Source organism: Chiloscyllium punctatum, chromosome 4 (genome assembly GCF_047496795.1).
Source record: "Chiloscyllium punctatum isolate Juve2018m chromosome 4, sChiPun1.3, whole genome shotgun sequence".
Classification (NCBI taxonomy): domain Eukaryota; kingdom Metazoa; phylum Chordata; class Chondrichthyes; order Orectolobiformes; family Hemiscylliidae; genus Chiloscyllium; species Chiloscyllium punctatum.
Genome location: NC_092742.1, coordinates 46,691,146 through 46,763,234, shown reverse-complemented (window position 1 = coordinate 46,763,234; position 72,089 = coordinate 46,691,146). Strand labels below are relative to the sequence as shown.

At 38.4% G+C, this 72,089-nt stretch overlaps 2 protein-coding genes across 2 annotated transcripts; one reads left to right on the top strand and one right to left on the bottom strand.

Annotated features, from left to right (window-relative positions):
- Positions 1-17,041: 17,041 nt before the first annotated feature.
- trmt61a (tRNA methyltransferase 61A) lies at positions 17,042-55,477 on the bottom strand. The gene is made up of 4 exons (XM_072568586.1): positions 55,297-55,477; positions 39,848-40,210; positions 21,730-21,996; positions 17,042-17,697 (listed from the first exon to the last, which is right to left on the bottom strand). Exons 1-4 carry the CDS (start codon positions 55,349-55,351, stop codon positions 17,375-17,377), a joined length of 1,008 nt encoding a protein of 335 aa, XP_072424687.1. The 5' UTR covers positions 55,352-55,477; the 3' UTR covers positions 17,042-17,374.
- LOC140476258 (creatine kinase B-type) lies at positions 55,467-70,927 on the top strand. Its single transcript, XM_072568585.1, has 8 exons — positions 55,467-55,589; positions 56,622-56,827; positions 57,753-57,907; positions 60,198-60,330; positions 64,547-64,718; positions 66,440-66,563; positions 66,647-66,836; positions 70,549-70,927. The coding sequence occupies exons 2-8, from the start codon at positions 56,635-56,637 to the stop codon at positions 70,725-70,727; spliced, it is 1,146 nt and encodes a 381-aa protein (XP_072424686.1). The 5' UTR covers positions 55,467-55,589; positions 56,622-56,634; the 3' UTR covers positions 70,728-70,927.
- The last annotated feature ends 1,162 nt before the right edge of the window (positions 70,928-72,089 follow it).

Sequence of the window (72,089 nt, the reverse complement as noted above, 5' to 3'; positions counted from 1 at the left end):
AGTAATGAAAAATAAAGACTAGCCTAACCAGTGATGCCCACATTCTGTCAATGAATTAAAACATACAGCCGTTGGAAACCCTAGTTGCACCACCTGGAGAGCTTCCCTGTATCTAAAAGATTACAAGGAGAACAAAACTTCCTTCATGTTTGGGAGACAAGATAGTCTGATTCATATGATTATGAGAAGTTAGTAAAAGGAGCTCCATCAACTGAACTCTGCTCCCTGGCTATTGAGAAATCAAGAGGTCAACCCTCAATCACATATGTCCTTTATAAATAGTTTGTTATTCAAAGTTAAGCTCTTCATGCATGTTTACAAATATTTTATTCCATGAGAATGAGGAATCCATGTTTCCTAACTTTCTTTTTATACATTTAGATTTTTCAGAATTTTCCTAAAATTTAATGCCCAGAACTGGACATAATTCTCCAGTTGAGATGGAACCAATGTTTTATAAAGACTCATCAAAATGTTAGTGCTTTCGTACTCACTATTCAGTGATAAAGCCCAGAATCCTGTCTTTTTAAACATATCCTCAGCCTGTTCTGCCACCTTTAGTGATTGTGCTCTGATAACCTCAGGTCCCTCTGTCCCTGTGCCCTCTCTATGATTATACCCTTTAGTTTATATTGTCTCTCCACATTCTGCCTTCCAATATGTATCACATCTCTGTATCACTCAAGTAATGCTTCTTTGTATTAAATTTCATCTGCTATGTGTCTATCCATTTCACCAGTCTACATAAGTATGCTTTAATTCTATCACCATCTTCCTCATCGTTTACAATAAATGTACGTTTTGTGACATCTGCAAATTTTGAAATAGTGGCCTATATACCCATGTCTAAGTTTTTAATATGGAACACAAAGACTGTCAACCAAATTCCGATTCAGAGGAAGCTGCTCATTTTGGTTCTTAAGCAATCTTGTTGGCTTACCCTCCATCAAAATCTTACCATAAAATCTACTGCTGATCACTTAGCACAGGTCACCAAGAAACAGTATTATGAAATCTTAGCCAGTTTACACAATAATGCAACTGATACTGAATACCACACATTTACGTGCACAAGGAGAACAAAATGTTGCATACTTTGTAGTTTTACAATGGCAGTAAAATCTAAAGTTCAACATTTATCAATGTTTATTTTAATTAGATGATAATCTTTAATCATGTGACTTTAGAATATGTGCAACTTATGACAAGGGTAGTTGCAAAATTGTATGTAGGTCTATTTTAAGAGATTAATAAACTATAAAACAGACATTACTCTTAAATCTCAGCATAAGATGACAAGTCCTCCATCAAGAATTGACATTACATAGCCTGCATTTCCAGAATAGCATGCATCTGTTCTTGCATGCTGAAGCATTGTGACTCAATATAATTCTAAGAGAACCTTGCTTTTCACCTAGTTGACCTTAACGATCAATGTAATTAATATCAATGACAATGGTGAGATAGGTATTGTCAGGTTTATGAGAACATATAGTTTGCATTGTTACCCTTACTCATTAAAACCTCAAAGCCTGTTCAGAAAAGGCTGAGCTATATATTAAAATGATATTTCAATTATTACAAAACCTATTATCTGAAAGTAGATATCAAGCACTTTACATGTCCCCTGCTGAATGTCATTTATAGCCACATTGCCTTAAAGACATTTCTTCTTTTTATTGACAAGCTTTAAGTCTTTGCAGTTAAAAATCATTAAAGATGGTTTAGTTAACTTAGTTATCAGTTTTCAATAAATACACCATTTGCTAGAACAAAACATAAGTGATCTTATGGATAAAGCAGGATAAAGAGATCTAGAAGAAATGGCTAAAACATTGTGAAGTAGCTAATTTTTTTAGACTTTAATCTGGCAGCTGTCCCTAAAACATAGAGCTACCTCCCAACATTCACCTATCTCTTCACTTACCCAGTATGTTGTGAACATTAACATTTTCAGTGATCACTTATGTTTTAGATAACCTTCAAACACTTACTCTTATGACTCATGATTTGGAGATGCCAATCTTGGTTTAGGGTGTACAAAGTTAAAATTCACATGACACCAGGTTATAGTCCAACAGGTTTATTTGACGAAGGAGCAGTACTCCGAAAGCTAGTGCTTCCAAATAAACCTGATGTTGTGTGAATTTTAATCCTTAGATTCAGTTTCCCTACTGTCTTTACAATGCCTGGTTGATTTCATAATTCCAAAGTTTTACCTTTCATTGTCGACCTTATTGCATATTTTCACATTTTCTTGGTGCCTAGTTTCTCTCTGCCTCTGTTACCTGGATCTTCCTGTACTCAGTATCTATCGACACCAGTTACCACCTTACAACATAATCTATTTCTCTTCCATCGCTTCTTCATAGATAGCTCAAAAGTTTCACACAAATCTCATCTGTTCAGGCCTTTTCTTCAGGTTATTGACCAATTTTGGTAGATTTGGGAAGCCTCTGTGGAAATTCTCACCAAATATTTTGGAATGTACTTGGATAAGTCAATCATCAGGAAATTCATTGGGACTACACACTTTACAGAAGTTACACATAATCTTAGCACAATGATATGTACAACATTACTTCAACATGCCACGTCACTATCATATCCTTTCATTTGATAAATTGCTCGAGGCTGAGACGAAATAACTAAATTGACTGTCACCTTGTGGTAAATTTTGCATTCCCTTATTCAAGATAAAAAGCATCACAAGCTTTTAGCCATATATATAAATACAAATAATTATTAACTACAAGGTGACTTATTCCCCTGTTATGCTAGCTTTTGAAGTACTGATTAAAAAAAACCTTAATACTATTTTGAAATCTATGCTTCAAACCAACACAGCACCTTAATAAAGGAAAGATGATTATAAATGCATTGCAAGCCACATCTTTTTCATCTATTCATGGGATGTGGGCCTTGCTGGTTAGGCTAGCATTTATCCCCATCTCCAATTACCCTTGAGAATGGGGGGAGCACAGTGGCTCAGTGGTTAGCATTGCTGCCTCACAGCACCAGGGTCCCAGGTTTGATTCCAGCCTCAGGCGGTTGCCTGTGTGGAGTTTGCACCTTCTCCCCATGTCTGCGTGGGTTTCCTTGGGCTGCTCTGGTTTCCTCCAACAGTTCAAAGATGTGCAGGCCAGGTGAATAGGCTATGCTAAAATTGTCCATAGTGTTAGGTACATTAGTCAGAGGGAAACGGGTCTGGGTGGGCTTGTTGGGCCGAAGGGCTTGTTTTCACACTATAGAAAATCTAATCTAATAAAAAAGAGTGAGTTGCAGTGCATGACTGGGAGTTGGGAGGGGACAATCAGGTACACCCACAGTGTTGTTAAGAAGAGAGTTCTATGACTTTGATCCATTTTAGTGAGGTGTCAAATATATAGTTCTAAGTTAAAAGGATGAGGTCATGAATTTGGAAGGTACTATTGAAGAAGCCTCAATGAGTTGCATTCATGAGTTAGGCTAAGCTATGGATGCATTTTTACTTCAAAGTACTGATCTAAAATGTTGGCTGTGCAATCACTGAACTGTCTATGTCTGTATAAAGCAACAGAAGTAGAATGCTAAAGCGTCATCCATAAGCTCAAATTCTAACTGTTTCTCTCCACTGGTACCAAGGGACTTATTGAGTATTTCCAGATTTTCTGTTCTTATTTTAGACTAACTAACCTGCTTTTGTAGTTAACACCTCTACCTACGAAGCCCCATATGCTTTGCTAACTACTCTCTCAATAGATCCTGCGACCAAAGATTAATGTGTATGAACCACCAAGGTCCATTGGTTCCTACACTTTTAAAACTATGTCTTTTAGTCTATATTGGTTCTGTGTATTCATTCTGCCAAATGCATTACATCACACATCTCTATTACATTCCATCTGCTACTTGTCTGCTGATTGTACTAGCGTATCTATGTATTGTTGCAATTGATCGGTATCACCCTCACTGTCAGCCACACCTCCAGAATTGGAATAGTCAGCAAATATAAAATTTTACTTTGCTTGCGAATATTTATATCATCAGTCATTTGAAAAAAAAAGCAATGGTCCCAGCACTGACCCTTGGGGAACACCAGAGTGTATTATCTTCCAGTCTTAAAATCAAACCATGATGCAATGCTTTCTGTGCTTAAGTCCAATCCTTAATGCAAATCGACACGGCCTCCGATTCTGGTTTTGTTTTAGCATTAACTTTGTTACCTGCCTTTTAATGTGGTACTTTCTTGAAGTCTTTCTTAAATTACAAATAGGCAACATTCATCTTTTCTGCTTCATCCACCTTGTTAGTCTTCCATGCTGAACTCCTGAAAGTAACACTGAGCAATACAAACAACCTTTGGTTGGGGAACTCCAATACCTATCAACACAAGTGGGTTGACAGCACTATTACTATCAGAGTCCTGAAGCATAGGAGGTAAACTGACCCTGAAGTTCGTGGTGAAAGAACCATTGCAAGGGAGACCTTATCCTCAACAAGTTACTTGCTGCAAGTGGATCTATCCATTACAGTATTGGGAAGAGTGACCACTGCATGGTTCCTGTGGAAACAAGTTAGATCTTCACAGTTTTTCAAAAGACAAGGCAATCATCTTCATCCAAAAGTGCCAAATGGTTGATTCTTCTTTAGTCAATTAAATTCATTCTGCCTAACGTAAAGAAATGACTGAGCACACTGAATAAATATTTACATTGCACCTTTAATCTATTAAAACATCCTAAGATGTTTCACATGGGTATTATAGAACAAAATGTAACATTGTGTCACAAAAGAAATGTTAGATGAATGACTAAAGATTGGTCAAAGAGATATTAATCAGCACTTTAAAGGAGGACTACGATACAACAAAGTAGATAGACATAGGAGGTGGTATTCCGCAGCTTAGTGTCAAGGCAATAAAGACATGGTCACCAATGGAGGATTGATTAAAACCAGGAAACCAGATTTAGAGAAGTGCAAACATATCAAAAACCTGCGAGGCTCCAAGTGGATTATAGAGGTAGGAAGTAGCAAACCAAACATCTCAGTCCCAGGACATCACTGAAGAAGCTCCTGAGGATATTGTCCTGTACCATAAATACCTTTAGCTGCTTCCTAAATGATCTTCCCTCCATCATAAGGCCAGAAGTGGAAATGTTTGCTGATAATTGCATGACTTTTAGTTCCATTTGCAACTCTTCAGATAATGAAGCTTTTTGCAATGAGACATAAACATCATACTTATATGGGGAAGTAACATATGCATTTTAACAATTGCAATGACAATCATCAGCAAGAATTCAGGGCAAAGGAGCCTGCTTGATCAGCACACCATTCACCACTTTGTATACTCAGTCCCTCCACCAATGGCATGCTGTACACTGCAGTGTGTACCACCCAGGATGCATTGCAACAACTCATTCGGGCTTCTTCAATTGTACTTCTCAAACCCACCAGCTTTATAGCCCAGAAAGGCAAGAGTAAGACGTGTATGGGAACTAAATTGCAGAGCAGCCTAGCTAGGAAATATATCATTCTTCTTTCTTTGTAGCTAGATCTAAATCCTGAAACTCACTGCATGACAGCACTATGAAGACTGCAGTGACTTAAGGCAGTTTTCCACCACATTCTCAAGGCCAATCAAAAACAAGCAATAATTGTAGGCCTTGATAGTCATACCCACATCCCATGAGTGAATAAACAAGAAGTTGATGATAGTCATAAAGTGTGGATAAGTAAACTTTTCAGATAAAGTATAGAAATTATAATTTTTAGCAGCAAGGTGTAATTTGGAAGGAAGTTTCAGATAAACATCTGATACATGGGTTTCTAAATTTTAGGCTATCTTGACAGCTAGCCAGGATACTACATTCTTAGAATCTTAATTACTGTTTGCTTAGAAAAGGATTGTAAGATAAAATGTTAACCTTGCCAAACAAGGGGAACTTCTGGCAATGACAGTTCTTTTGTAAACTAAGCATTTTGGGCTTGACAACATTTGAATAAGTCATTTACCATTTATAGGTAAGGTGTCATGCGATTACATAAAGTAAAGCTTAACAATTATAGAGTACACAAAAGATGTGATACCACAAGGTGGAAAGTACAAACTACAAGATGCTTTGATCATTTATAAATAATCCAACTTTAATCCTTTTTGCTTATGAACTAAGGCAAAAGCAAAGTAACCATATATGTATGTATTATAAGCAGTATTACGAGTTTATTTGAATGAGCAAGAGATTATAAATTTTGACAAATTAACAAGGAAACCACAATTTTTTTTACAATTATCAACCATTAATTTTAACAATTAATTGGTATAATTATCAACTTGTAACTTCTGAGCATTCAGCACAAGCAGGACCTTTAAAAATGTATTGCAATTTTAGAAGTTGCAGGCAAATTAAAGATTCACCAAGCACAGAATATAAATTGTGCCAAATACATTATTGTGTTATTTGTGTAGAATATAACTCTATCCTGTTTTGTAACAGGCTGAAAATCGAATTTTAACATTATTATTAATATAGAACTCTTTACAATGTTTTTGACTCTTGAGTAGCCAAATACCAGCAAACTGGACAAATACATTTTATTGTTGATACTCTGGTCATAAATTTAAAATAATAAACTTCAGTTTGTCTAATATATTCTGCTTCATCACTTGGACTTTAGAGAATCAACAGTTTTGGAATCGGCTATATTTGAGTTCCATGTGAATATTTCATGTATGTTGGCTATTTTCCATAGATGTAAACTTACATTTGTAAATAATCTACTTTGCCTTTAAACAAATTATAAATCAATTGAAGAATATTTAAGATTCACCAAAATAAATGTAAGAAAAAAAACTAAACAAAACTATTCAAGACTTTTGGAATAATGTGTTTGAAATTCTGGTCTCCCTGCTATATGAAGGATGTTATGAAATTTTAAAAGTTTCAGAAAAGATTTACAAGGATGTTGCCAGGGTTGGAGGGTTTGAGCTAAAGGGAGGGGCTGAATAAGCTAGGGCTGTTTTCCCTGGAATATCGGAGGCGGGGGGTTGGCGGGGGGGTGGGGACCTTACAGTAGTTTATAAAATCATGAGCAGCATGGATAAGATAAATAGACAAAGTCTTTTCCCTGGGGAAATCCAGAATTAGAGGGCATAGTTTATGGTGAGGGGGAAAAGATTTAAAAGGGACCTAAGGGACAATGTTTTCACGCAAAGGGTGGTACGTGTATGGAATGAGCTGCCAGAGGAAGTGGTGGAGGCTGGTGCAATCACAACATTTAAAAGGCATTTGGATGGGTATATGAATAGGAAGGGTTTAGAGGGATATGGGCCAAGTGCTGGCAAATGGTACTAGAATAGGTTAGGATATCTGGTCAGCATGGACGAGTTGGACCGAAAGGTCTGATTTGGTGCCGTACATCTCTATGACTCTATGACCACTCTGGATTGTTGAACAGATTCCATTTCTGGCAAATTCTTTTACAATTATGAATTAATACATTAAACGTTTTACTGAATATGTTTGAATATATGAATAAACTGGAAAATTCTAAAGAAGTTTAAAATAAAACAATGTTTTACTTTTTTTCCAACAACCAGAATCCACATTTTTGATGTGGTAACAATAAGGCTTCATGAGGGTAATGGTGTTGATGAGATATATGGATTTCCAGATGGTGTTATGTGCCATAATAGACTTGAGAGGAAAGTTATAGGTCATGGTGTAAAAGAAGCAGTAGCAATGTGGACACAAAATTAGCTTTGGCTGAGCAACAGAAAAAATGGGTAACAGTCAATAAATATTTGTGGGTTGGAGAACACTTTTAGTTGTGGTCCCCATGGTTCAGGATTGAGACACTTGCTTTTCCTGTGTATTTCAATTTGGATCTTTACATGCAGGAGCTAATTTCAAAGTTTGCACATGACACAAAACTTATAAGAATTGTAAACTGTGAGAAGGACAAGTGTGGAAATCCAAAAGGACATTGACAAATTGGAGGAGTGGGCAGATAGGTGGCAGAACAGATTCAATGCAGATAAATGAGGTAATGCATTTTGATAGGAAGAACATTGAAAGACAAAATAGGGATACAATTTTAAAGGGGGTTCAGAAGCAGAGGGACATGGTTGGAAATGTGCACAGATCATCGAAGGTGGCAGGAGAGAGAACTTAATGAAGCAGTTTCCTTGGCCTTATTAACAGTGAAAGACAGTGCAAGAACAAGGAAATTATGTTTAACTTGTATAAGACACTTACAAGACCTCACTTAGAGGATTTGTGCATAGATATAGGTACCCAGTTATGAGAAAAAATTGAATAAATTGTAGACACTGCAGAAGCAATTTACAAGAATAGTTTCAGGAATGAGACATGCATTTGGAAAGGCAAGGCCTGATTAGGAATAGTCAGCATGGCCCAATGCATGGGAAATCATGCCTTGCGAACTTGAATTTTTTGAAGAAGTACCAAAGAGGATTGGTGAGGGCAGAGTGATGGATGTGATCTCAATGGACTTCAGTAAGGCATTCAACAGGGTTCATGGAGACTGGCTAGCAAGGTTAGATCTCATGGTATATAGGGAGAACTAGACATTTGGATACAGAACTGGCTTGAAGGTAGAAGACAGAGGGTGGTGGTGAAGCATTGTTTTTCAGGCTGGAGGCCTGTGACCAGTGGTGTGCCACAAGGATCGGTGCTGGGTTCACTAGTTTTTGTCATTTATATAAATGATTTGCATGTGAACATAGGAGGTATAGTTAGTAAGTTTGCAGATGACAACAACATTGGAGGTGTAGTGGACAGAGAATAAGGTTACCTCAGATTACAATGGTATCTTGATCAGATGGGCCAATGGGCTGAGGAGTGGCAGGTGGAGTTTAATTTAGATAAATGTGAGGTTTTGGAAAAGCATATCTTAGCAGGACTTATACACTTAATGGCAAGGTCCTAGGGAGTGTTGCTGAACAAAGAGACCTTGGAGTACAGGTTCATAGTTCCTTGAAAGTAGAGTCGTGGGTAGATAGGATAGTGAAGAAGGCGTTTGGTATGCTTTCTTTTATTGGTCAGAGTATTGAGTACAGGAAGTCATGTTGCAGCTGTACAGGACATTGATTAGGCCACTTTTGGAATATTGCATGCAATTCTGGCTTACTTCCTATTGGAAGGGTGTTGTGAAACTTGAAAAGATTTACAAGGATGTTGCCAGGATTGGAGGATTTGAGTTATTGAGAGAAGCTGAATAGGCTGGGGCTGTTTTCCCTGGAGCATCAGTGGCTGAGGGGTGACCTTATAGAGGTTTTTAAAATCATGAGGGGCATGGATAGGATAGACAGACAAGTTATTTTCCCTGCAGTGAGGGAGTCCTGAACTAGAGGGCATATGTTCACATTGAGATGGAAAGATATAAAAGAGACCTAAGGCGCAACCTTTCTATGCAGAGGGTGGTGCATGTATGGAACGAGCTGCAAAAGGAATTGGTGGAGGCTGGTACAATTTAAAAGGTATCTGGATGGGTATATGAATAGGAAGGGTTTAGAGGGATATGGGCCAAGTGCTGGCAAATGCAAGTAGATTAGATTAGCAGTGCTGCCTCACAGTGCAAGGGACTCAGGTTCGATTCCCACCTCAGGTGACTATCTGTGTGGAGTTTGCACGTTCTTCCTGTATCTGTGTGGGTTTCCTTCCACAATCCAAAGATGTGCAGGTTAGGTGAATTGGCCGTGGTAAATTGCCCACAGTGTTAGGTGCATTAGTCAGAGGGAAATGGTTCTGGGTGGGTTACTCTTCGGAGGGTTGGTGTGGACTTGTTGGGCCAAATGGCCTGTTTCCACAATTTAGATAATCTAATCTAATTAGGTTAGGATATGGCATGGACGAGTTAGACCGAAGGGTCTGTTCTGTACAGTACACCTCTGTGACTCTATGACTCTAAGGCAACTGGGAGGAATAACAAGAACAGTCCAGAAACCTTAACTCTGCTTTCTCCCTACAAATGCTGCCAGACTTGCTGAGTTCCACCAGCAATTTCTATTCTCATTTCAGAACTCCATTATCGGTGGTTCTTTTCTTTATTTAAGGAGATGTTTGATTAAGAATTTCAAAATCATGAACAGATTGGGAGGAACTGTTCTGGGTTGTAAAACAAAAGAGGTCATAGATTTAAAGTGATGGGAGAAAAAGTGACAGTGAGTCGTTAGGATATGGAATGTACTGCCCAGAATTGTGGTGGAGGCAGATTCAATTGAGGCATTAAAAAAGGCATTAGTTGGATAGAAATAGTGTGCAAGGATATTAAGGGGAGAAACAGGAAATTGGTACTAGATAATGATTCTCACTTGAAGAGCTTTTCTGCACTGTAACGATTCGGGATTTTTTAGTACCTCAGTTGTCAGCATGGAAACTATGATAAAACAATGGACTGTGCTACATTTGTGAATCTTTTCAGCAAAGTGCACTGTCAGCATATTCTACTACAAACAGAGCCCGTTTAAAAGAAAGAAAATGACCAATATAGAATAAGCACATTGGCCAATGTAGGTAATTACAAAGAATAGCTACTATATACACGCTTTTTAAAAAAATCAGTAAAATAGCAATATTCTAAATAAACCAATTACGTTCAAAGATATTCCTGCATAAGAAGAAGAAGAAGAAGAACTAGTAACTGTTGCATACAGCCCATATCCTCTGAACACCAGACCATAACTTGACTGTATAATCCAGGCTGATTACTTCAGTGCAGTATTCAGGAAAAGCTCCATTGTCAGAGATAACAGATGAGGCTGAACTGAAGTACATTTAAGTACATGAACTGAAGATCTAATCACTGCTTGTTGTCACCTTATCTGGAATACATATTTTTCAAAGAGCTCTCTTCTACAAATGAAAAAGTGTACAAACTTGATTTGATTTATAAACCAAAAATTTTAGAGACAAATGAATAACTTTGAAAGTATAAACAAACACAAATTGCTAGTAAAACTCAGCAGGTTTGGCAGCATCTGTGGTGACAAAGCAGTTAACATTTTAAGTCCAATGTTCAGACCTGATGTGAACTAGAAAATTGAGGTGGGGGTGGGGAGATTGAACAATAGGAAGGGATGAAGCCCAGAGAAAGAGAGGAAAACAGTTGGACATACAAAGTTAATGAGTAAAGGACAGCCTGGGAGATTCAAGAGCTGCTAAAGTGGGGACCATTAGTGGCTGACTAATTAGTGGCTGTTTGTGGTAGCAGCCAGTGATGATCAGGTCTGGAATGTGGGAGTTGGGGTAAGGGCATGGGAAAAGGTACTCGGGCCCTAAAGTTAATGAAATCGATATGGAGTCCTGAAGGCTACAAGAGTCCCAATAAGAAAATGAGATGTAGCTCTTCCAGGTCTCAAGTTTACTGCAGTGCTCCAGCAAAGCTCAGCTTGTTAACCTTATGATCACGTGGGCTGCTATCAAACAACCAATTGTCAACCTCTAATGCTCCCCAGTAGCAGCTAATGATTCTCTCAGGCTGACCTTTACGCATCACTGTCTGCTCAACTGTTTTTCTCTTTGGGCTTCACCTCCACCCACTGTTTACTCCTTCCTCCACCCTACCTTCAGCAAAAAAATCAGCTATAACCCTAAAGCAGTTCTGAACAAAAGTCACTGGATCTGAAACATTACCTCTGCTTTGTCTTCATAGATACTGGCACATCCTGCTGAGATTTTCCTAGTAACATTGAACTGCTGGAAAACGACACTGGAGAGATGGTAGTGGGGAACAAGGAAACGGCTGAGAAACTGAATAATTACTTTGTGTCAGTCTTCACAGTGGAGGATATGAATAGTATTCCAAAAACTCAGAGAGTGAGGGAACAGAGCTGAGGAGAAGGTGCTAGAAAGCTAAGTGGTCTAAAAGTGGATAAATCACATGAACTACACCCCAGAGTTAAGGGAGATAGCTGGAGAAATAATGGAAGCGCTAGTGGTGATCTTTCCGAAATCGCTAGAGTCAAGGAGAGTCTGAGAGGGCTAGAAAATCACTAACGTGACATCCCTGTTTAAAAATAAAGGCAAAAGATGGAAAATTACAGACTGATTAGCCCAACCTCAGACAAATGTAAGATCCTGGAATCCATTATGAAGGATGAGATTTCTGAATACTTGGAATTGTATGGTAAAATAGGGCAAAGTCAGCCTGGTTTCATCAAGGGCGGGTCACGTCTGACAAATCTGCTAGAACTCTGAGGAAGTAACGAGCATGTTAGGTCAAGGAGAGCCAATGGATGTTATCTATCTCGACTTTGTCAAGAGGCTGCTGAGTAAGATTAGGGCCCATGGTTTTAAAGGCAAGGTGCTAACATGGATATAAGCCCCGTTGTCTGGCAGTGGTGATAAAAGGATAGCAGCTGATGACAACTGGTGCTCCACAAGGCTCAGTGTTGGGACCACAACTTTTCACTTTATACATTAACGATCCAGGTGAAGGTACTCAGGACGTTCTAGCCAGGTTTGCAGATGACACAAAGATAGGTAGAGGGATGGTAGCATTGAAGAGGCAGGGAGGCTGCAGAAGGATTTGGACAGGGGAGTGGACAAAGTGGCAGATGGAGTACAATGTGAGAAAGTGTGAGGTCATGTGCTTTGATGGGAAGAATAGGGGCATGGATTATTTTCTAAATGGGGAGAAAATTCAGAAGTCTGAAGTGCAAAAGAGACTTGGGAGTTCTAGTCCAGGATTCTCTCCAGACTGGTTGACTTAGTAGTTAGGAATGCAAATGCAATAATGGCATTTATTTTGAGGGGACTTGAATATAAAACTGGGATGTACTTCTGAGGCTGTGGTCAGACCACACTTGGAGTATTGTGTCCAATTTTGGGCCCCATGTGTCAGGATGTACTGGCCCTGGACTGTGTTCAGAGGATATTCACAAGAATGGTCCCAGGAATGAAAAGCTTAACATATGAGGAATGTTTGACGACTCCGGGTCTTTACTCGATGGAGTTTAGAAGGATGAGGAGGGATCTAATTACAGAATATTGAATTGCCTGGACAGAGTGGATGTTGGAAAGACGTTTCCATTGGTAGGAGAGACTAGGACTCGAGGGCACAGCCTGAGAGTAAAGGGAAGACCTTGTAGAATGGGGAAACCTCTTCAACCAGAGAGTGGTGAATCTATGGAATGTATTGCCATAGAAGGCTGTGGAGGCCAGGTCATAGAGTGCATTTAAGACTGAGATAGATAGGTTCTTGATCGTCAAGGGGATCAAAGGTTACGGAGAGAAAGTGAGAGAATGAGGTGGAGAAACCTATCAGGCATTGTTAAATGGTGGATTGTCTTGTTTTAGTTTTTATTTTTCTCTTTCTCTGGCTTCATCACCACCTATTATGTACTTGTCACCACTTGCCCCAACCCACCCCAATGCCCAACCCTATATTCACCATATATACTTTTCCTTGCTAAAGGCTAACCTGAGACTGGACCCAAAACATTAACTTTGCTTTCTCTCCGCAGAAGCTAACAGACCTGTTGAGTTTTTCCAGCAATTCCTGCTTTTGTTTCTGATTTCCAGCATCCACAGCTCTTGCCTTTTTCTTTTGTTTAACTTTCTAAGTATAATTACGTTTCTCTCATCTGCTGGGAGTGCTTTTGAAAATAGAAACATTATCCAGTGAATCTTGGGCTGTAGACATGCTCGATTCTTAAATTTTAGATGTGTCAGATTTTTTTTAGACCCAGGCATTAAATCATGTGACTGACAATCCTTAAATGGAACACTGAAGGTGACTCAAAACATAGCATCCAACCTTCAGTTTTGTCGGTCCAAGGCAAGGTTATGTGTTCCTACAGAACCAATAACACTGGCTCACCTTCTGGAAATCCCACCTCCCAAACTGATGGTCAGTTCAGTGTAAAAGCAGGCCAATTTTCTGCCCTGCCTGCAACTGTTGAGTTACAATGAGGTGCCATTTCGCAGCTTCGGATTAAAATAACATTGAAACAAATCAGTTTTGACCTTAGGCTGGAAAGGAACAGTCACTCCACTGACTTTTTGCCCATTTTGAATGGGAGACAAATTATACAACTTCATGGATTATTTGTCACCATCTGTCTAGTTAATAAAAATAAAATTGTCTGGAATTCCAATCGATATATATAGATTTTTTTAAAACTGGCTCCACAATCAAGTAGTTCAACTGATGTAAAAACAAAATACTTCAAATGCTGAAAATCCAAAATAAAAACAGTAGGTCAGGCAGCATTCATGGAAAAGTTAAATATAAAAACTAAAATAAGACAATCTGCCATTTAACAATGCCTGATAGATTTCTCCACCCATTCTCCCACTTTCTCTCCATAACCTTTGATCCCCTTGATGATCAAGAACCTATCTATCTCAGTCTTAAATTAAAGGTTAGTTTGGATATCCAATCAGAGTTGGATAGAGTTAGAAATGTAATAGGCTTTAAGCAGGAAGAAGTGTTTGAAGTGGAGCAGGGAGGTAAGTGGAAAGAAGAACAATGAGAGAAGTTGGTGTTAGAGTAAAAGCCAAGAGAAACTAAATGTCAGAAGAGTTCTGCAACAGCCTTTGCATCACCAATGCTTTTGTCATTTAACCTCTTCTGTCTATCACCCCTTCACAAAATTTTGTTTCTACAAACTTTCCAGTTGCTTACAGTGCATTGCATCTATTACGTTTTATGAAAACATTTCTGTTGCTACAAATGATCCCAGACCTACTGAGTATTTCCAGCATTTACTGTTTTTATTTTTGCCCACTCTGAGCTGGAGGTGCATGTGGTGAGATACAGTATAGCAGGTCTCCTGTCTGAATAGACATCTTAGACGTGCATTCTTACCAAGGCCAGCAACATAAAGACAGGTAGGAGTCTTTTCAGTTAGGGTACATGAGCCATTCCATGTAGATCTGATATTCAGCACAATTATCATTGGTTAATTCCTACAAGATACAGCCTGAGGATATGGCTTGTATATGCCGTATCTTCATTCTCAATTTTTTTTTAAGGCTTAGGCACCAAGATAGCATTAATCTCGAGTATTCTCTAATTAGCTGACCTGAGCTTGGTTTTCAACACTTCCGGAGCACCTTAAAATCAATCTTCAATTATTTTCTCAGCTGAGTCTCCAATCAGATTTGGAAATTAAATATGGTTTCTCTCAAAAACACTAATTTACAGTTTGATTGGTGAGATAATTATTAGATGAAAGCCTTTAGGTTCAGTAGTATCCAGAATATTATCGAATTAACATAATGTACTTAGGTTTATCTTGGGGCAACATAAGCACTTTAAAGTTATTGAAATTCCAATTTTTAAAGAGGTATTTCTCAGCAGTCTGTAGTTACATTGAAAAAAATTGATCTACAAAGGAACCTCAATTCGTTTGGTATTTCGTTCAATTAAATCGAATTCGGGACAACAGTTTAGCCGAGCATCGGAACCTTGAGATCTTGCCGGATAATCCGAAATTTGGATAATCGGAGGCTGGATAATCGAGGAACATCCGTATTTTTCTTGAAGGGTCAACATTTCCCAGTGTCTCAAGTTCATGAAACAATTTCTGTATTTGATTCATGGCAGCAATGTGACATTTTCTAATTAATATTTTAGTGACAGCTCAGTTGCTAACACTTTCAGGCACAAAATGTAGGCCAACACACCAGCACAATAGTGAGTGTGTGCTACACACTTAGAAGTTCTGTCTTTCCTATAAGCCTTTAACATTTCGGCACCATTTGTTTATTTGGATGGATCTAAAGAATTCCATAACATTTGCAGGGAAATTATCTCTGTTGTTCTAGCAAAAATTTACCCATCAAATAACAAGATTATCTGGTCATTTTCTTACTTCAGTTTGTTACAGCTTGCTGTGTGCAAATTGGCTGTTACATTTCCAATTTACAACAGTGATTTACAAACAATGTAGCATCTTGAAGCACTTTGGGTTGTGAAGGATATTGTATTGCTTTAAAATTTCATACAATTTTCTTTAAGTAGTCCCAAAATATTAAAGATTAGGCAAAGATTACAAAATGCATTTAGCTTTAGGAATTTCACCTTTAAAATGTTACATTATGATTTTAGCAGATTAACTTTTTCAGCCTCAAGTATTGAACTTAAATCTACAATATCTTGAATTGTTTGGATTGTTCTAACCCTTGGATTAAGCATCAAGTACATTGCCAGCTTTGGCTTAGTGACAGCACTCCCATCTTTAGAGACAGGTTTAAGTTCAACTTCAAAGACTCAAAATCACAAGTTAGTCTGAAAGTTCACTGCATTACCAATGAAATGTTTCACTTTTGAAAGTGCCACATTTCTGATGAGACATTAAATTTTAGCCCTGTCAACTCACAGGTGGATGTCAGACACCTGAGAAGAGAAAGGAGTTCTCCAGGTATCTAGCTAATATTTATCCTCCATCATAGCTAACAACTGATGATCCTGTTAATTGAAATTATCACTGGTTTTGGGATATTTGTCTGGCATGTTTCTGTATTATAATAATTGCTATGTTAAGAAGGTAATTCTTTTGCCTAAAGAGTACTTTGGGATATTGTGAATGGGGCAAACCTGATAGATCAGCTGGTTTCTTTCAGTACATTGCTCATGCGTCAAGGAATATTTTTCAAAATAAGACCTGCTACCCAGAAGGTCTTCTGGATATGAGACCAGAACTCCAGTCATTCAAACATGTTACGAAATGGAGTTATGAAATGAAGTTTGGTTACATGGACCAATTCATCGTCCTCGTCTGGAAAACTTTACTGCCTTGCAACACTTAACTCAAATATGCCATGAATAAACTTAAATGAATTTACTAGCTGTCAATATTTCCAAACACTATCATGTGGTCTTGCAACACAAATGGAAAGTTTGAGGGTTTTCACAAAGCTATTACAGTATTGCACATTGTTTATAGACGAGTATAAACACCACCATATGTGTCCATCACCAAATTCAATCTCCAATAAATTCTACTTCAATTTTAAATGTTATGAGTGCACATGGCTTCAGTCCCAGTATCAGATCATACCAGTATGTAAAGAAAAGTCACTTAATATCCTTGCTTATAAAATGTTTATTAGAAAATTAGTTAAATAAAAAAATCAAGAAATCAAAGACAGATGAAAGGAGGCCAGCGCAGCTTGCCCACATGGAATTTATAAGTGGTTTAGAGCCCACTGGTTCATACCATTTACAGCCCATGTTCTGATTTTACATTCAATTCATTGCTGTTTCTCTGACAGTTTTTGCAAAAACAAAATAAAAGGTTAAGAGTTTGCCAATGCTGATTGGAACAGCTCTTGATAAATGCAAATCCCTGTGGAATTGGATTCCAGGTTCAAGCTTTTTTGGAAGAAAATAAAATGTTCAAAATAGCATTACTTGATGCTTATGAAAGATATTTTGTAGCAAAGGTCAAATATCCTGTATGACCTGCCATCTCTCTCAGAGGTGCACCACTTTTAAACTGGGTAGTTCCTGGTTGTAAATCACTCCAGCTGTCTTCCTTTGATTGGTTCTTGCCAGCCAGTGTGTCTTGGTTATTTGTGTCTCCCACACCAAGGTCAGGGAGCTGCAGACTCACAGTCCTGACATCATATACACGGAGAAGAATTTCAAAAGTATGAATATCCATGAAGCCTTGCTCAGTCATTGCTAGGCAGGTGCGCTGTACTTGCTCAATACAGGGAGAGAAAGAACAGATCCTTCCACCTGAATTAAAAATATTTAAAGAATAAGAGTTAAAACTTTGCACATATCCATCGCTACAAAATTAATGCATTCTTCCTTTCTATTTTAGTTTTAAAGCATTTGTGTTGTTTTTCTTCCTTTCGTTCATTCATTTCTCATTTGTCTTTTCCTCCAGGTTTAAAGCACCCATTGCATTCTCATCTTTTCAGCACCTTCACCTTTAGTTCATATTGACTGACTACAATCATTATGTTTAATTCTACATGACCACGATCATAACTCTTTTATTCCTCTCACTCTCAAGGTCCTCTCCTCTTGTACAGGTGACAACCTGATGTACAGTCAGAGAGTCCCCTTAGCCTCTGACACTCTAGGGTAGTGGAATGAATTAAAAAATCAAGAGTGCAAATTAATCTTGGAAAAATTCAAACTGTTTTGTAAATTTGATGGTGGCCTGTAACATATTTTGAACACAGTCATATGATGGGACCTGAACAGGAGTAATGGAAAAGATCAGAATTGACTTTAAAATCCATTCACTGTCAATTAGGATTGCATGGCATACTGCACTCCAAAATAAAATGTATTGGCATATTACACCCCCACAGTCAATACTATTTTCACAGTGAGCTGAATCAAAGTCCTACTGAAAAGGACAATGAGACAGCTTACCTTCCTCAAATGCAAAAACAGAAACTTGCCCAAGAGGGATGACATGGTGGCTCAGTGGTTAGTATTGCTGCCTCACAGTGCCAGGGACCTGGGTTCGATTCCAGCCTCGGACAACTGTCTGTGTGGAGTTTGCATGTTCTCCCAATGTCTGCGTGGGTTTCCTCTCACAGTCCAAAGATGTGCAAGTTAGGTGAACTGGCTATGCTAAATTGCCCATAGTGTTAGGTGTGTTAGTCAGGGGTAAATGTAGGGAATGGGTCTGGGTGGGTTACTCTTTGGAGGGTCAGTGTGGACTTGTTAGGCCGAATGGCCTGGTTCCATACTGTAGGGAAGCTAATCTAATCTTTCAAAAAAAAAATGCCACTTCAAAAATGCAAAATACAAAATATTCAGACATAATCTGAAAGTATTACTCAATCAGCGTGTCCTTTGGGATATTTCTCCTCCTACACACTGATTTTACTGTAAATCCTAAAAACAATCTGTAATCTTGTTTGAGCAACTCCGTATTCCTCTTTGCATTTGTATTTAGATTCCCTACAGTGTGGAAACAGGCCCTTCAGCCCAACAAGTCCACAATGACTCTCCGAAGAGTAACCACCCCCCTCTGACTAATACACCTAATACTATGGACAATTTAGCATGGCCAATTTACCCAGCCTGCACATCTTTGGAATGTGGGAGGAAACCGGAGCACCCGGAAGAAACCCACGCAGACACAGGGAGAATGTGCAAACTCCACACAGACAGACAGTCGCCCAAGGCCGGAAAATGAACCTGGGACCCTGGCGCTGTAACCACTGAGCCACTGTGCCGCCCAATTCCTCATTATGTTTTCCATGTAGGTTATACATTATATATAGCAATCCAACAACATAATTAAAATAACATTTTTGCCCAGGCTGTTAACATTTTAAGTGAAATGCATATTTATTTAATGCTTTCTACTAAATAAATTTAACATTTTATATTTTAAAGCAGCAGTATTGAGAAAGAAAAGGTGCTAATTGGAGGAAATACTCTCAAAGTTCTATGTCCTTTAATAAACATTTTGTTTTGTCTGTCTGAGTTCAAAGTCATTCCTTGAGGACTGATATGAGAGATTACTTATAAAGTCAATCCTAAATGAGATGAAGGATCATCATATAGGACAGTAAAACAAAATCCTCAGCTAGAGACACATGTCCCATTTGGATTACTTATTCAAAAGTAGTGTAATTTTACTAAACTTGACTATCAGTAAGCAGGAAAATTGTAGCAAAATGTTGGCATTTTGGCAAGTTAAAATAGTTATTCCTTTTGGAAACAAACAGTGTTGCTGCAGGGCAAATATTCCAAAATCATATTTTGTTCAGCTCAACAGAATTTAACAGCAACAATGACTTTAGATAAGATTTGCCTGCTGTCATCAGTTGCTTGAGTAAAGACTGCATTATAATCACCCTAAATTACATTTGAAAATAGCAAGTGTACTTCAACCCACTGACTATAATCAAAGAATCTGTTCTGGCAATTCTGGAAATTACAGGCTCTATCAAATGGCAGATATTTACAACCAATGCAGAATTCTATTTTTAAATGATACAATTTCTTTGATGTACTGTATCTAGTAATTGTAGCACCGATTAGGCCAGATTCAAATAACTTTTAACTATTTCTAGCACAGGTTGATTATAAAATATATAGGAGAAAGGAAACATAGGAAATGGCATTCAGACTAAGTTCACACTGAATTCAGCCACCAAAAGTTTTACCTCACTTTTCAGGTTTGAAAGAAAACTGTAGGAAACCAGTACCTTGAACATCCACCAATCCCCAAAAACTCTGAGGACTTGAAATCAGGATCTAAATATTCTACAAGTTTACAGTTAATAGGTGGAAAACTTAACTTGATAAATACTAAGTCGTCCTGAATCACTTACCTGGACATACCATGTAAACCGCCAAATGATTGTCCACAAATATTAGAAAAATGATTGGGAGGGTCAAACAACCTCCAGGAGGAACTCAAAAGGTATTCACGATTTAAAAGAAAAAATAAATACAGTATTAAAAAGAAGGGACAAGGGCATTCAAACCAAAAACTATTCAAATCAAGGCAAATGGACTGCTTGCATTCAGTGGTTGATAAAGACTAGAGAGAATTATTCCTTTTTATATCAAGGTTGAAAAGTAAATTTGAGGATGTGGTGCCAATCAAGTGGGCTGCTTTGTCCTGGTTCATGTCAAGTTTCTTGATTTCCTGGCTTAATGAAGGCCAGTGAATTCTGCGGGATGTCACTCATTAATGTAATTGCTTTCTTCATTACAGTTATTTTGCTGATGTTAATTTTGATGGGTTCCTTTTAAAGAGTATGGTTCAATACAATTGCACTGTTGGTAATAGCCCAGTGTCTCATGAATATCCACTTCGGAGCTGCTAGATCTGTTTGAAGTCTGTCCCATTTAACACAGTGGCAGTGCACATTTGTATTCTGACACCATTTTGAATTTAGCTCTTCTACAGAAGCACAGTAATGTTTCAGAAGTTGAAACAAACTCACTCAGTAGAACCTATTTTACTACTCAAAATGCCAATGAACATGCAAAGCTGTTGGAGTGTCTAACTGTTCCATCCTGCTGCTTCTTAATGTTATAAGTGCTGCAGGACATAAGTGCTGCTGGCAAGGCCAGCACTTGTGGCATGTCCCTATTTGGCCCTGAAGTGATTAGCCTTGCTTTGCCATTTCAGAAGGGGAGTTAAGAATCAACCTCATTGCTGTGGGCCTGGTACCACACTTAGGCCAGACTGGGTCAGGACTTCCCTCTCTAAAAAGTAATGAATGAATAGAATGTTTTTTTTATTTTCATGGTTAACATTACTGACATTAGATTTGAACTCATGATCTATTCATTGAATTGCCATGATAGGATGTGAACTCAGTGCAAACCTCCTTATGACTGGCCCAGTGACATTGCCACCTCCACCATCTCAAAGAAACGGAGAATGTGCATGACAGCAAGAAACAACAAATATTATAAACTGATATTATAAACAAATATTATAGGATAAGAGGGAGAAAAAAACATCTGGAATGGATTTTGGACCCATCAGCAAAACCATTTGAATACCTGGTTAATTTTCTGGATCCTTTTCATCAGCCACAAGGAACCTCCTTGACAAACAGCTGACCATCAGGAGAAAGGTATTCAATTGACATATTTATAGGTTACCCATGGTATTGAATATTAAATGTGTGCCTGACCTATGTATTTTAAATAAATATTTAAATGCATTTAAATGAAGTGGAAACAAACATTTTGGAAATTAAGGAAAAAACTACATTTGAATTGTTAAATAGTAATAGATTTGTATGATTATTTGATTCCCTGTTCTCCTACCTTCAGTTTTCAGAGCAGAATTTGCATATTTTACAGCTTCCCAAGGTGATGGGATGTCCAGAAATACAGCATCTGCAATGTTGACAACTCCAAAACCTTCCTTACAAACATCTTGGTTTTTCACTGTGACCAAATGATCTATTTTATGATCACAAAATTCCTCTTCAGCTTTTTCTGCTCGTTGTTTGTGAAACTCAACAGTGTATAGCTGTCCTGTTGGTGCGATGGTCCGAATAATAGCATGAGAAAGAGAACCACTTCCTGTACCTGCAACATAATGAAAAAGAATGGTCCTATTTCTAAAAGAAAACTACACCACGTAACAAAAATACTTTGCAGAATTGAAAAATAAACTCCTAGCAATGCAAAGGAAAAGCTAGTGATGAAAGGGACAGGTCATGGGCATGTTCCCATCCCCCACCTCAGGTAGGGTCAAGTCTTCACAATATGACTAGGTATATAAAAATAATTCATGATGTTATGGATAAAATGGCTTCTGGATATGCTTCTCTACTGCATTTTAATAACATATTTGAACATGCAACTTGCCTGGCATGGTGAAAGACTGTTTCTCAGTGCATAAGTTGCACCTGTATCAATAAAAGGAATCAATTGTTGGGTTTAAACATCTTAAACTGGGCATACCTAAATCAGTGCTTTTGCCAGTCAATTAGATGTGGGTAGCAAAAATTAGTCAGCAACTAATTGAACTCAAAATAAGTTTCAAGAATGCTCAGAAAAACAAAAATGCCACTCTGATCTGAACATTAATGTCAGTACCTTCAGATTGAACCTAGTTTATTTACAGGAAAATTCGCAGATAAGTATTGAACTCAGCAGAAGTAAAAAGTGAACATATTGGATACAGATGCTTAGAATTGGACTGGGAAAGGTGTTTCTGTACGTGATAGCGGACTCTCCTTTGTATGAAATTATCATTTTCACTGGGTTTTCAGCAATTTAGTTCTAATTTTAGTTCTGCACCTATGATTCATTTGTCTACCTCTTCCAACATTTATTCAATCTTCTCAATATTTTACTTGGACAGGAGCTTTCACTATCTTCGCTTTTACCATCTCATTCATATATTAATGTTGCCACACCAACATTATCCATCATATTTGGTAAATATTCTGCTTTTATTTTATTAAGTTCATTAACTTGCTCTCATGCTTGTAATACCTGTTTGTCTGTCTCCACCTCCAGTTTCTTCTGCTCGTAGTCATCTCTCCTCAGCCACCAATTCTTCTAAAGTACTTGGCTTAACTTTTAAATACCTCTATAGCTAGTGACTAATGGACAATCTTTGCCCTTTAAATCTCTCATAGTGTTATTTTGGGATGCGATAAAGTTTTTAAAAATGTGATAATACTCTTCAGGCAAAGTAGTAAATACCATAACTTTACGGGGTAAAGGAAAGCCTTTAACAACAAGATATGGTGAAACTCGGTAAAAATGGGCCTTTATGGCTGGCAGTATTAGTGAGCCTGCCAGATTTACTTCGGGATTATTATTGATGAAGCATCAGAAACCAGGAGCCCTAACTCCACGCAAAAAAAAAATCCTATTTAAAACCAAATGCAATTTGAACATGGCAGACAGGGGTTGGGTGGGTGGGGGTTTGTGCTTAGGCTGTTCAAACTGGGAGACTAATCATAAAGTAGCAGCAGGTGCAGAACACACATTTTCCCAGTATTGTTACAACTCTCAGAAGTTCCATTTAATGCTCACTTGTTGTATCTTGTGAACCTCAAGTTAAGACCCTTTGTTCTCTGTACTGCCAAGAATACAACGTTGATTCAAAGCCTACTATTGAAATGGAAATCAGTGCATGAATGAAGTTCAAGACTGTTGCAGATGTTTGAAGTTTCAGTAAAAATAATCCATTCAGAACGTAATTGGAACTGTGCAACTATTCTTGAAGTTAAACTGAACATAATACTTACCTCACCAGTCCAGATGCATACTTGACACTGCATTCAAAACAAACGAGCTTAAAAATGTTTAGAACTCCAGCGTGTCTGAAACACTTGTGTTGCTGTTAAATTATAAAACACGCAATTTGTAAAAAATATACAATGTTTTTAATAAAACGGATTTCTGTGCAATACTGCAAACAACTAGCATTCTGGATTAGTGTAAATAGTGTAAAGAGAACCCATATTTTCTCCCTGCAGAAAAATGAATGATACAGAAAAATGAATGGCCAGCAATCAGGATGTTGGTTTGAAACGTGTGTACTTCAATGCCAGGAGCATCCAGAATAAGGTGGGTGAACTTGCACCATGGGTAGGTACCTGGGATTTCAATGTTGTGGCCATTTCAGAGACTTGGCTAGAGGAGGGACAGGAATGTTTGAATGGAATTGAATTGATTGTCACGTGTATTAAGGCACAGTGAAAAGCTTTGTCTTGCGAGCAATACAGGCAGATCACAGGGTTAAGCAGCATAGATAATAAATAATAGGTAAAACAGTGGCAAAAACAAAAACACAGGTACAGACGAACGTTAAGAGTTTGTCAGTCCATTCAGTATTCTAACAACAGTAGGGTAGAAACTGTTATGAAACCAGCTGGTGCATGTTCAGGCTTCTGTACCTTCTCCCCGATGGTGGAGGTTGTAGAAAACATTGCCAGGGTGGGATGGATCTTTGAGAATGCTGGCAGCCTTTCCTTGACAGCGGGCCTGGTAGATAGATTCTATAGATGGGAGGTTGGCCTTTGTGATTGTCCGGGTCAAGTTCACCACTCTCTGTAACTGTCTCGGATCTTGAATGATACAGTTGCCATACCAGGTAGCGACACATCCAGACAGAATGCTCTCAATGGTGCACCTATAAAAATTGGTAAAGGGGTTCGCCATCATGCCAAATTTCCTCAGCTGTCTGAGGAAGAAGAGATGTTGTTGGGCCTTTGTGACCAGTGCGTCTACATGAAGAGTCCAAGAAAGCTTGTTGTGAATGACCACTCCCATTCATTCCACCTCTGTGCTGTTAACATGTAGGGTGGCATGAGTAACATACCGTCAAAAATAAATAATGAGTTCCTTGGTTTTGCTGGCTTTGAGAGCTAGGTTGTTCTCAGCGCACCATTTTTCCAGGTCTTCCACATCCCGCCTGTATCCGTTTGTCACCATCTGAGGTTCAACTGACTATAGGGGGATCATCAGCGAACTTGTAACTGGCGATGCAGTCATGGGTATACATCGAATACAGTAGAGGGCTGAGTAGTCACCCCTGGGGACTCCAGTGTTGAGTGTTAGTGATGATGAAATATTGTCCCCAATCTTCACTGTTTGTGGCCTGTGGGTCAGAAAACTAAGGAATCATTTGCAGATTCTGGGATTTAGATGTTTCAGTAAGAACAGAGAAGATGGTACGGTTTGGAGAGGGTGGAGTGGGCATTATTAATCAAAACCAGTATTACAGCAACTGAGATGACACTTGAGGACTCATCCACTGAGGTAGTTTGGGCTGAGGTTAGAAACAGGAAAGGAAAGGTCACCCTGTTTGGAGTTTTCTATAGGCTTCCAAATTGTACCAAGGATGTAGAGGAAATGATAGCAAAGATGGTTCTCGATAGGAGCAAGAGTAACAGGGTAGTTGTTATGGAGGATTTTAACTTCCCCAATATTGACTGGGAATCCTGTAGTTGCAAGTAGTTTAGATGTGTCAGTTTTTGTTAAATGTGAGCAGGAGGGTTTTCTGACAGTATGTAGATAGGTCAACAAAGGGCGAAGTCATATTGGATTTGGTACTGGGGAATGAACCCAGTCAGGTATTAGATTTGGAGGTAGGTGAGCACTTTGGCAATAGTGATCACAATTTGGTTAGGTTTACAATAGCAATGGGCAGGGATAGGTATATACTGCAGGGAAAGAGGTATAACTGGGGGAAAGGCATTTATGATGCAATTAGGCAAGATTTAGGATGCATAGGATGGGAAAGGAAATTGCAGGGGATGGACACACTTGAAATGTGGAGCTTATTTAAGGAATAGCTACTGCGTGTCCTTGACAAATATGTACCTGTCAGGCAGGGAGGAAATGGTCAAGAGGGAGCCATGGTTTACTGAAGACATTGAAGCTCTTGTCAAGAAAAAGGAGGCTTATGTGAGGATGAGGCACGAAGGGTCAGTTAGGGAACTTGAGTTACAAGTTAGCCAGAAAAGATCTAAAGGGCTATGAAGAGCCAGGAGGGAACACGAGAAGTTGTTGGCAGATAAGATCAAGGAAAACCTAAAGGCCTTCTATAGGTATATCAGGAATAAAAGAATGATGAGAGTAAGATTAGGGCCAATAAAAGAGAGTAGTGGGAAGTTGTGTGTGGAATCTGAGGACATAGGGGAAGCGTTTAACGAATACTTTTCATCAGTTTTCTCATTGGAAAAGGGCAATGTTAGTGAGAATACAGAGATACAGACTACAAGGTTAGATGGGATTGAGGTTGACAAAGAGGTGGTTTTAGCAATTTTGGGAGGTCTGAAAATAGATAAGACACGGGCCAGATGGGATTTATCCTCAGATTCTCTGGAAAGCCAGGGAAGAGATTGCAGAGCCTTTGGCTTTAATCTTTACGTCGTCATTGTCGACAGGAGTAGTGCCAGATGTCTGGAGGACATCAAATGTTCCCTTGTTTAAGGAGAGGAGTCAGGACAATCCTGGTAATTATAGGCCATTGAGCCTTACTTCGGTTGTGGGTAAGGTGTTGGAAAAGATAAGAGATAGGACTTATAATCACCTGGAAAGGAATAATTTGATTAGGGATAGTCAACATAGTTTTGTAAAGGGTAGATTGTGCCTCACAAACATTATTGAGCTCTTCGAGAAAGTGACAAAACAGGTGGGTGAAGGTAAAGCGGTTGATGTGGTATATATATATAGACTTCAGTAAGTAGTATGGTAGGCTATTGCATAAAATACAGAGTTTTGGGATTGAAGATGATTTAGCGGTTTAGATCAGAAATTGGCTAGCTGAAAGAAGACGGAGGGTGGTGGTTGATGGGAAATATTCATCGTGGAGCTCAGTTACCAGTGGTGTGCCACAAGGATCTGTTTTGGGGCCACTGCTGTTTGTCATTTTTATAAATGATCTGGATGTGGGTGTAGAAGGATTGGTTAGTAAATTTGTGGATGACACTAAGGTAGGCAGAGTTGTGGACAGTGCCAAAGGATGTTGTGGGTTGCAGACGGACATTGCTAAGATGCAGAGCTGGGCTGAGAAATGGAAAATGGTGTTTAATGCAGAAAAGTGCGAGGCATTTCACTTTGGGAGAAGTAATAGGAATGCAGATTACTGGGCTAATGGTAAAGTTCTTGGCAGTGTAGATGAATAGAGAGATCTTGGTATCCAGGTGCATAAATCCCTGAATGTTACCACCCAGGTCGAGAGTGTTGTTAAAAAGGCATATGGTGTGTTGGCATTTATTGGTAGGGGGATTGGGTTTTGGAGCCACGAGGTCATGCTTCAGCTGAACCAGACACTGGTAAGGCCATATCTGGAGTATTGTGTACAGTTCTGGTCACCACATTATAGGAAGGATATGAAAGCTTTGCAAAGGGTTCAGAGATGACTTACTAGGATGTTGCCTGGTATGGAAGCAAGGTCTTATGAGGAAAGGCTGAGGGAACTGAGATTGTTTTTGTTGGAGAGAAGAAGGTGGAGGGGTGACTTGATTAGAACGTATAAGATAATCAGAAAGTTAGATAGGGTGGACAGTGACTGCTTTTTTTTCTTGGATGGTGAAGGCTAATGCAAGGGGGCATAGATTTAAACTTTGGGTTAATAGATTTAAATCAGATATCAGGGGTAATTTCTTTACTCAGAGAGTAGTAGTGGCAAGAGTAGTACTGCCTGCAACAGTAGTAGACAAGCCAACGTTAAGGGTGTTTAAATGGGCATTGGACATACATATGGATACTAATGGAACAGTGTAGGTTAGATGGGCATCTGATTAATCTCACAGGTTGGCACAACATTGATGGACGATGGGCCTGTACTGTATTGTAACATTCCATGTTCTATCATATGCTTTGATCCTATGTTATGGTAGCACCTATGGCAAAATTTATCCAACTTACTTGTACCAAGTCATATTCATCATCATCACTCCTATTTAATGATCTACATTAGCTCACCTCCAGACAATGAGTCAATGTTTCATCAGGATGAAGGGCTCTTGCCTGAAACTTATATTCTCCTGCTCCTCAGATGCTGCCTGACCTGCTGTGTTTTTCCAGCACCACACTCTCGACTCTGATCTGCAGCATCTGCAGTCTGCACTTTCTCCACCTCTAGACAATGCCTACATTTCACAATTCTTGATTTTAGTCCCATCTGTGGCTTTAGCTTATCCTATCTCTAATGTGTTCCATTCCCACAACACTCCAAGAGATCCATGCCAAATCTAATTCTTGAGTATCCTTGGTTTTATCTGCTCTGCATTGGTAGGTCTGCCATTAACAGTTCAAACCGGAGCTCTGAAATTCCCTCTGTAAATCCCTCTAGCTCTTTAAAATATCCCATTTAGACCATGACATAACATAGGGTTAATTAGGGGGACATGAAAATAAACCCTGGCCAGCTAAACATCAAGTAGTTCAAGCAAACTCAACATCTGTAAAATACCATACTAAACAGAATATCAAAAAAATCCAGTTTATACTAAACCATGCCTCGTTTCAAAATCTCCTCAAAAGCTCAATCCAATACACAAGGGACTTCTCCTTGTTTATATTCATATATTAAGTCAGCTGCTTCTGAAAGCACCATCTGTGAGCACCACTTGAGCATATCTCCAGTAAGATCACATGATCAAGCTTAAAAAAACCCTGACATCATGCTCACTTACATACGTTTACATAATCAACCAACCTTAAGCACAAGTCTTTCCTGCCTAACCATGTTATCAAATGTCGTGAAACAAAACCTATTCTGCAGGCAGACATTCAGTTTGATTTGGCACTTGGATGTGTAAACGATTTTGTCGTCAAATCTGTAAATTCTGCAATGGAACTAAGCAGCTGCTTGAAGAAAGGACAACCGTCAAATGCTTACATATTTCATCTCTGCACCTAGTCAGACTAACTTGTGGTGAAATTTACCAACAGCCGTGATGATTGAGATATTTTTGAATACCTGCAATGCAGTCTTGAATTAAAATAGAATCCACTTGTCAGCACATTTAGATTTTTAAAATCTATTTTTCTTAATCTTGCACTAATGCCTCCTAAATGTGATATACAATACATTTAATTGAATTTGACATGCACTGCTGACAAATTAAAATAATTGCTTTCTTTTTGATTATATCCTACTTCTATCAAACAATAGATCTACTTGCGAGCCCATTACTCAAAGAACCTTTATCACTGCTTCTTTCAGTATTTACTTGCTCCAGGAAAATCCTTTCACTTCAACTTCTTGTTTCATGTGGATGCTCAAAACTGACCAAATTCTGTACCAGAGCTTTGTAAGTTTGACATATTTTCACATGCAGAAAAGTAACGACTAGTTGAACTATCATCCCATAGATTTAACAGAAAAGAGGATTAATTATACCTTGTGGTACTTATTATTGCAGTATTCTATGGAGAGAGTGGGATAGCGTCATTAGTTATGGATTCCTTTAGTAAAGGGCAAGCTTGAACACAATGGGGTGAATGACCTATTATTGCAGTTAGCTCTTTGGTTTTAAAGACACAATGCACAGGGCTAACATATGGCCTCACTGAGCCATTACATCTTTTGCCTAGGAAGGAAGAAAAAGTAGCTCTTTGTATTTTAGTTCCTTGAACAGCTTAAAAGTAGATGGCACTCTGCACTAGACAATTTGTGGAACTTCTCTATTTCCATGTAATAAAACCAGAAGTAAACTGTGGATCATTCGTCAGTATAGGTTAGCTAGCAAACTTTCCAATTGGATACTAACTCCTATTAAAAAAGTATGAAGCATCAGTTTTAAAACATTTTGAGTGAAGTAATGGAAGTCCAACAAACAACAAAAGCAATCTTCTGTTAGGCCACTTTAACACAGCAAAGATCTTCACATGAAAAGTGGCAAAAACTTTGCAGCAATAGTGGTAGAGAAGGAAATTAAAGCGTTGTGCAGCTTTATAAAGGACAAAGAACAATACAGCATAGGAACAGACCCGTCAGCCTACCAAGACTGTGCTGAACAGAAACCAATAATAACAAAACTGGGTCTTCCTGATTTAAGTACTGAATTTTTACATATTTTTCTTTATGACTCATTTCTCACACCATAAAGTTGTCCATCATCACCCTATGCAAATATCGAAGTTGAGGGAAGATGAAGTCAACAGTGTTGGACACAGTAGTCAGAAAAGGGAGATTTTCATCAGTATTGACCTACTTGTTGCAAGGACTCAATTTTATTACATCGCTATCAAGTTGCAGGACTTATGGAAAGAAAATTACCAACTTGATGTGTTTCATATTTTAGGGGGAGGAGATGGCCTAGAGGTAATATTGCTGGACTGTTAACCCAGAGACCCAAGTAATATTCCGGGCACCCCAGGTTTGAGTCATGTCATAGCAGATGGTAGAAGTTGAAATCAATAAAAATCTGGCATTAAGAGTCAAAAGATGATCATGAATCCACTGCTGATTGATGGAAAAACCCATCTGGATCATTAATATCCTTCAGGAAGGGAAACTGCCATCCCTACCCAATCTGGCCTATGTGACTCCAGATCCACAGCCATACGGCTGACTCTTAACTGTCCTCTGGGCAATTAGAGATAAACAAAGAAAATTACAGGACAAGAACAGGCCCTTTGGCTGTCCAAGCCTGCACTGATCCAGATCCTCTATCTAAACCTGCCTCCTATTTTCCAAGGATCTGTATACCTCTGCTCCCTTCCCATTCATGCATCTGTCTATTTACATCTTAAATGATGCTACAGTGCCAGCCTCTACCATCTCCACTGGCAACTTGTTCCAGGCACCCACCACCCTCTGCATAAAGAATTTTCCATGCATATTTCCCTTAAACTTTTCTCCTCCCACCTTGAACTTATGACCTGTAATTGATTCCCCCACTCTGGGGGAAAAAGCTTCTTGCTATCCACCCTGTCTATACCACTCATGATTTTTGTAGACCTCAATCAGGTCTCCTCTCAACCTCAGTCTTTCTAATGATAATAATCCTAATCTACTCAACCTCTCTTCATAGCTAGCACCCTCCATAGCAGGCTATATCCTGGCGAAACTCCTCTGTACCCTCTCCAAAGCATCCACATCCTTCTGGTAATGTGGCGACCAGAACTCTACGCAACAAATGCTGGCCTACCAGTGACACCCTCATCCCATGAATGAATAAAACACATTAATAAAATTATTATTATGCTGTAAAAGTGCAGTTGTTGATTAACAGGAGCTGGAACTTTGCCTATTGCCTAGGGAAATATTCAGTAGAATTCAAAAATAATCCCAGTGGTGTTCTAATGAATAACATTGACTCAGCACCTGGAGGTAAATAGTACAACTGGTAAGCATCAAGCTTTGCTGAACAGAAACCAAACCCAAGTGGGTTAAATTGAAAACAGATTGGGACTTGGATAAGCCATGACAACAGAGAAAACAAATCGAAATGCATTTAACTTCAAACCTAGAGTGCTTTTCAGATTTTCTGCATCAGAAAAGAAATCAGTACACTTTTGTCAACATTCCTGAGCACAACAGTTTCAGAGTAAAAACTAAAGAATTGAAGACAAACCTATTTTACTGGGAGGAAAAGCAGCAATGCAAGAGACCGTGCCGAGACTGAAATGAAATAATACTATTCAACAATAGAATTGATTAAGCAGACAGAAAAGCTGTAAATTAACTACCATTCAGCAGGATAAAAAAATGAATGTAAAGGTTGGCATGAAGTTTGGAACTTAAACTTAGTTAATACACATAGGTACAATAATACAAATGAATGTCAAGTGTGTGAAAGATACAAATTCTGAGAAAGTAAAAGCAATTAGGAAAAATGAAAATGCAATAAGTGGTTTTCAATATACACATTAGTTGTAAGACAAGAAATGATGCAGGCAAGCTTGGGATGAAAAACACATAAGCAAATATACAATATTTGATAATTCTACAAAGTGAAGGGGTGCAACAGTTAGCTATTTTTGTAGGGATTTGGAACGGACACAACAGGTCAAATGGATTCCATTCTAGAATTCCAAATAAAGCATTGTCTCTGTTTTCTCATAGCAATTTGGGATGACAGATTCATTAGAATACTTTATAACAATTACCCAATACTATTTAAAAGAAATAGTACAAATAAGTCACACAGCCAAAAGGTAAACCAATTAATTGAACTGTTATGATTTACAGATGTAAATCCTTAAAATAGGGGGGCCTGAGAGAGAAATTGGGTAAGAAATCATGGAGGCCAGGTTTAACTTTTCAAAATAAGGGACTGGAGAGTGTCAAATGTAACGTCTTCAAAATGAGACGATTACTGCTAAGTTACTGGTAAAATACTAAAGTCTATTGTAGGTTAGAAAACAAGGTGTATGTTGGCAACAAATTTGAGAAGTGTTTAACATAAATGTATGCAACTCTGAACAGATGCATTTACACAAGTGTCAAGGTGAAGGAAATGTACTTGAGCAAATATGTGACAAATAAATACATGGAACAGTCCTGCAAAGAGAATTTTATTTGTAAAAATATTCTGCCTAGAACAAAAACAAATACTAAATCATTTAACTGCTTGTCAATTCCTAGCCAATGAAGGAGTATGAATTTATTGTAATTAAGAAAATTGCATCGTGATGCCATTATGACTTGGCCTGCCATTTTGTAAAATCAAAGCCTCAAAATGTGCAAAATTAATGTTACAGTGATTTGATCTTGAAAAATCCATAACTAAGTCACATTTATTCCATACCTCGCTTGTACACAATACGACTGATGTTCTGAAGTAGAGAGCCACATTGACATCGTTGCAAATTTTTTTTAAAGACTGGAGTCATAGAGCTGTACAACATGGAAACAGAAGTAGAAAAGCAGCAGCAAACCAATTAAAATTTTCAGCTGTGTTTGGAAATCCCTCAACTATCACGTTCGCTAAGCTGTTTACGTAGTTCTGGCCATAATGTTGGTAACATAATTTAGTTAAGAACCACATTTATAAAGAAATGGTTAATAACTATCTATACAGTAGTGTTTTCTAGGTTTGGAATACCTACAAAAGAAAGAATGCTTTCTCAATGCTATGTAAAGCTCAAACTGTTTGTGGGCAATCCTAGGGCCATCTCTTCCAGGTGAATACTCATCAAGTTGTAGATTTCAGTACCCAGCCACCATCTGAGACCACAACTTTCAGGAGTTTTTCATAAAACAATAAAAGGCTGACAGCAATACTAACCATTCCTGTTCTCCCAAATATTCACAGAAGTACCATCTTTAGGAGGATGCAAAGTAATCAGAATTTGTGCAAGGTTTCAAGACTACAGGAAAGAACAAACTCAATTTATTTTCTCAATTTAAAGTCAAAATAATGCAGACGGAATGAAAGTGTAGTAATCGTGTCCACTTGAAATCCACAGACTCAGAAAAATGCTCCAAAACAATGTTCAAATCTCACAATGTCAGTTAAGGGAATTTAAATTCAAATTAATTAACAAATCTGGAATAAAACTAATCTCAATGGTGAGCAAGAAACTGCTGGGATGTCATAAAACAACTGGCTCAGCTGTCTACCTTCAGGGAAGAAAATCTGTTTCCTTAACCAGTCTGGTTATGTGTGATTTCAATGTAGTTAACTCTTAAAGCACCCTCTGAAAGAGCAAGCCATTCAGTTGTATCAAAGTGCTACAGAAAAGTTAAACAACAACAAAACCAGACTGACTACCTGGCATTGATCGCAAACAACGAAAACACACCATGCCCGGTTGACCTTGGAGTGTTGACCTCTGCATTAGTGAAAAAAAAATTGGTAGAGCTGCCCCAGAACTTAACATAGTAAAACCCACCAAATCATATCTTACAACTAATGTTCGACGTGACTCGATCATCAGTCAAGTTCGTAACGTGGTTCACTTACACGTGTTGGAAGTGGCAACAGTCATTCACAGGCCATTCTTACAGTATGTTCAAGCTTTGCACTCCTTTTGAATCACCCAGGAGCTCAAATAACCTGCCGTTCTCTGCACTGCAATGCCGCAGCCAGAATTAACCTGCAAACAAACTGCACCCTTTTGTCGAAGAATTACAAAGAACAATTAAATTTACAGCATAGGAACAGGCCCTTCGGCCCTCCAAGCCTGCGAGGATCCAGATCCTCTATCCAAACTTGTTGCCTATTTTCTAAGGATCTTTATCCCTCTGCTCCCTGCTGATTTATATGTCTGCCTAGATATATTTTAAATGACGCTATCATGCCCACCTCTACCACCTCTGTTGGCAACACGTTCCAGGCACCCACCACCATCTGCATAAAGAACTTTCCATGCATATCGCCCTTAAAAACTTTTCCCCTCTCACCTTGAACCTGTGACCCCTAGTAATTGAGTCCCCCACTATGGGAAAAGGCTCCTTGCTATTCACCTTGTCTACCTCTCTAATGATTTTGTAGGCCTCAATCAGGTCTCCTCTCAACCTCAGTCTATCTAATATGATTATCCTAATCTACTCAACCTCTCTTCATAGCTAGCACCCTCCATACCAGGCAATATCCTGGTGAACCTCCTCTGCACCCTCTCCAAAGCATCCTTTTGGTAATATGGTGACCAGAACTGTACGCAGTATTCCAAATGTGGCTGAACCAAAGTTCTATGCAACTGTAACATGACCTGCCAACTCTTGGACTGAATACCCCATCTAAAGAAAGCATTCTGTATGTCTTCTTGACCACTCTAATCGACTTGCATTGCCACCTCCAGGGTACAATGGACCTGAACATTCAGATCTCTCTCTACATCAATTTTTCCCAGGGCTTTTCCATTTACCGTATAATTCGGTCATTAATTGGATCTTCCAAAATGCATCACCTCGCTTTTGTTGTGAACATTTGAAATTTAGCATTCTTGTATTTGTTGAGGAGGAGTGCAAGACAAAAACCTTCAGCAACATGTCACTTTTCAGCAATACAGAAATAAAAAACTCGGCTATGGGAATAGGCAGGAGAGTGGGACTAGCAGAGTGGAATTAACAGTTGTTCTTGCAGAGAGCTCATACAGACACAGCAGTCTCATTTACTCTTTCAATCAAAATTATCATTGGTAAATAAGAGCTAATATTTACATTTGGCTAATAGATTTACATCCATATAAAAATAGGTTGACCCATGAACTTTTCTTGAATATATTATGAAGGGAAAAAAAAACAAATTTAGTCTTTTACACTCCCTAAAAGAACAATATTTTTAAAAAAATATATAAATGAGATTGAAGTAAAGTAAGTATAGTTGGTATGGATATTTATCTAGCCTATTATTTTTATTTAGGTGAATACTGTTGTTTAACGAATGTTATTGCATTGTATCACCTTGTTCAGAGTACAAGTCACATGAATTCCCTTTGGCAATACTCAGTTTTATGCTGCATTCTTTTAATAACTAATCTACCTATAGAAAGGTCTGACCTTCTACAACAAGGACATTTTTTAAGCTCTTTCTGGACAGGTATCAGGTATCTGGCAGCACATACAGACTATTGTTAGAAGAAGAATAGCTTCCTGCATATCCTCAACTTGGATCTTCGCTCCTACACACATGCAGGAGAAATAGTTTAACTCTTACTTTCGGTAACTTTCTTTCTAGTTCAACTTAGTGAAACTCTATACATAGCAGGAAAGTTAAACAGTGATCATATTTCTTAAATTTTGAAGAAGTTTTTCAATGTGCAAAAAAAAGTGTTCATAATCATTAGAATTTGAGAATAGATTAGATAAAACAATGCTCAAAATGACATCGCTGCATTTCTGGTGATAATACAAAATTTTTTTTGAAAAATATACATATTGTACATTCTGCTAACTTTCTGGAGGGAAACAAGTCAACTAGATTTTCATCATTTGAGTTATGTATGAAGAAGAAAGATTAATTTAAGGGTCTTATTTTCATTATTATTTTTGTGAAGTATTAGATACTGTTCACATCTAAATTTATTTGGTGTATTTCTTTTTATATAAAATAAAATGGACCAGGAACTCAATTAGAGAGCTCATTCTTATTTGGTTAGATTTTGTTGTGGTGAATAAACAGCACTAGCCATTTGTTCAACTTTAACATACCTACAGATTCTCCTCAGGTTTGAACACAGTAAGTTGCAATTAGCCAAATAACGTATTGTCTTCTAAAAGAGATCTGGGATTTTTGTGAACAGGCCTTCACAAGCAAAATTGCAAAATGCTAGTGAGCACTTTGGCATCTGATCCAGGGAGGTTTACATTGGAATAGTGAATTCAAATATCTATGAAAACCTAAATAAGTAATGGGAAAGATAGATTGGATGGAGGGGAGGGGGTGCAGTAAACAGAGTGAGCGAGCAAGCAAGCAAAAAGACTTACACACATACATAGAGACAAAGGGGTAAGTTTAGCATCACCAATAAACTTATTAAAATTGCATTCCAATGCCACAGAGGAGGTTTAGAAATAATGAAAACATAAGATCATAGATACAGGAGCTGAATTAGCCCATTTGAGTCTGCTCTGTCATTCAGTCATGGTTGATAAGATTCCCAACCCCATTCTCCTGCCTTCTCCCCATAGCCCTTGATCCTCTTACTAATCAAGAACCTCTTGGTCTTGGCCTCACTCACTGACTTGGCTTCCACAGTCTTTTGCAACAATGAGTTCCACATATTTATCACACTCTGCTTGAAGAAATTCTTCTTCATCTCAGTTCTAAAAGAGGCTGTGCCCTGGGGCCTAGTCTCTTCTACTAGTGGAAACATCTTCTCCATGTCCACTTTATCCAGGTCCCTCAGTATTCTGCAAATTTCAATCAGGTTCCCTCTCATCCTCTAAACTCTAATCAAATACAGACCAAGATTCCTTAACTGTTCCTCATGTGACAAGCTCTCCATCCCCAGGATCATTCTTATAAAGCTCCTCTAAGGCCAACAACTGAGATTTGGGAAACAAAACTGCTCACAATATTCCAAATGCAATCTGACCAGAGTCTTATACATCTCAACAGTACATCACCGCACTGGTATCCTGGCCCTCTCAAAATGAATGCTAAAACTGTGTTTGTCTTCCCAACTGCCAAGTGAACTTGCTTGTAAACTTTCAGAGCTTCTTAAACTAGGACTCCCAAGTCCCATTGTGCTTCAGATTTCCAAAGCCTTTCCTATTGCGAAAAAAATATATGCCTCGATTCCTCCCACCAAAGTGCAAAACCTCATACTTTTCCACAGTGCATTCGATCTGCCAGTTCTTTGCTCACTCTCCTAAGTCTGAAGCCTTTCTTGACACAACATATCCCTCTGCCCATCTTTGTGATATCATGCAATTAACCAGGTACTGTCGGTGGAAGGGATGAGAATGAGCCTTTTTGGTGTTTTTAAACTTGCATCAACATAGCTAGTACATAAATGTAATGTTACTAAGTTTCTTTAAGTATTTAATCAGACAATGATATGCCATTTTCACAGTGCCATGGAAAAGCTGTGTATTTCACTGCAATTTCAAAAATTTCATGTTTGACTCTGCAGGTGCCATCACTGGAAATTTCTGTTCAGTTTGCAAATAACAGCAAACTCTCATCACCATTTTTATAATAGATTTTAATAGGCTATATTTTAAGTACTCTCCTTTCTTTTTCAAGACATCCAATCTTGTCATAGAGACACAAATTAGGTATTGAGAATTTATTTTTTGATAGTGACTACATAACAAAGGTACTCCATTGGCATAAAGTACATTGAGAAATCTGATTCTTCAAACAGCGCTGTGCAAGTCTTCCTTGTTTAAAAAAATATTGAACTATTAGATCAGTTTTGTAATAAACACAAGACTGAAATGAAAAATAAAATTGCTCTGAGTATTGAACAGTGTAAAAACAAGATTGAATGTAATTTGGACACACTACTGATTTAAGACTCTTATGTTCATAAGTAAATACTTGCAAGGACTTTGGCTATTTTCTCCTGTAATTTCCATAATTGCTTCAACTGTACCTAAGGTACCTATTCACTTGGTCTCTACTTTCAATAAGTTATTTTCTTCTATCCTATTGGTCGCCTGTATCAGACATTATATTCCACCCAAAACAAGAATAAAACATTACTCTGGTAATTTGACAACACTGCTCAAGACAGCTATGGAAGACTAAAAGTTGACATTTCCTTTAATCTTCTTTTCAGTTTTTCAGTGAATTCCCTCTATTCATTTCAGATTGCCATGAAACTTTGAACTTGCAACACAGAAAACTGAGCACCTCGGGTCATCTTAAAATTGATGACATATTTCCTCATGAATTAAGTAACCTCGTATTCAAAGTACATCCTCAATAAAGTAAAGCACATTAAATTGAGACTGAAATGGAAAAATAAAGATTAAAAGCAACAAGGCGAAAGTGTGGACTGCAGATGCTGGAGATTAGAGTTGAGAGTGTGGTGCTGGAAAAGCATAGCAGGTCAGGCAGCATCTGAGGAGCAGGAGAATCGATGTTTCAGGCAAAAGCCCTTCATCAGGAATAGGGCTGTGAGTCGAGGGGGTGGAGAGATAAATGGGAGGGGGGGGTGGAGCTGGGGCTGGGGCTGGGGCAGAGCTGGGGCTGAGGCTTGATGGGGGCAGAAGTAACTGAGTGTGCAATAGGTAGGTGGAAGTGGGGTTGATGGTGATAGGTCAGAGGAGGACAGTGTAGCAGATAGGCGGGAAGGAAGAGGGACAGGTAGGACAGGTCATGAGGGCAGCCAACTAAGACAAGTTAAATCCAGTTCGGCCTCAACTAATACCACAAAGTAAAGAAGCAAAACAGAATAGTCTCATAAGACGTAACGTGTTATAAACTCCATAAGGCAGGGTCCAAGGAAACACTTGCATTTATGTAACAAAACACATCAAAGCACTTGACATAGTGAATTACCTTTGGAGTGCAAACAAATAGAACTATTCATAAAAGAAATAGGAGCTGATTGGCCCTTCCAGCCTGCTCTGCCATTCAATAAGATTATGACTGCTCTGAATTGTGGTCTTACCTCCACTTTTCTGCTAGTCTCCTTAAAAAAAAACCCAGAATTCCCTTGTCAAAAAATGTCTAACTGTAATATATTCAATGACCTAACCTCCACTGCTGGAATTAACAATACTATGATAAGAAATTAATCATCAAATCCATCTTAAATGGGAGGCCATTGATTTAAACCAGTCTCATTCTCATTCTTCAAAACTCCAATGAGAATTGGTCCAAATTCTGATAAGAATAGGCCCAACCTCCTCAGCCTTTCCTTAAGGCAACCCCTTCATCCAAGGAATCAAACCTTCTTTGAATTGCTTTGAATACAAGTGTATTCTTGCTTAAGTAAAAGGTGTAACCAGTATTCAAGATCTCACTAATGCCCTGTACAATTGTAGCAAAAATCCCATACTTTTGTACTCCATCTTCTTGGCAGTAGTGACGTTTGCAGTAGCAATATTCCACAACAACATAACACTAGTCAGAAGGTTTTTTTTAAATATAGTATTTAAATGATACTGGTTTGAGGGAGGAAGCGATCTTACCCTACAAATCCACGAGATTTTAAATAACTCTTTAACCATATAGAAAAAACTCTAACATTTCCATTAAAGATGCAGAGTTCAGAGTATAATAATATATAATTATGTCCAGCAAGTGTGCCATGCAAGATGAATAAGTTATTTCTGTAAAACTTTTCATATTCCTAAACAAGAAATGCAGCATTCAGTTTCTACTGTAATTCATTGAGAAGGTATGAAAATGATCATGCTCAAAAATTAAACATAACAAGTGAGCAATTGAGGCAGCTCATTATCCAAGATGAACGAACATGCTTTGGAAAATTTGAACCTTTCTTCCTTGCTGCATATTAATCAAGTTATAAATAACTTTGCAATATGCATGAATATCCCTTCTACATAGAATCCAAGATTGCAAATTTTTACATCACTGAAACAACCTACCTGACTCACAGACAATCGATCCTGGTTTCAATTCGAGCATCATAATGATCATAGAAATATCAGTGGAATACAGAATCTGGGTCCGGTGAGGTAGAGTCACAGTCCAGAGTTCTGGAGTAGGGTGCAGTATATACACCCACCCTCCTTTGCTGCATGTAACTTTTGACCCATATTTTTTCCCAATTAGGTCAGCAGAGTGCTTGATAGCCCCATATTTTGTCTGTGTTGAACCACCTTGCTGAACTTTGATGGCAAACATTGAGTCATGACCGAGGAAAATGATGGCAGTGTCACCATTCTGAATGACATCTCTATATTCCACAAAACTCATTTCTGAGAATGGAATGCAACGATAGCCACAATCTGAAAAAAGCAACAAAAATATCAGATTTGTTATTTTATATTTTCAATATTTGCTCTTATTATTCCACTATAGTAGGACATTTAGAAATTCACAGCTGAAGGTTATATACAAATTTAGTAGAATGGACACTCTTTACTACAGCACAGCTTGATAAAACCGGAGAGGAAAAGAACACCAAATAATGGTAGGATGATATCAGGAGTAAGCAATGACCCAAGTAGCAGCCAGGAACCAACAAGTATAGGCCCTCACACAATCACTGGTCACCAGTGCGCCTGTTCCACTCTTGACTGCTTCACTACAGGAAATTATGCAAAAACAGGAGCATGTTAAATTTAAAAATATACCAAAAAAAATGTATTTTAAACTTATTTCATCTGTCAAAGTCTGAATTTAGCTATTTAAACCAGTTTTCAATTTATAGGCTGTGGCTTTAACGTTTTAGTTTTTGTCTGCTAAGGAAGGTTCACTGGAACTTGAATTCAGTTTATCATTTATTCCTAGGGGAAATCAATGCTTCATATAAAGCTCAGCAAAAAACCCCGAAAAACCTGTGGGTACTAGAAATCAGAAACAAATGAAAATTGCTGAAGATTGTGGGGGGTGGCGAGGAGGAGGAGTGTAACGGACAGCCTTTTATGAAAATTGTAAGGCTTAACCCAAAAGTCACAGCTTGAGTATATATTTGAAGTTAATTATTTATTAAAGCATACTTGCATCTATATTCCTGTTCAAAATTTACAAAATGATGCAATGAGTGGATGAGGAACAGAATTTTCCTAATTCAATTGAGATGTATGTACAGGGACTTGCGATCTTGTTTGCATAACCAAGGTTATATGCTGAAGATTACCCGAGAGGGGGCTGGTGGGGGAGTAAATGATATGTGGAGATAGAGCCCAAAGACAGAGAACAAGAGTTGGATAAAGAAATGGCTAAAAGTCAGTCTTGGGAGAATGCTAATGGCGACCATTAGTGGCTGACTAATTAGTGGCTGTTTGTGGTAGCAGCCCATGTGGTGACAATACCTGGTGTGTGCATGTTAGATAAGGACATGGAAGAAGGTGCTTAAGCCCTAAAAAGAATTGAGCTCAATATTGAGTTTGGAGGCCAAAGACTGCCCAAGCGGAAAATGTGATGCTGTTCTTCCAGCTTGCGCTGAGCTTCAGTGGAGCACTGCAGCAACCCTGAGACACAGATATTGTTCAGAGCCACTTCAACACACCATCACGTTCCCTGACCAAAATCTCCTCCTCAGGCTTGCTTCAATGCTCTAGTGAAGCTCAGCAAAAGCAGAAAATGAGATGTTGTTCTTCCAGCTTGGGGACCTTGCAGCTTTCAGGATTCAAATCAAGTTGAATAAATTTTAGGGCCTGAGCATATTCTCTTATGTCCTTACCTCAAACCCAAACACCAGGCCTTGTCCTTAAATGTGCTGCTACCACAAACAACACATTGTCAACCACTGAGGTCCTGATGAGAAAACATGGATTATACTAGGCTGACCTTTACCTATTGTTTGACTACCCAACTGCTATTCTCTCTCTCTCTGCATTCCAAATCTCCCTACCGTTTACTCTCCTCCCTCTCCCAACCCCATCTTCAGTATATATACTAACTGTTTCCCAACTACAATCAGTACTGAAGGAGGGTCACTGGACCTGAAATGTTAACTCTGCTTTCTAATCACGGATGCTGCCACACCTGCTGAGTTCTTTCCAGAAATTTCAGTTTTTGCTTCATTTCATTTAAAGTTGTTATTTTCAGACACATAACCACAACTTTAAGTGAGGACCTCTGGTATGAAAGAAGGGTAAAGAAAAAAATCAAAAGACAAAAATTCTGAAATGATAACTTTAAATGTACAGTACAGCATTTATTACAAACATATTTGGAAAAAGCAAACAGAGAGTAAAAGCAAAGTATTGATCCATTTAACCATGATATCCAGAGACAAGGCAAGATTGTTAATTATCTAAGTCACACTATCTTTATTTATAAAGGAGACAGACAGTTTACCATGTCAGAATTTCAGGAACAGTAATGGAAAATCTCCTCAAATAGCATGTAATAATACTTAAGTACTCTGGAAGTAAATGGTTAGCACTGCTGCCTCACAGTGCCAGAGACCCGGATTCAATTCCTGCCTCAGGTGACTGACTGTGTGGAGTTTGCACATTCTCCCTGTGTCTGCGTGGGTTTCCTCCGGGTGCTCCAATTTCCTCCCACAGTCCAAAAATGTGCAGGTTAGGTGAACTGGCCATGCTAAATTGTCCGTAGTGTTAGGTGAAGGGGTAAATGTAGGGGAATTGGTCTGGGTGGGTTGTGCTTTGGCAGGTCAGTGTGGACTTATTGGGCCAAAGTAATCTAATCAAAAAAAAAAACCTGTTCCTGACAACTTGCACAAATGAATCTTAAAAGCATGGGACCGATGCTCTAATGTTTTAATAAATCTATCAATGTTGGAATAGATTCTTAAAAATAGGACAGTGAGTAAACACACGGAAGAAAGGTAGCCATTCAATTTTAAATTAATGAGAATTAGATTCATATACCTAATTCTACAATCCTCTCATTTGCATAGTTAATTACCTTCCAATACCAGATGGCATGACTCATACATGAATAATGGTTATCTGAAACAAAATGGTGTTAGCACCACCATCACCATCACCATCGGCAGTCCCTTGCAGACAAGAATGACTCTCTTTCACTGTCAGGGTGAGTCTTTTGGTAGTTGTACAGACTGATGCAGCCACTGCAGGTTCTATTCAGTGGCACCAATGTATCAATGGAACTAGCAATTAGCCAACCTGTCCCAGAGATGACTCTCAGAAAATTGAGGTTACAGAAATTACAGAATGGCCTTATAGGAGTTTATAAAATCATGAGGGACTTAAATAGAGAGAATAGGCAAGGTCTTCTTCCCAGGGTAGGGCAGTCCAAAACTACAGCACACAGATTTAAAAAAGAACCTGAAGAACAATTTTCTCACACAGAGGGTGGTGCCAGAGGAAGTGGTGGACAATGTTTAAGAGGCATCTGCATGGTTTTGTGAATAGGAAAGGGTTTAGAGGGATATGGGCCAAATACTGGCAAATGGCACTAGATCAATTTCAGATAGCTGATTGGTGTGGATGAGTGGGGCCTAAAGGTCTGTTTCTGTGCTGTTTAACTCTATGAGTCTATAAAATAAAAAAGTGAATGCTTAGTTTTCAAAATTCTTCCAAAATAGTCTTAAGTCAATGATTAATACTTTCTTAAAATAAAATCATTCATAGGACACGAGCCTCATTGGCTTGGCCAGAATTTATTGACCCTTCAGAAAGGGGTAGTGAGCTGATTTACAATATGAAAGGCATAGAGTGTAACATAGGTTAAAATTGTTATCCCAACACTGATACAGTTTTACAACAAGTTACCAAGATCAGTTAAAGGTTTTCTAAACTGAGGTAATGTCTGTTTCCTGTGTTCTACACACCAACACATTGCAGTCTCAGAGAATGTTATGGTCTCTACCATTTTCCCTTTCAGTAACATAGGAGCACATTATTTCTGCTGTCTATTTATTTTCAGTATTAGATTAGGAGGGCCATATTTCCCAGGGAGGTTGTCAATATTTACAGCACAATATTTTCCACACCAAAACGTTTGAGGCAAATATGATACAAAGAAACCACTGACTTTTTTTTTGGATAGAGAACGCATAGAGCAATTTGGTTAAGGCGCTGGATAGATTTGACCCATGACCAAATGACAGTTTCTTTTTGGTCCAGAAAATTAATGGTTTGTGATGAAAACAGCTCACTGGACGAAATTGTTGGATAAAGAATAGACATCAGTTTAGTAGAGTAGATTAGATTACTTACAGTGTGGAAACAGGCCCTTCAGCCCAACAAGTCCACACCGACCCTTCGAAGACCAAAGCTCAGGCAGTTTAAGGATGAAAGCAAATGGACAACAGCTGAAACAATGCTACTCTCCTGCACCAGTGACACCCAGAATGAATTGGACACTAAGAAAGGATTGTTAGGAAACCTCATTGTATAAGCAGAAAAATGAAACATATTTGTAATAAGGTAAATTGGCTTTAGTTGGGTTAGAAGTTGCAGAAAGTAAATATTTGCAAATATATATTTATTAAATTATCTAAAAGTGGAAATGTTTAATTAACTGTGTAACGAAATATCAAACAATACATCTCAAAAATAAGTTGGAGACAGATTTACCAAAGAATTAACATACAAAACATTGTATAACAAAATATTGTATTCATTGTCATTAAAACCCAGTATGGTTCACTAATATTCTTTGGCTTCACAATATTGTACGAAAATATTCTAGCTCATGTTTTTCAAAACTTTCTATGTAGCAGTGGATTCAAATATTTCGTCAACCAATACTGATGCATTCGTTCCCTAAATCCACCTCAGGCAGACAGAAGGAACTTGGCTTAATGTCTCATTCAAAAATGGTCAGCTCAAACAATGCATCACTCCTTCAGTGCTTTTGTAAATATCAGCCCATATTATATGCTCAGGTCTCTGGATTGGACTTTGATCCATGACCTTCTGATGGCGAGGAGAGAGAATGGTTACATCTAAAATTTGTGCTGTATACTCAAGAAATATACCACAACTTGAGCCAATAAACTTAAGGCAACTGACATTCCAGATCAGTACACACAGAATGTGGCTTTGTCAGGGGTACTGTATTTCGTCCACTAAGTTTTGATGTATTTCTTGTACCCTTACCGGAGCACAAAAACAACATTGCTGGAGCTACAGAAGTGAGTAAAATTAGTATCTAACAGGTCCAAAAGAAATAGGTATGTGACTCAGTTGGTAGGTTTTTTTTAATAAAATATCAAAGGCACAATAAAGGTGTTGCACAACACGTTAAAAAAAATCACAAATATATTTAAAATCAATGGGTTTCAAAATGGTTTCAAAGACTTAGTTGTGAATATGCAAATAATTCACAAGTGATTCATAAGTGTTCTGGCACTGGGATTACTGATACCTATTGCCAGAAATACCAGTAAATCAAGTAGGGGCTGAAAGTAGGTATATGTGAGTAGTCTCTGGAGCAGAAACATGTCAAAACAAAGCAACCAAGACATCTGCAAGAAGACAACACTTTAGTTTCACTATAGTGTTTTCACTTGAAGCTGATGTCCTACCCTTTCTTTAATATCTCATTGATGATTTGAGACATAAGATCAAAGAATTAGGCAGCCAGGCATACAGCAGTGTACACACAGGCAGCTAGCAACAAATAGTGAGTCTATCCTACATTATGAATTCATTTTCTGAATGTGACTTAGCTCATGTAACACAAGTGACCTCAGAGGTTGATTCTTAACTCCCCTCTGAAATGGTCCAGGAGAAAGTGAGGACTGCAGATGCTGGAGATCAGAGCTGAAAATGTGTTGCTGGAAAAGCGCAGCAGGTCAGGCAGCATCCAAGGAGCAGGAGAATCAACGTTTCGGGCATGAACCCTTCTTCCTGAAGAAGGGCTCATGCCCGAAACGTCAATTCTCCTGCTCCTTGGATGCTGCCTGACCTGCTGTGCTTTTCCAGCAACACATTTTCAGCTCTGAAATGGTCCAGCAAGGCATTTAGTTCAAGGGCAATTAGGAATGAGCAAACAATTCGGGTCAACCAACAACACGAGCATTACATGGATGAAGAAAGAAAAAGAACTTTGTGGAACCCAATCCAAAAGAATCTGAAAATTCATTCCCATCCTTGGTCAGAGGTTAGGGAAATAACAGAAATACATAAAAGAGCTACTTTTTTTAAAATATAAAAAGAGCTAAAATATCAAAAACTGTATAATTTATGCATCAATATTCATCAGAAAATAGGGGAAAACGTTTTAAAGTACCAATTTGGCAATTCTAAATTTTTTTAAAAAGTGTAAGTCACGAGCAGATACACTGAATAATGCAGCTAAACATAATTACAGAAGTTCTCAGATATCCTTGACCTATTTAGGGTTGTTTCTAATTAAGGTGCTGTTCTCCCTTGCTGGGGTACAGCTCCCAAGATCCCAGGCACCTCAAAGCTTTGCTCAAGACTGTCTTAAAAATAAATTTCATTTTAGCTGGCTTTTCAATTACTCGAGGATTGGGAGGCAGAAGCAGTGGTGGAAGAATAAAGAGCAGAATTATTACAACTGAGCTCAGTCATATTGGTGCCAACATTGACCCAACCATGCTTCCAGTAAGAGGTCATGGATAGCAATCACAAGAGATTATAGGTTTTCATTCACAAATCTAGAACAAAATAAAACAAACCTAATAATGACATCTTTCTTCCTCTGACATAAAATAACTCAGGACAGATAAGAACATGAATTTATGGCCTTCGTAATCTGTACAACTCAACCACTCACTGTACAAACTGGAAAAGCAGATGCTCATTCTGGGAATCTCCCACACATCAAAAGGACTCTAATAAAAGCAAAGTATGGTGGATGCTGGAAATCTAAACAAAAAAAAGTGCTGAAAAAAACTTAACAGGTCTGGTAGCATGTGTGGAGAAAGAAACAGAGGTATTGGGTTGAGTCCAATAAGACTGTTCTTCAGAACTCTTCAGACACAAAATGTTAATTCTATCCACAGATGCTGATGGTTTAAATTTTCCTAGCATGTCCTATTTTATAATATAAAGTAATTGCTCTACTTAGATAAAAACAATGGATCTTCCAGATTGATGGGACTTTAAAAAAGCATTTTATTTATCCACTGAAATCATTCCAGACAGATTCAGTGAACAACATGAGAAAAGAAAAATGTGTAAGTTAGTGTCTTATTTTTCAGACAGGCAGTCATTTTGTACAAATATAAAAATGATATTTTGTAAAGATATATCACAGACACTTTTGCCATAATGATTTGTTTATTAACATGTTCACCAAACAACATTCTACTTCATTTTTGGCTGAATTGGAAATCAGAGCTGACTGACGTATTTTAATCAACTTGATAAGTTCTATTCCAGCATTAAGTGTACAGAATGTTCATTAACACATTAGTAGATAGACTGTGATGTAAAAATACAGTTTTGATTGTTCCTGCAATTAAAGATTTTCCCAACCATCATGTCTCCTCTCTCAACTAATAAGATTCCAAAAGCATATGATTTATCAGTATTCCATCATGCTCTGCAGTATGAAATGGAGCATGAGGAATTGCTGAGATTTATGGTTCAACAAATTTTGCACCAAGATAGAACTTTAACTTAAAACCTTATATTGAAGGCAGGATGCTGATCTGTGTTAGCAGCTTTTTTAACCTTAGGCAATGCAGCAATATTCAAGCACATCTTAAGACTTATTTCTCAACTATTAGCTGTGAAAATGTTCCAAATAACAAATATATTACAGGAAACTAATTGATAAATTATAAATAGCCCCTTCTCTAGTTTTACAAATTGTTCACCTAAATTCAACATATTGCCCCTCAGTGAGTCTTTTGAGCTATTCATCGATTAAGAAGGGTTGATATCAAAGCTGGCATGACAAAAGTGGTATTTGTGTATGCACTGTTGATAGATATTCAATGGGCCATTTGGTTTACATATACTGAAATACCAGCTTCAGGTGAATTACCAACCTATACTGTACAATATTTATATTTTGCTGGAAGTTAAGTATTATACAGCTAGTTTGATGCTTTCCTGAACACATGTTCAAAATTAAAAAGATACAAGACCAAATAATAGTCTGAGGTCATCTTATCAAATACTCCTTAAAATTACAAACTCAACCATAATATAAACACACAGGGAAGCTAACGTCAAGATGAGAAATAAGCGTCTCTACACAAAACTAACTGATTTTATGTTGATTGTACAAAAATACAATGTGATATCACCAAGCACTTTTATAACATTGCAAATGTATATTCTGAAAACATTTTTTGTAATAATAATGTGCCAAGGTAATCTCAAGTGCATTGATATAAATGCCAAATAAATATATAGCAACTGATCTTAGTATAATTTAGTACACAAAACGCACTCAAAACATTTCCTGCTTGTAAAGATTTGTCAATGTTGCAAGGTTAACTGAGCTGGGTACTTGATAACTACAATAAATGGGTTATACTGTATGTGATGTTATCTATTTTTAAAACTCTAAATCCTCAGTGCATTTTGTTGCTGGGAACAGTTCCAGCAGTCTTTCAGCATGAAAGAAAATATCTTGTTGGGATCAATATTCCACAGGCCTACTATACAATGTATGTTTGCACATTACAGGAATTTGTCTAGAGGCTAGCTAGTTGTGTATACTACTTTCTTATATCAGGAATGTAATAAATTAGAAAACATTTTTAGATCCATAACACTTGCAATATAAAAGGAGATATTCCTTACACCCGTTCAACTTCAGTGTTTCAAAATGAATGCCAGTTTGATCATTATAAAGTTATTTCTGTGCTACATTAAACCGCCTGAAGTTCTCTCTCATTTTTCTAGCAGTCCCACCTTTAATACAGCTGTGCATCAACTGAACTGATAATTTATTTTTCACCTCAAGAAACTTGAATGTACCTAGACTAAGCTGAAAGTCACACAAATCTTATCAAGAGTAATTGCTATTTAAGGCTCATTTGACAAATCTTTTTTCTCAGAGTGCTATAACGTAAACAGATTCAGATTTATTATTGCTTGGTCTTTGCTTAATAACACATTACAAAAAGCTTACATTAATAAGGAAGTAATTCAGACAGTGGTCAGTGTCCATTCTGTCCAATAAAACTCCAATTTTAAATGTCTGAAACCAATAAAGCAATTATTTATTTATCCTTGATCAATATTTTTCACAACTACGTTTAAATACACTCAAAACATTAATTGAATGCAAGTGAAGTAACTTGAACACTAGCAAGAGGCTGGGTATTCTCTGATGAGTGATTTGCTTCCTGGCTCCCTGAAGTCTCTCCAAGCCTACAAGGTACAGGCAAAGAATGTGAACCATAATTGTTAATGCCTGAATGGCTGCAGCTCCTAGAGTACAACATTGGCCAAAAAAAAAGCAGTCCTTCTTTTTATTACCCCGTACAATAGTTTAAAGACTCTCTTCACCATCATTGGCATATGCCAGATGCATAGTACATTATTCACTGGGCATACTGCAACTTATCGAGGCTTCCTCAGTATCACTTTTCAAATTGGCAAACTCCAATACCTAGAAGGTGGATACAAGGGAACACCATAACCTCAAAATCACACACTATCCCAACTTAAGCATCTAATCTCATTATATCATTATCATGGTGTCAAAATTCTGGAACTTCCCATCCATCAATATCATGGAAGCAATTTCACCACAACACTTGAACAAAGTCCACTATCTCAAGAGTAAGTAGGAATTGTCAATAATACCCATGTCTTAAGACCTACTGTTTTAGAAATCACTGTTACACAAAAACAACAGGTCTAGCAGGATAAGGCAAACAAAGTAAAGCTGCTCCAGCAGCTCATGGTACAAAGACTGGAGCAGATCACAGATTTAAAGCAACAAGAAAAATGAAAGGGGATGTGAGGGGAGCTTTTTTTAAAACACAATGTGTGAGAATGGATTGAAACTTGTTGAAAGGATTTAGAAGTGGAGACAAGATTTCAAAAATAAACTCGGCATTTGAAGTTCTCCTGGGTTAGAGTGCAAATGTAACTGACTGATATTGTTCGACTGAGTACTGGCATGAACTCAATGGCCAAAGGCCCACATTTGCAGCATAATGATTCTGGCAGCATTTACCCTGGATAAAGGTGTCATAGAGATGTACAGCATGGAAACAGACCCTTCGGTCCAACCCATCCATGCCAACCAGATATTCCAACCCAATCGAGTCCCACCTGCCAGCACCCGGCCCATATCTCTCCAAACCCTTCCTATTCATATACCCATCCAAATGCCTTTTAAATGTTGCAATTGTACTAGCCTCCACCACTTCCTCTGGCAGCTCATTCAAGTACCCAGCTCAGTTAACCTTGCAACATTGACAAATCTTTACAAGCAGGAAATGTTTTGTTTTGAGTGCATTTTGTGTACTAAATTATACTAAGATCAGTTGCTATATATTTATTTGGCATTTATATCAATGCACTTGAGATTACCTTGGCACATTATTATTACAAAAAATGTTTTCAGAATATACATTTGCAATGTTATAAAAGTGCTTGGTGATATCATATTGTATTTTTGTACACGTACCACCCTCTGCGTGAAAAAGTTGCCCCTTAGGTCTTTTTTATATCTTTCCCCTCTCACGTTAAACCTATGCTGTCTAGTTGTGGACTCCCCACCCCAGGGAAAAGACTTGGTCTATTTATCATATCCATACCCCACATGATTTTATAAACCTCTATAATATCACCCCTCAGCCTCAGACATTCCAGGGAAAACAGCCCCAGCCTCTCCCTATATCTCGAATCCTTAAAAATCTTCTCTTAACTCTTTCAAGTTTCACAATATGTTTATTGCTCATCCCTAACTGCCCTGGAGAAAATGGTGGTGAACAACCTCTAGAACCACTACATTTCTTGGGGTGTAGGTACACTGACAGTGCTGTTAGGAAGGGTGTTCCAGAATTCTCACCCAGTGATAGTGAAGGAATTACAAAACAGTTCCAAGTCAGAATGGTACGTGGTTTGCAGGGGAACATGTTGGTGTAGGTGTTTCATTGCAGCTGCTGCCCTTGTCCCTCAATGTGGGAGAGATTGTGGTAAGGTGATGTCAGAGGAGCTTTAGTGAGTTACTGCAGTGCATCTTGTGGATGCACCACTGCTGCCATCGTGTTAATAATGAAGAGAGTAAGTGTCACAGATATTGTCCACTTCTTTCTGCATTTGAACACAGACTGCTTCAGTATCTGAAGAGTTATGAATAGTATTGAAAATTGTGCATGCATTGCACCCTTAAGAGGGTCACTGAGCCTAGGAAAGTAACATGAGGACCTTTGGCAGGGATGTCCTTGGGCTAAGATGACTGACCTTCAATCCTTAGTCTCTTTCCTTTGTCCTTTCCAGTGGAGGGATTTCCCCACCTCACCCCACCCCACCCTCCACAATGACTTCAGTTTTGCAAGGGCTCTTTGATGTCATACTTGGTCAAATGTTGCCTTAATGTCAAGGGCAATCATTTTCACCTCACCTCTGGAGTTCAGTTCTTTAGTCCATATTTAGACCAAGGCTGGGAAGAGGTCAGAATATCAGTGTTCTTTACAGAACCTAAACTGAATGTCAGCGAGCAGTTCATTCGTTTGCAAGTACCATTTGAAAATATCATCAACAACCTCATTCACCATTTCACCAATGATTGAGATTAGATCAATGGGGGAGCTCAGGAGAATGTTAAGATGGATCATGCACTCAATACTTCTGGTTGAGGATAAATGCTGTTGCTTCAGCCTTGCCTGTTGCATTAATGTGCTTAGCTCCCCTTCTGTTAGTTGTTCAAGTGTTTAATTCTGTTAAAGTTGGACTGCCAAGGCATCCAACTTTAATTTATTAAATGTAATGAAACCTGTATCAAAAATACAGTAGCAGAAACAATTGTTTCATGTGGACTTTATATGTTGCTCATTGCAAGTTAGCACAATAAACCCCTTAACACTGCTACTAGAATCACAGCTCAGAATATACACAGATAACCTTACATTAGTTCCAACTCTCAATAAATGTGCAAATATGGTTACTAATATGTAATGTTAAACATGCTGCAGTCACTGGCATCTAAGTTTAAGTGCAATATTACTGAAGTGATTATGCTGTAAAAATTATCTGTCATTGGGAACTAGTTCATACATCCCCTGAATTTCTAAACTATTCACCTACAAGATCAAATCCCATTCACAACTGAATGGATAAACAATCCCACACTGTTTGGCAAGGTTCTTAGGCAAACTGAGCTTAAGCAGTTTCTCAAAACAAAACCACCTTAATTTGGCACTAAATTGCAAAAGAAAATGACTTTCCTACTCAAAAGAAAATACAAGGAGGCTTTGTGGTTTAGATTCCAAAGCGCAGGGTATATTATTCTGCTTTTGGCCATGTAATACATCTGACTAGGCACTTTCTGACACTAAGCCAAAGAATTCTACGCTACAGAACTTCTGTGAACAGCACATAAATTCACAATACCAGATCGAATTCAGAGCTTACCAATAAATTCTAAACTGATGGACAGTCTGCTTCAAATGTAACTGAAGTTAAATAGCTATCCACACGTCTGCTGCCTTTAGTTCTACCAGCTGTAGAAGTCATGGGTTGTTGCAGTGTGTTTTGTAAACAGGATATACTGCTGCCAAAATGCTGTGGTGGTGGGAGGGAGGGAAGGAATGTTTAAGGTAGTGGATGGGGGTGCCAATCAAGGGCTTTGTCTTTAATGGCATTTAGATTCTTGAATATTGTTTGAGCTACCCTCATTAGGCAAGTGAAGAGTATAGATCAGAGTGGTGCTAGAAAAGCACAGCAGGTCAGGCAGCATCAGAGGAGCAGGAAAATCGACATTTCGGGCAAAAGTCCTTCCAAAACGTCGATTTTCCTGCTCCTTGGATGCTGCCTGATCTGCTGTGCTTTTCCAACACCACTCTGATCTAAACTCCGGATTCCAGCATCTGCAGTCCTCACTTTTGCCTAAGTGAAAAGTATTCCATCACTCTTCCAAGGCACCTCACAAACGTGGATATGCATTTGGGAGTCTGGAGTTTAATGACTCACTGCAAAACATCCAACATCTGTTCTGATCTTGGAGCTTAAGTATTTATATAGCTGGTTCAAGTAAGTTTCTTGTAAATGTAACCTGAGGATATCAATGATAGGGAATTTCACAACTGTAATACAATTGAATGTCAAGGAAAGATGGATAGATCTTGCCTTGTTAGAAATACTAACTATCTGACACCCGAATGGCACAAACATTACTTGCCACTTATTAGCCTAAGATGGTAATATGGTGGTATGGACTGCTTCAGTATCTGAGGAATTGCAAATGATGATTATTGTGAAATCATTTGGCAATATCCCCAATTGTGACACTATGATAAAGAAAAACATTGAAAATGGTCAGGCCTAGGAAACTACTCTGAGAAACTCCTAGTGTTCTGAATTTCAGATGAAATGCCTCAAACTACAACAACCAATTTCCTAATTGGTTGATTCCAACCAATGGAGAATTTTCCAAGATTGCATTGACTTAAGTCTTTGAATCTACATCCAACAAGTACTCTCTGATTCAGGACCAGTACTCTCACCTCATTTGATGATTTCCACTCTATTAAATAAGCTCAGATCAAGGTTGTAATTAGGTCAGAGGTTCGTAACAAACCACTGACAGACAAGTTATTACGGAGTTCAGTGCCAATTGAAGGCACGCTCAATGATGCAATTCCTGACATTACATTGGATTGAGAATACACTGATGGAGTGGTAATTGGCCAAATTAGATTTGACCGGTTTTTGGAGAGAAGATAAAACTGGTGAATGATTTGGAGGCAGGTAATGCCAATGTTGTAGTTTCACTGAAACATCTTGGCAAGGGGCATGGCTATTTCTGGATGACATCTTCAGAACTAACACCAGGTTGCTGTCAATGCTTATAGCTTTATTCATAATCTTGAGCCATTATATCATATGCAGTGATCTGTAATAGATGAAAACTGGCATTTTTTTATTTCATCAGAGTGTGGGCATCATTGGCAAGATCAGGATTTGTTACTCATCAATTTTCCTTGAATTAAGTCACTTTTTAGGCCTCCACAGAGGACAGTTAGGAGTCAGCCACATTGCTGTGGGTCACATGTAAGCCAGGAGAAAGTGAGGACTGCAGATGTTGGAGATCAGAGCTGAAAATGTGTTGCTGAAAAAGCGCATCAGGTCAGGCCGCATCCAAAGAGCAGGAGAATCGACGTTTCTGGCATGTGCCCCTTCTTCAGGAATGAGGAAAGTGTGCCAAGCAGGCTAAGATAAAAGGTAGGGAGGAGGGGCATTGGAAACGCGATAGGTGTAAGGAGGTTAAGGTGAGGGTGATAGGTGGGAGTGGGAGTGGGAGTATCAGGAAGAAGATTGCAGGTTAGGAAGGTGGTGCTGAGTTCGAGGGTTGGGACCGAGACAAGGTGGGGGGAGGGGAAATTAGGAAACTGGAAAAGTCTGAGTTCATCCCTTGTGGTTGGAGGGTTCCTAGGCAGAAGATGAGGCACTCTTCCTCCAGCCGTCGTGTTGCTACGGTCTGGCAATGGAGGAGTACAAGGACCTGCATATCCTTGGTGGAGTGGGAGTTGAAATGTTGAGTCACGGGCCAGTCAGAGTAAGGATAATAAATTGTCTTCCCTAGAAAAAAAAAGTTTAGTTGTGATGTTTGGGACCTCAGGAAAGACTGAGATGCACCATCCTCTTCACTGGCTAAAGATAGTTGAAATGCTTTAAGTTTCATTTGCACCAACATGCAGGCTCCAATCAAAGAGGATAATGACTTTCACACAGCCTCCTTTACGGATTGGTTTAATTTTCTTCTGCTATACTGTATATGATTAAACCTAGCAGGGCTGCAGAGTTTTGACCTGATCCACTGATTGCAGAATACTTTGCTCTGTCCATCACATATGCTATTTAGGGTACATGCCTGTGTAACAGCTTGATGAGTGTGACACCAACCCATTCTAAGGAATATATGGTGCTGCGGCATATGTTCTCAGCTGATCAATTCTCTGGTTTGGTGGCATGGTAGGTTGAGAGATGTACACTGCAATGAACTTACATATTGTTATTGAATACAATTCTGTTGGTGGTGGCCCAGAAGCCGTCTCATAGGTGCCCTGACCTAAGCTAAATTGAAATTCAGTGTGTAAAACAAACCTAAGATAGTCAGGGGCAAACCTAGTGTTGGTAATAACACACTCGCAAAACCACCTGCATTTGTAGGAACGTCCTACGCAGGAGCACACGCAATAACCTCTGCCCGCCATCAATCTCAATGAATGCTTCGGCAAACCGTTACAGGTTTTACCTTTAACGCTTCTATCTTCAAGAACTTATACGAACACACGTGATAACATAAAAAAGGAGAAACTCACCAACCCCCACACCACAAGTGGACTCCGACCGCACACTGATGATGTCACACGACATGCTCTTGGGCCAGTAGTGATGACGTAATCGGTTCCACCTTGATTGACAGTTCGTGGTGTGAATGGGGTTAAAAGTAGCAGCCAATAGCAGTGCACTCTCGCTGCGCTATATAATCCAATGGGGACGTGTGGAACGCTTGGACACCAATCAGGGTAGCGTGGAGATAGGCTGAGGAGGGAAGAGCAGGCTGAGAATTAAACTGGTTTCTTAAAACAAAAAAAAAACCCTCATCATTCAGGTAAGGTTATTTAAAAAAACAGTTTAAACGCTATCCTATAATTTGCACTCTTTTGCTTCAAAGCTGTTATGTATTTACTCTCAATGTAAACTCAAGCAAGAGGCATCAGTGCAAATATAATAAATTGCAAAGCATTCGAAAAGGTGAATTAAAATAATTTTGAAATGAAACGAAACAGTCAACTGTGGTTGTACATTTATACTCCTTGTTCCCTACCTCTAAAATAGTTCACTCGGATGCAATTTGGCTCCGAGCGTTCTCCTGAGCATTGACTGATAAAGCAGGATTGAAGGAATTTTGAGAGTTCATGGATTGTCTCTATCTTGATGAAAGTTTCCTAGGAAGTAAAATGCTTTTAATATTGAAAACTTCATTCAAATTTAATTTTTGTGTATCTAAGATAGAGAATCCAGCAAGCTTGAAAAGGATCAAGAACGGTGTTTGTGCTAATCCATTGGTTTTAATCTGTGACATCTGGATCTTAACACGTAGATAGCTGCTGTACTTGAATTGTCCTCAAATTTACATAGAATACAACGGGAAAGGGTCACGAAGGACGAGGAATTTACGTAATCGGAAGGTTATTTGAGAATCCAATAGTGTCTTCAGCAATACGGAAGAATTCTGAAATAATCAAGAGATTATTGTTCACTAATCCACAATGTCGGAAGGGCAAAAGTATTAAAAGCTCAATGTCAAAAATCTATTTTTTTTTCAAATAAATTAAATCACGAAATCGTAAATGACTTTCGGTGACCGAGACCTAGAAATGAAAGAGAATTGTCTGAAAGATGCTAGAGACTTTGCTGCTATCGTCCAGAAGTTTACTAACCTCATTTGTTTCAAGCACTGTACAAATTTCTGTTAACTTGTTCTCGAATTAACGGTTTATAAAGCAGCTTTCTTGCTGAATGGCGTATTTTTTTTAATAGCTGCAAATGGGGCTCCATTATATTTGAAGTGCTGGGACCAAAACTATTCAAAGTCCGTCTTTTAAAATGCCATTTCTAAAACTCTTGCTTGTGTTCGCAGTAAAGTGGTTACCATGCCATTCAGCAATAGTCACAACCTTCTGAAGATGAAATATTCCGGGAAAGAAGAATTCCCGGATTTGAGCCAACATAACAACCACATGGCTAAAGTCCTGACTCTGGAGATGTATAGCAAGCTGAGAGATAAGCAAACCTCCAGCGGATTTACCCTTGACGATATCATTCAGACTGGGATTGACAACCCAGGTAAACCCGTACTGTGAGCCATCTGCTTTCCTCCGTACAGAAGCGCTGCTTTACAAAAAACATTAAGAAATTAATTGGGAAATGTATACTAACCCCGACCTTCTATTGGTTGTGTTTAAAGCCTGCCCTGACGACCCATTACATAATTGATTTGGATCATTAATTTAAAATGGAAACGCTATATTAAAAGTATGCTTCTGATTTTTAGCCTCTAGGCTGATGAGCATTATTGAATTGGATTATACCTGTGCGGCAGCGACCTTCTGTGAAGAGATAGTAGATGGTATCCGGGATATGATCCGTCTTATTTAGGTTTGCTTTTATTTCAATGTAGTTGTGATTTTCCCCTGCACCTCGAAATGACCGCGTTCAAGATGGAGAGATTATAACCAGAAGAATGCTCTGATCTGAGCAAACGCAACAACCACATGGCCAAAATGCTGTACATTGAAACTCGAGTCCAATCCCATTGGCTTTACACTCGATGATGGTACAGAGATTGATTACCCCGGTAAAACTTTTCAATCGGCTGAATGAGTGGCCAGTTCCTTCACTAATCGAGTTCCACTCGATTGTCTTAGTGGCCTGGGTGATTATTTTTGGCGGATGCTGCGTGACCTGCTGTGCTTTTCCAGCACCACTCTAGTCTTGACTGATTTTTTTTTTCTTGTCTGCTTATAAATTCGCTATTGTCAAGGAACGTTAAGACCAACCCTTGTATATCATTGCACGACCGTCTCGATGGTTTCTATATCAATGTGTATACCTCACTTGAAGTAAGCAGGTATTTTGGAAGACTTGATGGTCAGTATTGCAATCCAGTTCTAAGATTGGAAAAAGTTGTTGTTCTCAATCAGAAAAGCTAAAAGCAACATATTTCTGATGCTACAGAGTACTTTTAAAATTCATTTTTTTTTCTGTACAGGTCACCCATTTATTATGACAGTAGGTTGTGTAGCTGGTGATGAAGAATCATATGTGGTTTTTAAGGACCTCTTTGATCCAGTCATTCGGGATCGTCACGGTGGCTACAAACCTACTGATAAGCATAAAACTGATCTTAACCATGAGAATCTCCAGGTGAGGGATCTCTTCCTAGTTGAATGTATAAAAATTCACTTGTGGGATGTGGTTGTCGTTGGCTGGCCAGCATTTATTGTTCATCCCTAGTTGCCCTTTAAGGTTGTGGTGAACTGCCATCTTGAATCTCCTGTGGGTTGAGCACCAGTACAAGTAATACAATGGATTGTTTTTAACATTTTAAGAGTAAATGGATGTAAAATTGCTACTATACACTTTCTGACCTGGAAGGATTTTAACTGGCATTACAAAGGTACTTCTACTAGGCTAAATGTTTGTCAAAGCATTTGCTAACATTATTTTCATGTTGTGCAACCTAGAGAAGAATCTATTGATTTCAATTTTGATGCTACTTTTTTAACATTGAGAATTGCTGCCTGGAGGAATTTTTGTAACTTGCTATGATGCCTTTAATGGGACTGGCAAGGCTTGAGTTGTGATCTCCCTATGGTAGTATTACTGAGAGGCATTTTTTGTTGAATCTTTTTTATTATGCTCATCAGGACATAGAGTCATAGAGATATACAGCATGGAAACAGACCCTTCGGTCCAACCCCATGTGAAAGAATACCAATGTAAAAGTGTTCATTACAAAAAATAAATTTTAAAGGAAAACTTTTTCTATCTCCACCATTGTTTTACATGGAAATTAAACATTAAATTGCCCTCTTGAATTCATTTGGTCACTTTTTCAGCATTTTCTATAGTCAAGTGAGACCATTAGAGTATTGTGGATGATTAGTAGAACTGCTGCCATGGAGAGTGTGTGTGTGTGTGTGTGTGTGTGTGTGTGTGTATATACTGCCTGTTTCAACTTAGTGAAATAGCTTACACCCATTCTGATACCATTCTTGGAGTATTGCTTTGACTAATTTTTAAAAGAAAATTGGCAGTTAACTGTCAGTCATCTAACTGGTGCATTCTCAACAGCAATGCCTTTGATAACTTCTTAACCAGCCAGCATGTTCTTCCCATTCAATATAAAATGTTTTCCTTTTTCTTTTGACATTTTCATTTAATACATTTGAGTAGTAAAAGTTACAAAGATTTTGATAAAATGTCCAACAATACTACAGCTCAACACTAGCTGTGATTAGCTATTTTAAATGGAACTAAAAAATACTTATCTTGATATCCTACCATACATGACCACCGACCATACCAGAAATGTTCGTTTATAGCAAACTAGGTACGCTGGACATCCTGTAGTGTAGAAATAAAACAGCCAGTTTGCACGTGGCAAGATTTTGCCAATGGCAGCATGACTATGATCAGTGTTTTTTTTATCCCACTCAAGTACAAGGGACAATTTTTCATTTTTCTTATTTTTTCTCTCTCTCTCTCTCTCTCTCTCTCTCTCTCTCTCTCTCTCTCTCTCTCTCTCTCTCTCTCTCTCTCTCTCTCTCTCTCTCTCTCTCTCTCTCTCTCTCTCTCTCTCTCTCTCTCTCTCTCTCTCTCTCTCTCTCTCTCTCTCTCTCTCTCTCTCTCTCTCTCTCTCTCTCTCTGTGTCTGTTCACAAGAGGGTCCAGGGGTCTTCGTTTCAATGTGATAACAGAAAGGCTTAGGCTTAGAAAGTTGAATGTCTTTTTGGAAAGAGGGCAGCTCTAACAATGCAGCATTCCCTCTGCTGCATTGGTGTCAGTCTGTTTCTACTGAAGGAGAATGCAAAGGAGTGTTCATGCATAAAATGAGATGTACATCAATGCATTGTAGGACAATAATCAAATTAGGATTGTTGTTTTTTGCAAACTTTATATTCAAGGAAAACCCTTTTTCTGCCTCCTCCTATTGCTTTGTGTGGAAATTAAACTTTGATTTTATTTGGGCATTTTCACCACTTTTTTTATATTTAACTGAGATTATAGACAGTATCCAGTTAAAGGTATTTATGTATTGCACCTTTTCATCTGAACACCTTGAGCAATTTAGTTTTTAAACTTGATCTACTTACATGGAGTTATTTATTGAATGAACTGACATTGCAAGTGAGTTTGCATTCTGTCATACTGCTGTTTTTAGGAATACTTAAGCCCATTTGGCTACTTGCCAATTTTAATGCTAGATGTGAAATTGTATTGCTTTTCTACATGATTCAATATAATTGCTGCCAAATAAGGTTATAAGTTGGAAAGTGAGCAAAAAACCTAGCCAAGCTGGTATTGCATTCCCTTTTTGGTGGATTGTAATTAAGTCTGGTTAATATTATGAGGTCACATGCATCTATTATTCCATTTTTAATAGATTAACAACCCACAAAGGAAGAAATAAACATGATTGTGTTTGTTTTAAGGGTGGTGATGACCTAGATTCCAATTATGTGCTGAGCAGCCGAGTCCGCACAGGTCGCAGTATATGTGGCTTCTGCCTTCCCCCTCACTGCAGTAGAGGAGAGCGTCGTGCTATTGAGAAACTCTCAGAGGAAGGTAAAGTCAAATGGATGATGTCACTGAATTGCTTAATTTTATCTTTAATATTTAATCTGAACCATCAAAGGCATTGGAAAATGTTATACTTCACAAATATCATCTAAAACCAGCATTGAGCTCAATTATTTGATAGTACAGTCTTTTTAATTAAATTTACTCTCGTTTTTAAATTATCTTTTATTGTCTTTTAATATTCATTTGCCCCTACCCTGGTGTTTCTCTATTGTTTTCAAGTTTCAATGCTGGTGTGTTTTTTTTTTTCCAAAAATTCTACATTACCTTCTGCTCAAAAGTTAAAGCTCCTACTAGTCAAATTCAGTCAGAACATGAGTCTTGCATGAAATGGGAACTGGAATAATCTCCCCTTTTTCAGTATACTTCCTTAAACACTTTTTCAAGCTAAGAGCAGCTTCTGGCAAATCTAATGCTCCACTTAACTGCAAATACTACATCTGAAACTGTAACCCACATACTTATCCATTTATGGAAGAGAATGACTGTACTCTGTGCTTGTGACCTCTTGTTTGAAACAAATGTAGGTTTTAAACACATTAATTCTTGGAATGAAACAGCCAATGTATATGACTGTAATGTTAACTGTGTGCCTTAAAACCAAAAAAGGAGAATATTCCTCTATATGTAAAAAAAAAAGTCATTCTTTCCTATAAAGAAAGCTGTTTAAATGACAACTACTTCAATTGTTTGAAAACCCAGTAAAATTTGAGATAGGAGGATAATTATTTCCTCCTATCTGGTACAAGTGAGTAATATAAAGGTCATGGGCTGAAGTACAAATATAGCATGAATGGGTGAATAACCAGTTCTTGGTGCTGCTGACACTCCCTGAAAGCAATAATGTAACTGACTACTTGCCAAAGCTCTATGAATCATGTGTTTCAGTTTATAGCCTACAAAGTTTAAATGAAATCTGAAAAGCCCTGAATATTTACTTTACATTATAATCCCATGACATAGCTCAGAAAATGAAAATGGATTGTTTTCAGTCTTCTGCAATTTCTTAAAATTGCTTTTTTCTTTGAAATTATTTTCTGACTTGCATAATTGCAGGAATCTCTTTTTGGCTTCAACTTTGACTCTATTATTCAAAATAGAACTGATAAATTGAGGAAAAATTACATTGTACCCTTTTATATCCAGGTGAGGTAACATCTTGCTACAAATGAAGGTTAGCAAGCTGGTATCCTCCAGTTTGTTCCCAGCTCTTCCATTTTTTTCAAATCGGCTGCTCATATGCTAGAGGGATGTGGATTCCTTCTAGTTCTCAACGCCAGCATTGAAACAATTTCTTTCAGCAAGAGTTAATTTAATTTAGTTAAGTGGCAGGTTTGCAATTTTTTTTAAAAATGGAAACATACAGCCTGAACTGTTTACACTACCCTTCACGTACTATCCTGGAATGGCTTATAATTAGGCTGGGGTACACACAGCACATCAGGCTGCAGATAACCTGTGTGGGTGGGAACTACACCTACCTGAGGCTCAATCATCATCAACACTGAAATTTAGGATAAAGTGGGGCTTCCTAGCATTGCTTTCTTTCAATTCTGGCCATCGCAGAACCTGGCAAAGCTTGGGAAACTATGCTTGGGAAATATTGGACATGGCTCCTTTTGTCAGGTGATATAAATGTGGCTCACCTTGGGGGTCATCTCTGTAACATCTGGAGAGGAAGTGTGACTTTCTCTCCATTAATTTTAAGCAAGTTATTGAATCAACTGAGTTGCATTGAAAGATTCTTCAATTGTCAAAAATTCAGATCCGTGATTTTCTAACTTTTTTTTTCTGTAGTTGCTAGATTCTTTTTTTGACAAATTGGGTTAAGGACAATCCAGCAATTTTCTACAAATACATTAAGGGCAAAAAAGTAGAGAGAAAATAGGGCCTCTTGAAGAAAATCAAGACCACCCATATGGAACTACTGGAGATGGATGAGATACTAAATGAGTATTTTGTCAATACTTACTGTGGACAAGGAAGCTAGAGAACTTGGAGAAATTTTATAGTGATATCTTAAGTATCCTTATTACAGACAAGGAGATGCTTGTTGTCTTAGTGCATAAAGATGGATAAATCCCCAGGACACAATCCCAGAACTTTGTGGGAAGCAAGTGAAGAGATTGCTGGCCCCCTTGCTGAGATATTTGTTATCAATAGCCATGGGTGAGATGTTGAAAGACTGGAGGCTGGTGGATGTTGTCTATTTCTGGACTTCAGCAAGGCCTTAAAGTTCTGCATGGTAAACTGGTCACCAAAGTTAGATCACATGGAATCCAGTGAGAGCTAGTCATTTGGACAAAATTGGATTGATGGTAGGAGACAGAGGGTGGTGATAGAAAGCTGGTCAGATTGGAGGCCTATGATCAGTGATTTTGATTCTTGTGGCAATGTTGGGACAACTACTTTTTTCCTATGAATCTAGGAGGAATGGTTAGTAAGTTTGTGGATGACCCCAAATTGGTGATGTAGTGGACAGTGAAGAAGGTTATTTCAGCAGAATGGGACCTTGGTCAGATGCGCTATTGTGCCAAGAAGTGGCAGATGGAGTTTAATTTGGATAAATGTGAGGTGTTGCATTTTTTGATAAGACAAATCCAGGCAGGATTAATGATCGAGCCCTGGGAAGTGTCACCAAACAGACCACTGGGTGCAGGTTCATAGTTCCTTGAAAGTGGAGTTGCAGGTTGACAGTAATAGAAAAAAAAATCATTTGGTATACTGTCTTTATAGGTCAGTGCATTGAGTATAGAAGTTGGGAAATCATATTGTGACTGTACAGTCATTGGATAGGCCACTTTTGGAATTCTGCATTCAATTCTAGTCTCCCTGCTATAGGAAAGATGCTGTTGAAACTTGAAAGGCTAGGGCTGGATGATTTAAAGCAAAAAGTGAGACTGAATAGGTTGGGTCTATTTCCCCTGGAGCATCAGAGGCTGGGTGACCTTGAACGCTTAGCAAATAAAGAGCTATGGATAGGGTGAATAGCCAAGGTCTCCTTTTTCTTTCTTTTCCCCCCCCCCCCCCCCCCCCCCCCTTGCCAGCATAGGGGAGTCCAGAACTAGAGAGCATAGGTTTAAGGTGAGAGGAGAAAAATTTTAAACTGATTTGTTGGCAACTTTTTCTGAGGTTGGTACGTGTATGGAATGAGCTGCCAGAAGGATTGGTGGAGGCTAGTACAATTGCAGCATTTAAAAGACATCTGGATGGATATATGAATAGGAAGGGTTTAGGGAGATATGGGCCAAATGTTTGCAAATGGGACAAGATTGATTTTAGGGTATTTAGTCAGCATGCTGATTTGGACTAAAGAGCCTGTTTCTGTGCTGTACAACTAACTGGAAGAACTCCGACACTCCTCTAAATTAAATATGAAAAACTTGTGAACCCCCTTGGATACAATGCCTTCACTTTTAAGGAAAAAGGGCAACTACATTACATTGGAGTGAAGAAAATGCTCACTTTTCATTGCAGAGTCACTTTATCCACAGCAAGATCCTGAGAGGACTTCAGCCTAGGAACAGCAGAACAGTAAAAGTGTAAGGGGACAGTAGTGAATAACTGGGAAGTATACTATAGTGAGCATGGAGAACAAAGCAAGCCTTTGCTGGCTTGCTTATCCTCAAACGTTGCATCCTATACAATCATCCACCTGTGTTGATCCTCTATTGTAGAATTCTTGAAAGATCTGTGCAGGAGTCCCCAAGGAGACCAAAGATAAGAACCATGGGCCTAGATACATTAGATTTCACTTTTGTGAGTAAAGCAACCTTTCTGTTGCCCTGCAGTCTGGAGGTATCCCTGCTGTTGACTCATCAGGTTTTTACTGAAACCTCTCTCGTGACTCAAGACCAATTCTGCCCAAATTAATGAACTTTAGGGGAAACCTGCTTGCCCAAGCTTTCAAAATTTGAATCATTCGGTCCCTGTAATCTGTTTGTTTATTTAATTGACAGCTGCACATGTTTTCATTTGATTAAAATGTAGTCTCTCCAAGCCCAATATTTAGTCTTCTGAATAAGAGTTAATGGCAGTCATTTAATCTATTATTTGCCATGTCTTAAATAACCTTGATATTTTGCTTATTTTTCCTTTTCTCATTTGAGGTTTTGACTTTACAATGTAATCAAGCCAAACTGTTAAATTTGGAAATTCTCTAGTCTAATTTAAGATTATTAATAATAATATTATTATTTAGCTTTGGGAAGTCTGGATGGTGAGTTTACTGGAAAATACTATGCCCTGAAGAACATGACTGACCAGGAGCAGCAGAATCTAATTGATGACCACTTCCTGTTTGACAAGCCTGTGTCTCCACTGCTGTTGGCTTCTGGGATGGCACGTGATTGGCCTGATGGCCGAGGCATCTGGTCAGTTCTTGGTGGGAGTCGAGAACTAATGAAATGCTTGCTTATTTGAAACTATTTCAACTCTTTTGAATGCTGGTTGCTGAAGCACTGTTTTAATAGTTAATGTACTGAATGCAGGGTGGGTTTATCAATTGCCGAAGTAAAGTTAGCCTAAAATGCTTTTTTTATTAACCAGCAGCTAGTAGCTTTTCTGTCTCTGCTAGCAAATAGCTGTGCAGTTCGAAAGTTATACAAGCCATATTGAACTGGAGGACAGTTTGGGAGAAAGTTCAGCTTTCTGCAAAGATGGTCTGGAAGGGGTTGCTGTTTGGACTTTCATTTTAGAAGCTTATTTTTCAATTGGCTTGCATGTACATGCACTGTATGGCTATTACTCATTGTTAGGTTTATTATGCAGAAGTCGGTGTTTCCACAATGTAGTCTGTTTCCTCCTTTTGGTCACAAGCATGGTTTAATTTATTTCCGTAGTTTAGTTGGAAAGAACTTTTTATATTGGTTTAATTACCAATAAAAGTTCCTAAATAATAACCTTGCAAGTGTTTATGGTGGATTGTGTAAAAGTGAGTTTAGGCATTTTACAAATTTTGAATACTAGCAGGTGCTACTGCTTGCCTTCCTCCTCTTCCCTCCCCCCGCCCCCCAACCGATGTTGCAAACACAAGTGCAGACTGTCTTCACGCAATGCAACATAACGCTCTCAAAGAAGGTGGCGTCTTTGAATTTGTTACAGAATATATTGATTTGATTCTTAAAACAAATATATAACTTCTGCTAGCAATAGATTGGACAAACAAACTTCTGCCTGATAAGACACCAGGACTTGAGATCCAAACCAACACCTGCAGAACTTCCATCCTTTAAGTATTGGCTGTAATCTTCTAACATTGCCTGAATATGAGCAAGTGCTAGAAGACCAGAGAAGTGCACTCTAAAGGAGTAAATATAAAGCCAGTTCCTTTGCTTGCAAAAGCAAGAAAATTATGACAAATGTGTATTTTTTTAAAAAACACTGGTTTGGTCTCATTGGAATATTTGTGTACACTTTTAGGTATACACAAGTTGTGGGATGTGAGCATGGCTGATGAGATCAGCACTTATTGTCCATCAATATCCCTTCAAGAGTATCCAAAGCAACTGCATTCTGGGTCATGTGTAGCTAGGCAAGACTAGATAATGATGCAGATTTCCTTCCCTCTAAGATATTTGAGAACCAGATGGGTTTTTACAGCAATTAAGTAGCTTTCATTCCCTGTGTCTTTTTTTTAAATGTGACAATTAAATCTCTTCCAACTATCCTGGTGCAGTTTGAATCCATGTCCCTAGGCATTACTCAGGGATTCCAGATTACTTGTCCAGTGACATCACTCATCACTACCTGAAGGACTGGAGAGGGAACTGGAAATATTTGAGAGATTCTGGGATGAGCAATATCAGTTGCACAATTTAAATAGGAGAAGCTGTGGCTGTGGAGATGGTGGGTAGAAATTTAATTGTGGCTTTCTAGAGGAAATTTGACAATTGTGAAGTGAAATTAGCAGGGCTACAGGGGAAGGACAGATAAATGGGACTAGCCCAGAGCTCACATGAATGTGACAAGTCGAATGTAATTATTCTAATTGAGTTTTTGTCGAAAGCACAATATTTAGTTGCGACTGACACTAGCACTGACTTTAATAAATTGAAAATTACTGGTTACAAATTAATCATTTTTCTTTTTTTAGGCACAATGACAATAAGACTTTCTTAGTTTGGGTAAATGAAGAAGATCATCTTCGAGTCATTTCCATGCAGAAAGGTGGAAATATGAAAGAAGTCTTCACCCGTTTCTGTACAGGGCTAACAAAGGTACCAATCTGTACCATTAGGTTGGCAAAAGCCAAAAGCCTGTGGTGGTTTTTTGAATACTTTTTGTCTTTTCAAAATTCTAGATCGAAAATGTCTTCAAAAACAATGGTCGTGCATTTATGTGGAATGAGCACCTTGGCTACATTCTGACATGCCCCTCTAACCTGGGAACAGGTCTCCGTGCTGGTGTCCACGTGAAGCTTCCTAATCTCAGCAAACACGAAAAATTTGGTGAAATTCTGAAAAAGCTGCGACTGCAGAAACGTGGTACAGGTAGGTTGATCTTGCCTAGAAAGTACATTGTTGCAAAGCCCTGAATATTATACAGTACATTCTAGCAATAAAGTGCTAGACAGATAATCCAAGGTGAACTGACCAAATGTAAGAATTTGTAACAATAGAATTTATTCTTCAAACCAGTAACTCTTACAATCCATCATTTGATAGAAGTTTTGCTCTAGAATTTCTTGTGGCTAAGAAACTCCAGGAAAGCTGTAAACTCCTTTACATTTGCCAACAGTTGTGAAGGAGACTGTGTGGCAACAAATTCTATGATTCTGACTCTACCATGCTAGTGTTATTTGCAATATTTACTGGTTCACTGTGTCTGTGTCTCTGACCTGTGGAGTTTCTCCAATTTGTTGTTCATCAGCACTTCCTGGTTTCCTGGCAAGCATTCATTTTGTTTCTAGTCTGCTGTTCCACTATATTTAAGCCACGAGATGAGATAGGGTAGCTAAAATGAGGGCAAACTGCTACCAATGGGCACATTGACAATCAGCCACAATCAACATTTACATGCACAATACATAAAATTAGGAAATAAAATCTAATCCGATTAGAGCATTGACATGCTGAAGTAATTCTTTCAGTGCTGAAACCACCACTGTAGGGGATTTCTGTAGTGCATGTTAAGATTGCTGGTGGTTTGCATGCTGTACAAAACCCCAGTGACACAAGGACACGGCTATTACCACATTAAAAATGAGGTTGTTGGCGATGCTAGAATATAGCCAGTCCCTTTTTTTAAAATGGTTAGGCTGTCCACGACATCTTCAATTCAATACCAGTAATCCTTAATCTCCATTTAACAACATTCTGACATTTTGCCTATGTCTGTCACTAGTCACTACAACATTTTTTGGTGACCTTCCTCTATTTTTATCTAAGCAATGTTCAGTGGCTATATCTTGGATTTTGGAAGGCTGCTAACAGTCCATGAAAAATATACACTCCTAGATGAACTTGAAAGATTACCAAGTAACTCTCTGAAAGCCCTGAGAGGTGCACCATCTTGGATGGGCATCAACAGTGTGGTGGTATGAGGATGAAAGATGCCTTCAAGAAGACAACTAGCTTTTGAGTCATGGTCCACTGTCACTTGTCCAGAGCAGTATCCTTACCATCTTAGGAAGCAACTTGCTCTACAGTTAAGATCCTGCAAGCCTTTTTGAACAAATTAGCCACAACCTTATCATGCAAGATCAGACTTGAACCAAGTTAATCTGAACTAGATGCCATTGGTTCAAGATCTGCTCCAGGACCTAATGATAGCCAAGGAACATGTATTCATGACATCAACCTGCAAATCTTTTCAATGCATCCTAATTGCAGGTAGTAGGAGCAAGAGATTCCAGGTCAGCCATGTAATGGGAATGCAGCTGTAATCTTGGCTATAAATGCAAAGTTATGTTGGAATTCACAAATATGCTGATGGAGTTGACCACTGCTCCCAGATTGGAACAGACTGGTTCCAAGCTTTTTAAAAAGTCCTGTGCCAAGTTTGTTCTGGATTCCTCCTTGCTCTGTGACATTGTCCTGATTCCATTTGGCAGGCTTCTTGAGACCTCAAGTACTTTGTGCAAAATCCATCAGCCTTCTGCTGTAGCTTGCTCTTCACTTTAATCTGCAGCATAGCTGGAGGGCAATAATTTTGTTTTTTGGAATATTGGCATCTGTGATCTCATTTCCTGCACTCTGGCTGGAAGCTCATATAGATGTTCAAGTACATCCTGTGTCTCTGACATGTTTTAAACAGTGACCAATATCTGTGCCTGAAATCAAGTCCAGTGCCTCCTTTTTTTTAATCTTGAGACAACAAGATGTGGAGGACTGGGTGGTGGAATAAACTTCTAAATTAGTTTGTGAGACTTTGAAGATGGTATCCTCATACCTAATTTTCCATGTTAGCATCCAATCTAACTGGAAGCTGCCTTCTGGTGCCCTTCTGAAAAGGCCACTTGTGTAGAAGCCACTTGTGCAACATACTGGCAGTCATATACATGTGTTTCATGCATCTTCTTTTTGACATGAAATTAATAATGAATCATACTGGCTATCCTTGACCATCCATTCATTTCTAAATTCTTAATTTTATAGCCAAATATGGATTCTAAATTTATTGGCAACTGAACCTACAACATGTATTTGGCAAAATGGTGAAAACAATTATTTTTCAAGATTCTGCAATTGTTGCAGAACACTTTGAGACTGTCAAAGTATAAACTGAGCATTCTTGTAAATTTTTGGTCTGCATAATTACAGATATTGATCCTTCAAGCACAAACCAGAGAACCATTTCAGATAAAGTGGGTATAACAGTCACTCAGTCCTAGAATTCAGATTGCCACCTGATTATTTAAGAATTGAGGTGCCTCCACCTCTTTTATGGAAGCTGGTTAAGATAAGTGGTGAGGAGAATTCAGAAATTTTTTTCTTTTTTAAATGGCAAGTCCAGGATGGGGTTCTGTATCCATCTTTAAAGTACATCTAAAAGGAGCTGAACTTTACAAAGTAAGACAGAATGCATGAGGTTTAGGTTGCTGTTTTTCCTGTTATGTTCTCCATGGTTGTCCTGACTAAAGGTTTGGAGCAGAGTCTATCCAGGCACGTGAGACTAGCCCTTCCTTTTGGAGGAAGTCTGATTTGCAAACTACCAGGCATTCTGTGCCAGCGTCTGCAGTCAGCACTCTCAGCTGAGAGCAGTGGTCACTGCTCTGACCATGTGTTACCCATTACTTGGGATTGAGAGCTGGGTTCAAGAGGCCAGACAGAGGGTTAAGGACATTAATGGGGCAAAAGTCCCCTTCTAGAAGGAGAGTGCCTCTGGGGAACCGACAGAATATACACTCCGCTTACCTGCTGGGCCATCACATGGCAGTGGTCTTTCTTGACAGGCAAAATGTAGGTGGTGGGATGAATCCTGTGTAATCATCTGTGAGGCATTTTAAGGGCTTTAATAGGCCCTTGAGCAGACAAACTACCCAACACCTTTCTGATGTTAGAAAAGCTGGTAGATGCTAGAAAAGCTAGCTGCTGAATTGTATGCATATGTCTTCACCACTTCTGGTGGGAGCGGATGAAGTCCAGCCGTACAATGCAGCTTAGATCAGGTTTATCTATTGAGCCAAATTTGGATTCTGTGAATAAACTTAAACCAGTCTTTAGATTATCACTTGATTTGACATTCTTCGCCACCTTTCCCCCCCCCCCCCCCCCCCCCTGCAGATCTAGTGTATGTAGTTGCTATTTTAATTTTAATTTTAAGCACTGTCACAAGATTAAAGCATGATTCACTTCAGACTACATTAGGATATTGGAAAAATACTGAAGTAAAAGTTTAGTCTTTTTCATTTCCTTCCTACATTCTATTTTTCCATGACACTGCTAAGCTTGTTTATTTTATGGATCAGTTTCAAAAAAACTGTTTGAAAGGCTTTTGTGGATGTGTTGCTTTTGCAATTTGCCTGTGCAATTTGTTATCTTTTAAAAGGAACTTGGTGTAATTTACAACTTTTTTTATTGTAATTGTTAATTAAATCCCACTTTTTGTTGCCTGTCTGTTTTAGGATGTGAATATTCCAATGTATTTTAATGACTTGAGATTTACTTGAAAGGGAAACTGCTTTGTCTTTTTGGGTCAATTGGATTTTAGTATTTCATTACAACTCTAACTTAGTGGTATTTATTGCTTTCTCATTGCTAGGTGGTGTTGATACTGCTGCAGTTGGTGGTATTTTTGATATTTCCAATGCCGATCGTTTGGGTTTCTCTGAGGTCGAATTGGTTCAAATGGTAGTCGATGGTGTGAAGCTGCTAATTGAAATGGAGAAACGTCTTGAAAAGCGTCAGGCTATCGATGATCTTATCCCAGCTCAGAAGTAAAGTCACTTTATCGCACAACTTCTAAACTATTCAATGGATATATTGTATAATATTATGAAAACCTCAAGATGCCAGTCTGGATTGGGAAAGTGTTGTCTTTAGGAAAATATCTTCCATAAATGTAGTAGTCTTCAAATTATAATCACTGCATTGTTATTCTGATGAATTAAAATGAATAAATATACTTTGGTCCTCACAAATGAGTGCACAGTAATTTTCTTAGAATCTTGCTTAAGCCTTTCTGTGGGCCAGCTATTGTAGCTTGCATTTTTTTAACTGCTTTGGTGGTTTCAGTATCTCACTCCTAAGTTGTTTCCTGCTTAAATTCTATTTATACCAGGTCTATTCAAACAGTAACACACAAATGAGCCTTTGAATTTTGTAATTGGAGTAATTTTTAATGTTGGGATTAGATTTCTTCTGCATCATATTGAATTTGACACAAACAGGTTTTTGTTAAAATGATCAATGGCTGTGTTATGCTCCACATGCCTTCTGTCATCCTACCTCCACTAAAACAATCCGTTCAACCTTCTACACCTTTTTTTTTCTCTGCCTTGTGGCTGTCTAGCATAAACCCATTTTTATGCTATTTACCTCAGCTACTCCTTGTGAAAGAATGTTTCACTAGTTTGAATTTGAAACTGAAATTCACCTTCCCTTTAATGGATATGGTTACTATTCAGTTTTGTTTTGAATTCCCTAATTTCTGGAAGCAGTCTTTTTTTTTTTTTTTCTCTCTCATGTCTACCTCATCAGTCTCTACTTATTTAAGAACCTCTTGTTACTTTTGTCATCTTTTTGGTCTGTAAAGTTGACCAAGCAGTCATTTTTTTAAAATGTAAAGGCTGTACAAATTTAAAAAGCTATTGCTGTCAGTTGTAAAATGTCACTTTTCTTTTTGGCAATTCTGAGCCAACTAATCTTTTGTGAAACATTTAGTAGTCTAAACATGGGTATAGTGGCATCTGAAGGTGGATTAAAGAACTCCTAAAGGAAGGACATTAAACTTGAGGCTGCTGAAAAGACTTGCAAGGATGCTGTGGCTTTTTTCTCTGGAGCATTAGGTACAGAGTTGACATTAGAAGTTTATAAAATCATGAGTGGCATGGATAGGATGGATAGACTGTCTTTGTCTTTGTCTTTTTTTCTCCCCCCCTAAGGTGAAGGAATCCAAAACTAGAGAACATGTGTAAGGTGAGAGGGGAAAATTTTTTAAAAAGGACCTGATGGGTAATATTTTTCATGCAGAGTATGGTGCATGTGTGAAACAAGCTGCCAGAAGAAGTGTTGGAGGCTGGTACAATTACAACACAAAGGAATCTGGATGGGCATATGAATAGGGAGGGTAAAGAGGGTATG

Bases quoted from the DNA above. Each gene is read 5' to 3' on its own strand.
- LOC140476258 (XM_072568585.1), top strand. From the start codon at position 56,635: ATGCCATTCAGCAATAGTCACAACCTTCTGAAGATGAAATATTCCGGG. The intron at 60,331-64,546 runs GTAAAGTCAAAT...ATTATTATTTAG, and splicing joins TGAGAAACTCTCAGAGGAAG to CTTTGGGAAGTCTGGATGGT. The intron at 66,837-70,548 runs GTAGGTTGATCT...TCTCATTGCTAG, and splicing joins ACTGCAGAAACGTGGTACAG to GTGGTGTTGATACTGCTGCA.
- trmt61a (XM_072568586.1), bottom strand. From the start codon at position 55,351: ATGTCGTGTGACATCATCAGTGTGCGGTCGGAGTCCACTTGTGGTGTG. The intron at 21,997-39,847 runs GTAGGTTGTTTC...ATTATGTTGCAG, and splicing joins ATCGATTGTCTGTGAGTCAG to GTACAGGAAGTGGTTCTCTT. The intron at 17,698-21,729 runs GTAGGAGAACAG...TTTTTAATTCAG, and splicing joins TTCTGCTCTGAAAACTGAAG to GTGGAAGGATCTGTTCTTTC.